This window comes from Oncorhynchus nerka, linkage group LG12, assembly GCF_034236695.1.
Source record: "Oncorhynchus nerka isolate Pitt River linkage group LG12, Oner_Uvic_2.0, whole genome shotgun sequence".
NCBI classification, from domain to species: Eukaryota; Metazoa; Chordata; class Actinopteri; order Salmoniformes; family Salmonidae; genus Oncorhynchus; species Oncorhynchus nerka.
Genome location: NC_088407.1, coordinates 69978173 through 70050261, shown reverse-complemented (window position 1 = coordinate 70050261; position 72089 = coordinate 69978173).

The window sequence follows — 72089 nt, the reverse complement described above, 5'->3', positions numbered from 1 at the left end:
AAGTGTAACGTCCAAAGAGTGAATGGGTGTGGAGTCAGGCGTAGAGAGCCAAGGATACGGGAAAAAACACGCTTTAATGTCCAACCAAAACATGTACAAATAGGTGACGCCGAAACACAGGTGTAATACACTCCACCTAAAATACACACTGGTATCAAACCGAACAGTGGAATACCCACAATAATACAGAACACCTTTACATAACAGAAACAAGCCCGCACAAACACAAGCGGGCTAATCGAACTTAAATAACACCAACCCAAAAACCCCAACAAGGAACAGGTGAAAACAATTAGACAAAACCAAACGAAAAGGGAAAAAGGATCGGTGGCAGCTAGTAGACCGGCGACGACGACGACCGCCGAGCGCCACCCGAACGGGAAGGGGAGCCACCTTTGGTGATATTCGTGACAGCAAGGTTATTCCGCAGACTTATAGACGTATGGGTTAAAAGCTATAACACTAAAGTCGATTTATTAAAATATTAGATGGCATAAAGATTTCATGCTTTACAGAGCCTCTGAGAAACCATAAAACCATCAAATGTACCACATTTTATTTTCAGAGGAGTCATATATGTTTAGTTTAAAACACATTAGAACTGCAGTGTCAGGATTATAAAGGATTGAGGGTGGTAATAAGCTTTTTGTGTTTTACAGGCAATCTGAGAGCCATTAAACGATTTGCATGAGCCTCTCAGTAGGAATACACCTCTGGTAATGGACTTACATACGGTAACTGAGTTACCATGGATGGGAACGCTCCTCTAATTGCACAATAGCGTCTTAACCCTTTCCAGGTTCAATATTGGCTGCAAAGAACCGTGGAATGTCCATTGGCTTTTTAAAGAGATTCCAGAAAAGATGTACTGCACATGGCTTGTCATTGCTTTCAGAGATTATTTAGATTCAGAAGGATGCATGTCATTAAATAGTTGTAATTGCAGGAAAGTGTAGTAATAATAATAAACTTTATTTGTATAACACTTTTCAACACACGTTACAAAGTGCTTCACATCATACAATTAAAATACTAACAAATAAACAAAGACAGGAGGAAGGACAATGAAAAAATATGAATTAGTTCATTGAAATCATTCTTTGAAATCATCCATTAAGCATCTTTATAAAAGTGTGTCTTCAGCAAGGATTTAAAAAGGCACTGAATCTGCATGCCTGATCTCCTCTGGCAGACCATTCCAAAGTCTAGGAGCCTTAATGGCAAATACCCAGTCTCCTTTCACTTTCAACCTAGACTTTGGAATGGTTAACAGTGCCCTACCAGAGGAGATACAACATATTAAATGGGGCTAAACGAAACCTTAAACGTGATTAAGAACATTTTCAAATCTATTCTAAAAGTGACTGGTGGAGACAAGCTAAAATTGTGTGATATGGTAAAAAAACAACAGAAAAACATCTGATTTCTTATCATTGAGTTGAAGAAAATAGTCAGACATACATGTGATGACAGCAATAAACTTGTGAAGGGTAGCTACATTGGACAGTGGATCTGATTGGTAAATAAATCTGTGTGTCATAAGCATAGCAGTGAAACTGAATGTTATGATTGTGGATGATGTCACCAAGGGGAAGCATGTGCAGGGAAAAAGAATGGGTCCCAAAATTTACCCCTGAGGGACACCATAGTGAATAGGTGCTGGGGAAAATACTGAACCACCCATGCTCACTGAGAAAAGTCTGCCACATAAATATGACCTGAACCAGCCAAGGATAATGTTGGACATTCCCACCCACCTCTCCAGCTTGTCAGCAAGGATGTTGTAATCAATAGTAGACTGAAATCCGAACAAGAATCAAGCATTCACCGGCATCGGCAGCCAACAAAGGTCATTGCTGACTTTCGATAAAGCAGTTTCTGTGCTGAACGGAAGCCCAACTGGAATTTTAAAAAAAAACGGTTTATACTTAAATAATCCATAAATTCCTTGAAAACAACTTTTTCTAAAATCTTTGATAAAAAAGTTTAGAGACAGTTCTATAATTACTCAGCGAGGAGGGGTCTAGATTTGGATTTTTGTAAGGATAGGTTGGACCAGAGCAGTTTTAAAATAGACAAGAAATGAGCCACAGGTCAGTGAGCCATTTACAATTAAAGTCCTGCATGGGCATGAATTTTAAGCCTGAGCCCTACCCATGCCTGCAACGTTCAGACCCTACCCTACCCAGGCCCGATTCCTTCTGCCAAATTTAAGGCCCTGCCTGAAACCTGAAATTAGAAATAACTTTCTCAATTTGTAAATCCATTAACTGCTTCTCTCTGTCTGTCACACTCTCCCTGCGCCCTGCTTGCTCTGCATGCACTCTGCTTATGGCGGCTCTGAGTCTGTGAATATCCACAGCAACGGCTCCACTTGGACTGCTCTACTGAATGAAGAGACATGAGAGAAGCAGTTAGCTACTTTTCGCCAATCTAAACTCTGACAAAACTCAAGGGACATTATTGTTTTCTGTGAAATAATCTTGTGTCTTATATTTGACAATTTTGAAGCACTTCTGACACCATGTTATTATCTTAGTCAGATATGACTGAATAGCTCAGCTTCATAATGTTAGTGATCAATTTAGTGATACCCAAGCCCTGTCGGTACCCTAGATATTGATGAAAAGAAAGAAAACAGGCCCCACCTGACCCTAACCCAATGTTGGGTTTGAGTTGGGAAGCAGAGCTCTATTTACAATAGACAGTATATTGGGGCCAACAGAGGGCATGACCACTTTTAGTAGTTTAGTAGGGATCATGTCTAAGGGGCAGGAAGAGGTCTTCATGTGAGCTACAGTATCAAGGAGTGACTCAAAGGATTTTCGCTCAAATGAGCAAAAGGAAGCAGTAGACAATCTCAGAGTAGTTGCCTCAAGTACCTCATGAACAGAATTGCTGGTAAGGTCTTGCCAACTGTCAATGTATGTATTTTCTGTAAAGAATCATAAAATCTGTTCGCTGAGATCATGGAATGCGAGCATGTCACTGTTACTTGGGGCACCAATAACACCCAATTTTTGAGTTGTGGGAGTTCTCAGAGACCAGAGTAGAGAAGTAGTTTGCTCTTTAATTTTTAAACCAACATTGTAATTTCTCATCAGATCATTCTTTATTAACAGAATACTGGAAATTTGCATGCATTTTATGTTCAGCCTAAAGTACCACATTTAACCAAGGTGAAACTCTGGCAGAACGTTTATTATTGGTTTTAACTGGTGTCTTTGAGTCTTAGGCAGCCTGTCATATGTAATTGAAGCTTTTCAGCAAATAATTGTTGTGATGACAAAGAACAGGATAAAAATCTAATTAAATGAAATCAAACTTTATTTATTACATGTGCCAAATAGAACTGATGTAGACTACAGTGAAATGCTTACTTACAAGCCCTTAACCAACAGTGTAGACTACAGTGAAATGCTTACTTACAAGCCCTTAACCAACAGTGTAGACTACAGTGAAATGCTTACTTACAAGCCCTTAACCAACAGTGTAGACTACAGTGAAATGCTTACTTACAAGCCCTTCTTAACCAACAGTGTAGACCTTACAGTGAAATGCTTACTTTACAAGCCCTTAACCAACAGTGTAGACTACAGTGAAATGCTTACTTACAAGCCCTTAACCAACAGTGTAGACTACAGTGAAATGCTTACTTACAAGCCCTTAACCAACGGTGTAGACTACAGTGAAATGCTTACTTACAAGCCCTTAACCATCAGTGTAGACTACAGTGAAATGCTTACTTACAAGTGTAGACTACAGTGAAATACTTACTTACAAGCCCTTAACCAACAGCGTAGACTACAGTGAAATGCTTACGTACAAGCCCTTAACCAACAGTGTAGACTACAGTGAAATGCTTACTTACAAGCCCTTAACCAACAGTGTAGACTACAGTGAAATGCTTACTTACAAGCCCTTAACCAACAGTGTAGACTACAGTGAAATGCTTACTTACAAGCCCTTAACCAACAGTGTAGACTACAGTGAAATGCTTACTTACAAGTGTAGACTACAGTGAAATACTTACTTACAAGCCCTTAACCAACAGCGTAGACTACAGTGAAATGCTTACGTACAAGCCCTTAACCAACAGTGTAGACTACAGTGAAATGCTTACTTACAAGCCCTTAACCAACAGTGTAGACTACAGTGAAATGCTTACTTACAAGTGTAGACTACAGTGAAATGCTTACTTACAAGCCCTTAACCAACAGTGCAGTTCAAGAAAGTGTAAAGAAAATATTTACCAAATAAACTAAAGTAAAAAATAATAAAAAGTAACACAGTAAAATAACAATAATGAGGCTTTATACAGGGGGTACAGGTACCGAGTCAATGTGTGAGGGTTCAGGTTAGTAGAGGTAATTTGTACATGTAGGTAAGATTGAAGTGACTATGCATAGACAATAAACAGTGAGTAGCAGCATTGTAGAAAACAAATGGGGGGAGGGGGGTCAATGTAAATAGTCCGGTGGCCATGTGATTAATTGTTCGGCAGTGGCTTGGGGTAGAAGCTGTTAAGGAGCCATTTGGTCCTTGACTTGGCGCTCCGGTACCACTTGATGTGCGGAAGCAGAGAGAACAGTCTATGACTTGGGTGACTGGAGTCTATGACTTTTTTTGGGGCTTTCCTCTGACACCACCGAGTATATAGGTCCTGGATGGCAGGAAGCTTGGCCCCAGTGATATACTAGGCAGTACGCACTACCCTTTGTAGCGCCTTATGGTCCGATGTTTAGCAGATGCTATACCAGGCAGTGATGCAACTGGTCAGGATGCTCTCGATGTTGCAGTTGTAAAAGTTTTTGAGAATCTGGGGACCCTTGCCAAATCTTTTCAGTCTCCTGAGAGGGATAATGTGTTGTTGTGCCCTCTTCAAGACTGTCTTGGTGTGTTTTGACCATGATAGTTTATTGGTGATGTCGACACTAAGGAACTTGGAACTCTCGACACGCTCCACTACAGCCCCATCAATGTTAATGGGTGCCTGTTTGGCCAGCCTTTTCCTGCTGTCCTTGATCAGCTCATTTGTCTTGCTCACATTGAGTGAGAGGTTGTTGTCCTGGCACCACACTGCCAGGTCTCTGACCTCCTCCCTATAGGCTGTCTCATTTTTGTCTGTGGTCAGGCCTACCACTGTTGTGTTGTTAGAAAACTTAATGATGGTGTTGGAGTCGTGTTTGAGTACAGGAGGGGACTAAACACACACCCCTGAGGGGCCCCAGTGTTAAGGATCAGTGTGGCAGACGTGTTGTTGCCTACCTTTACCACCTGGGTGAGGTCGGTCAGGAAGTTCAGGATCCAGTTGCAGATGGAGGTGTTTAGTCCCAGGGTCCTTAGCTTAGTGATGAGCTGTACTCAATGAACAGCATTCTCACGTAAGTGTTCCTTTTGTCCAGGTGGGAAGGGGCAGTGTGGAGTGCGATTAAGATTGCGTCATCTGTGGATCTGTTGGGGCGGTATGCCAATTGGAGTGGGTCTAGGGTATATGGGATGATGCTGTTGATGTGAGCCATAACCAGCCTTTCAAAGTACTTAATGGATACCGACGTGAGTGCTGTGGGGCGGTAACCATTTAGTCAGGTAACCTTCGTTTCCTTGGACACAGGGACTATGGTGGTCTGCTTGAAACATGTAGGTATTACAGACTTGGTCAGGGAGAGGTTGAAAATGTCAGAGGAGATACCAGTTGGTCTGTACATGCTTTGAGTACCCGTCCTGGTAATCCGTCTGTCCCTGCGGCTTTGTGAATGTTGATCTGTTTAATGGTCTTGCTCACATCGGCTACGGAGAGCGTGATCACACAGTCATCCGCAACAGCTGGTGCTCTCATATGTATGCTTCAGTGTTGCTTGCCTCGAAGCGAGCAAAAAAGGCATTTAGCTCATCTGGTAGGCTCGCATCACTGGGCAGCTCACAGCTGGGTTTCCCTTTGTAGTCCGTAATAGTTTTCAAGCTCTGCCACATCCGATGTGCGTCAGAGCTGGTGTAGTAGGATTCAGTCTTAATCCTGTATTGAAGCTTTACCTGTTTGATGGTTTGTCTGAGGGCATAGCGGGATCTCTTATAAGCGTCTGGATTAGTGTCCTGCTCCTTGAAAGCGGCAGCTCTAGCCTTTAGCTGGATGCGAATGTTGCCTGTAATTCATGGCTTCTGGTTGGGATATGTACGTACGGTCACTGTGGGGATGACATCGTTGATGCACTTTTTGTTGAAGCCGATGACTGAGGTGATATACTCCTCAATGCCATTGGATGAATCCTGGAACATATTCCAGTCTGTGCTGTAGCATAGCATCTGCGTCATATGTCCACTCCGTACTGAGCGAGTCACTGGAACTTCCTGCTTTCGTTTTTGCTTGTAATCAGGATTCAGGAGGATATAATTATGGTAAGATTTGCCAAATGGAGGGCAGGGGAGAACTTTGTATGCATCTCTGTGTGTGGAGTAAAGTTGGTCTAGAGTTTTTTTCCTCTGGTTGCACATGTGACATGTTGGTAGAAATGAGGTAACATGGATTTAAGTTTTCCTGCATTAAAGTCCCCGGGCCACTAGGAGCGCCACTTCTGGATGATCATTTCCTTGTTTGCTTATGGCCTTATACAGCTGGTTGAGTGCGGTCTTAGTGCCAGCATTGGTTAGTGGTGGTAAATAGACGGCTATGAATAATATAATTAGATGAGAACTCTCTTTGTAGATAGTGTGGTCTACACCTTATCATAAGGTACTCTACCTCAGGCGAGCAATACCTCGAGACTTCATTAATATTAGACATAATTTACCAGCTGTTATTGACAAATAGACACACACCCCCGACCCTCGTCTTACCAGACATAGCTTCGCTGTCCTGCCGATGCATGGAAAATGCCTCAGTAGTAGTGGAACGAAAAAAACATTGGTTAATTTATGAGCAGTTGTGGAGTTAATGATGTAAGATTGAGTGGGGAGCGAGTGGGGACTGAGTGGAGAGCGAGTGGGGAGCAAGTGGGGAGTGAGAGGGGATGTACAGATTACTATAACACCAATCTGACAGGCTCAACAGATTCATGTCAATCAGGCATATAATACTATACATCTGTTTTCCCCAAACGAGTGTATGGGTATCTACAAGGGTATGGAAGCGAGCTCCAGGAAGTAGATTTGAGAGGCAATCTATGACAGAATTTGTGTGTAGCTGTAGCTATATTTTGTTTCTATTAATATTAAGCCACGTTCTCCTCACAATGTACCGTGCTGTATGGACATTATTTTAAGAAGACATTCTGTTAGTATCAGTTGAGTGTAATTTACTCTTAAAATTGGATTTAGCAAGCAAAGGGGTCAGACAATCTATTTTGGTTAATGGTGCAGTACACAGGGAGCTGGTTCAGGTCAAGTGTGCACAACAATAATTTAGGAGCGCTTTCTGTACACCAACTCAACTACTGCAAGGACAGGTCAGAGATGAGTAGAGAAACATACAAAATCTCTCAATATTTTGCCCTGTCCTTATGAGGGGAGGTTGGAGAAGAGTATAATACTGTGCCTTGGTACTGGCCTCATGGTGATGGATGCTATATGTGACCTCGCAGTTTCTGCCCCTGTTGCAGCCACACAGCCACCAGGGAGGTCTTACAGCAGCATCTGCTCCGGTCACAAAACATCATAATCCTCTTCACCACATTGACCTCGTCCCCCTTGCCCCTCCTGCCCCGGGCTGGACAGAACAGGACAGGACATGACCCACTGGCAAGGGACAGAGAGGTCACTTTCTAAAACTCGAGGTTGGGTGAAACTATAGATGTTCTGGTACACAGGGGACACATTTGGGCAGTATGTGATAAGCATCTGCTATGTGGAGTATGTAACCTACAGTACAATCCATCCTACAGGGAGGCCGAGCAGAGCGCTGTCTGCTGCTATTATGGATGTTTGAATATTATGCTTTCATAGGGTTGTTATTATGATTACAGAATTACTTATATTCAATTTCTCATTCATTTGACTCAGCTTCAGCTAAATACGGATAATGCTTATAGTGCTTATTGCTAAGCCCATTGTCGTCCACTTTCTATAATTTAGTTGATAAAAACGTAGTCATAGAACTGCCAATGTTGTTCTCATTTGTGGAGGCAATCCTGTCAACACTATTAACACTGGGATGTGTTCTCCCTTAGGACATAAATTCCTAGTGTGTTTCTGTGTTTACGGCTTCTCTCCCTTCTCTAAGTGCTACTACAGTACTTAGTATCTATTTCCAAGTCCTTCCTATTACAGTATGATTCATGTTTGTCAGGGTCCTTCATGGGTCTGGCAGAACCAGAAACCCTCAAAGAAACAGACAAAATGTATCCTAAGCTGTAAGAAATCTTCGTTCAGAATCAATGCTTTGAGTATGTGGTAATGATGCATGTGTTTGATGACGGAACTGTTGTCCTCTGAAATTAGAGCCAATAATGTTTAGGAAATACACTGGCACAAAGTTAGTAGGTGTCACACCCTGGCCATAGAAAGGCTTTTTATTCTCTAATTTGGTTAGGCCAGGGTGTGACTAGGGTGGGTGTTCTATGTTCTTTTTTTCTATGTTTTTGTTCTATGTTTTGTATTTCTGGTTTTGGCCTGGTATAGTTCCCAATCAGAGGCAGCTGTCAATCGTTGTCTCTGATTGAGAACCCTACTTAGGCAGCCTGTTTTCCCACTATGGGTTGTGGGTAGTTATTTTCTGTTTAGTGTGTTTTGCACCTGACGATGCTGTTTCGGTTGTTTCTTTTGTTTCTTGTTGTATTTAGTGTTCAGTTTATTAAAATCTTGGTCCTCACCTTCTTCCACCAATGAATATCGTTACATAACTACCCACCACCAAAGGACCAAGCAGTGTAGTGAGGAGCAGCAGTGCAATCTGGAGAAATGGACATGGGAGGAGATACTGAAAGGCAAGGGACCCTGGGCACAGGCTGGGGAGTATCACCGTCCACAGGAGGAACTGGAGGGAAACACTACGAGGAGTTGGCACCGCTGGCAAGGAAGCCCGAGAGGCAGCCCCAAAAATGTATTGGGGGAGGCACACGAGGATTGTGGCAGAGTCAGGAGTCAGACCTGAGACAATTCCCCGTGCTTATCGTAAGGAGCCAAAGATGGAACCAGAGCCGGTCAGGGTGAAATTGGAGGTGAGTGACGGAAGCGAAGCAGAGCCAGTGAAGGAGTTATTGGGGAGATAGGAGGAGAGGGTAATGAGGGAGTTGCTGTGTTGGTGCATGAGGCACGACATCCGCCCGACGGAGCGTGTCTGGGAATTGATGTCACCCGAGTCAGCTCTTCATACTCGTCCTGAGGTGCGTGCTAGCCGTCTGGTGAAGACTGTGCCAGCCCCACGCACCAGGCCTCCTGTGCGCCTCCCTAGCCCTGCACGTCCTGTGCCAGCTCGGCGCTACAGCTCTCCAAGACGTACTTACCATGACGGGCATCGTACTGGTCAGGCACCGTGTTATGCGGTGGAGTACACGGTGTCTCCAGTACGTGTTCTTAGCCCGGTGCGCTACATCCCAGCTCCCCGCATCTGCCAGGCTAGGGTGAGGATCCAGCCAGGACGGATGGTGCCAGCCCTGCTTTCCAGACCTCCAGTGCGTCTCCTCGGGCCATGATATCCTGTGTCGGCGCTGCGCACTGTGTCTCCCGTGTGTCTGCACAGCCCAGTGCGTCCTGTACCTTCGCCCCGCACGTGCCGGTCTAAAATCACCATCCAGCCAGGACGGGTTGTGCAGGCCCTTAGTGCGCCTCCACGGCCCGGTCTATCCTGGGCCTCCTCCAAGGTCCAGGCTCTCTCTCCGTCTCCTTCCTCCAGAGTCTCCCTCCAGCCCGGCGCTGCCAGAGTCTCCCTCCAGCCCGGCGCTGCCAGAGTCTCCCTCCAGCCCGGCGCTGCCAGAGTCTCCCTCCAGCCCGGCGCTGAAAGAGCCTCCCTCCTGTCCGGCGCTGAAAGAGCCTCCCGCCTGTCCGGCACTGCCAGAGCCGCCCGCCTGTCCGGCGCTGCCAGAGCCGTCCTTCACTCTGGAGCGGCCAGAGTCGCCCTTCACTCCGGAGCTGCCAGAATCGCAGCCCCTCTGTCCAGAGGCGCCCCTCAGTCCAGAGGCGCCCCTCAGTCCAGAGGCGCCCCTCAGTCCAGTGGCACCCTCTACGAGGGTCTTCAGTCTGGGGCCCGCTGCGAGGGTCCACGCTCCACCTCAGTCTTGGCCTATTTAGGTGGCGCCTCTGGAGCGGGGACCTAAGGAGCTGGGACCTAAGGAGCTGGGACCTAAGTGGGACAAGACTGAGCTGGAGCGGGGTCCCGAGCCGCTGCCATAAGAGGGCCCGCCCGGACCCTCCCCTTTAGAGTCAGGTTTTGCGGCCAGAGTCCACACCTTTGGGGGGGGGGGGGGGTACTGTCCATGGCCATAGAGAGGCTTTTTATTCTCTATTTTGGTTAGGCCAGGGTGTGACTAGGGTGGGCGTTCTGTTCTTTTTTCTATGTTTTCGTTCTATGTTTTGTATTTCTGGTTTTGTCCTGGTATGGTTCCCAATCAGAGGCAGCTGTCAATCGTTGTCTCTGATTGAGAATGGGTTGTGGGTAGTTATGGGTTGTGGGTAGTTATTTTCTGTTTAGTGTGTTTTGCACCTGACGGAGCTGTTTCGGTTGTTTATTTTGTTTCTTGTTGTATTTAGTGTTCAGTTAATGAAAATAATGATGAACACTTACCACGCTGCATCTTGGTCCTCACCTTCTTCCACCAACGAATATCATTACAGTATGAGACATGGGCTGTTGCTATGAGTCAAATAATTGACATTTCAGATTTGATAAGCTTATATTGTGAATTAATCACATCTGCGGCAAATACTGTATTTCCATTTGAATGAATAAATGAAACCATGCATGATGGATTTATGTATTATCTTCCCCAACTTATTCATTAATGCAGTGATGGTGCCTTTTTTTCACAAGACATAATCATAAAAAAATGTGATTCTTCACAGTGACTCTGACACACTTTTCTTTGTCAGCAAACTATGAAAGTGAAACATGAATAATTGAGTCTTTGAACACCATTCAAACCAGAGGAGGGTGCAGGGATGCATACTGTAGCTATTTTGTGTGTGTTTTTTTGCGCTGATAATAACTTTATCTGGACATCAGAACAGCAATCACTCACCTCGATCTGGGCGAAGACTTCTACTTCAGTGAGTCTTCGCCACAGGACATACTGCTTGGACCAGGCCCTAATATCGACACTCGGAAGAGGAAAAAACGTCACTATAGATGTCGCCGTGGGGGCACATTGATGAGACTATGGCGACGAGTGAATAAATCGCCATTACCCTCTGTTATATTGGCGAATGTGCAATCGCTGGAGAACAAATTGGACGAGCCCCGTTCGAGACTATCCTATCAATGGGACATTAAGAACTGTAATATACTATGCTTTTCGGACTCTTTGCTGAACAAGGACATGCATAATGTATAGTCAGCTGAGTTTTCCATGCATCGGTAGGACAGAACCGCAGCTTCCGGTAAGATCCGTGGGGATGGGCTATGTCTCTATGTCAACAAACACTGGTGCATAGTCTCTAATGTTAAGGAAGTCTCGAGGTTCAACTCGCCTAAGTTAGAATACCACATGATAAGCTGAAGATCATACTATTTACCAAGAGCGTTTTCATTAATATTTCTCAAACCTGTCTATTTACCACAAACCACACACCGATGCTGGCACTAAGAATGCACTCAAAGAGCTGTATAGGGTAAACAAGAAAATTATCATCCAGAGGCGGCACTCCAAGTGGCAATTGCTTTTAATGCAGGAAAACTGAAATCTGTTTTACCTCATTTCTACCAGCATGTCACCTGTGCAACTAGAGGAAAACTACAGCAAACAAAGGCCCGAACATGACCCGATCACATCGACAGGGCTGTAGCGGAGCAGGTAGAGAGCTTCAAGTTCCTCGGTGTCCACATCGCTAAGGACCTATCGTGGTCCAAACAAACCAACACAGTCGTGAAGAGGGCATAACAATGCCTCTTCCCCCTCAGGAGGCTGAAAATATTTGTCATGGATCCTTAGATCCACAAGAAGTTCTGCAGCTGCAACATTGAGAGCATCCTAGACTAGCTGTATCGCCGCTTGGTATGGAAACTGCGCGGTATTCGACCACAAGTCGCTACAGAGGCTAGAGCGTATGGCCAGTACATCACTGGTGTCAAACTCCCTGCCATCCAGGACCTCTATAGTAGGCGGTGTCAGAGGAAGACCCCAAAAAATATTAAACTGTTCTCTCTGCTGCCACACAGAATATGGTACCAGAGCGCTAAGTCTGGGACCAAAAGGTTCCTGAACAGTTTCTACCCTCAAGCCATAAGACTGATAAATAGTTAACCAAATAGCTACCTGGACTATCTGCATTGAACTCCTTTTCACTCCATGCACACACACTGGATTCTACCCACACACACACACACTCACACTTAGCAAGTACACACAGGGACACATTCACCACTTACATAGACCTACACAAGGCTGGAATGGGTTACAAGACCATCACCAAGCAGCTTGGTGAGAAGGTGACAACAGTTGGTGCAATTATTCGCAAATGGAATAAACACAAAAGAACAGTCAATCTCCCTCAGCCTGGGGCTCCATGCAAGATCTCACCTCGTGGAGTTGCAATGATCATGAGAATGGTGAGGATTCAGCCCAGAACTACACAGGAGGATCTTGTCAATGGTAACACACTACGCCGTGAAGGACCGAAATCCTGCAGCGCCCGCAAGGTCCCCCTGCTCAAGAAGGCACATATACATGCCCTTCTGAAGTTTGCCATTGAACATCTGAATGATTCAGAGGACAACTGGGTGAAAGTGTTGTGGTCAGATGAGACCAAAATGGAGCTCTTTGGCATCAACTCAACTCGCCGTGCTTGGAGGAGGAGGAATGCTGCCTATGACCCCAAGAACACCATCCCCACCGTCAAACATGGAGGTGGAAACATTATGCTTTGGGGGTGTTTTTCCGCTAAGGGGACAGGACAACTTCACCGCATCAAAGGGACGATGGACGGGGCCATGTACCGTCAAATCTTGGGTGAGAACCTCTTTCCTACAGCCAGGGCAATGAAAATGGGTCGTGGATGGATATTCCAGCACGACAATGACCCAAAACACACGGCCAAGGCAACAAAGGAGTGGCTCAAGAAGAAGCACATTAATACTTATTTTCCTCATTAAAATGCAAATCAATGTATAACATTTTTGACATGCGTTGTTCTGTTTTTGTTGTTGTTATTCTGTCTCTCACTGTTCAAAAAAACCTACCATTACAATTATAGACTGATATTTCTTTGTCAGTGGGCAAACATACAAAATCAGCAGGGGATGAAATACGTTTTTCCCTCACTGTAACTGAGTCAGGTTTGTAGGCCTCCTTGCTTGCACACGCTTTTTCAGTTCTGTCTACAATTTGTCTATAGGACTGAGGTCGGGCTTTGTGATGGCCACTTCAATACCTTGACTTTGTTGTCCTTAAGCCATTTTGCCACAACTTTGGAAGTATGCCTGGGGTCATTGTCTATTTGGAAGACCCATTTGCGACCAAGCTTTAACTTCCTGACTGATGTCTTGAGATGTTGTTTCAATATATCCACATAATTTTCTTGCCTCATGTTCCCATCTATTTTGTGAAGTGCACCAGTCCCTCCAGAAGCAAAGCACCTCCATGGTGTTCTATGGGTTTCAAGCCTCCCCCTTTTCCCTCTAAACATAACGATGGTCATTATGGCCAAACAGTTCTATTTTTGTTTCATCAGACCAGAGGACATTTCTCCAAAAAGTACGATCTTTGTCCCCATGTGCAGTTGAAAACTGTAGTCTGGCTTTTTTATGGTGGTTTTTGAGCAGTGGGTTCTCCCTTGCTGAGCGCCCTTTCAGGTTATGTCGATATAGGAATCATTTTTACTGTGGATATAGATACTTTTGTACCTGTTTCCTACAGCATCTTCACAAGGTCCTTTGCTGTTGTTCTGGGATTGATTCACACTTTTCACTCCAAAGTACGTTCATCTCTAAGAGACAGAATGCGTCTCCTTCCTGAACGGAATGACGGCTGCGTGGTCCCATGGTGTTTATACTTGTGTACTATTGTTTGTACAGATGAACGTGGAACCTTCAGGTGTTTGGAAATTGCTCCCAAGGATGAACCAGACTTGTGGAGCTCTACAATGTTTTCTGAGGTCTTGGCAGATTTCTTTACATTTTCCCATTATGTCAAGCAAAGATGCACTGAGTTTGAAGGTAGGCCTTGAAATACATCCACAGGTACACCTGTGGTACACCTGACTTGATTCAATGATGTCAATTAGCCTATCAGAAGCTTCTAAAGCCATGACATAATTTTCTGGATTTTTCCAAGCTGTTTAAAGGCACAGTCAACTTAGTGTATGTAAACTTCTGACCGACTGGAATTGTGATACAGTGAATTATAAGTGAAATAATAGTCTAGTCTGTAACAATTGTTGGAAAAATGATTTGTGTCATGCACAAAGTACATGTCCTAACCGACTTGCCAAAACTATAGTTTGTTAACAAGAGATTTGTGGAGTGGTTGAAAAAAAGAGTTTTAATGACTCCAACCTAAGTGTACGTAAACTTCCGACCTCAACTGTATTTGGCTAAGGTGTATTTGAACTTCCGACTTCAACTGCACATATCTACCTCAATTACCTCGTATCCCTGCACATGGACTCGGTACTTGTATCCCGTGTATATAGCCAACCTATCATTGCTTATTTCGTATTTATTACTTGTGTTACTTTTCCCCCCATTTATTGTTATAATAATTATAAAAAAAAGACATGTATTCTGCACGTAGCATTTCACTGCTAGTCTACACGTGTTGTTCACGGCGCATCTGACAATTAACATTTTATTTGATCTGAGGCAAAGAGGAAATAGCTACAGTGAAGCATTTAGCTTTTCTGGATTTCTTTCTGACAAAGGTCATCATAGTCTCCTTTAGTCCTGGGTGAGATAATGTGTGTTGTGGGCATATTCTGGAGTTAAAGTTCAGCAATTTTTTGTCTTATTTACGTCACTGTAAGTGTGACTGTCCCCTAAAAAATGTTTTATTTACTCCCCATCCAGAGAGTCACCAAGACTACAGTCTGGTAATCATATATGGAGTTGAAAGGAATTTAGCTGCAGCATTTTTAATTTAACTAGGCAAGTCAGTAAGGAACTAAATCTTATTTACAATGACGGCCTAGGGACAGTGGGTTAACTACCTTCTTCAGGGGCAGAAAACAGCTTTTTACCTTGTCAGCTCAGGGATTCGACCTAGCAACCTTTCAGTTACTGGCCCAACACTCTAACCACTAGGCTACCTGCCACCCCTAGTTTTGCAATTAATAACTTGGACCATAGCTCTAATCGCTGGCTAACCGCTAATCCCCTTAAAGCATGATGACACAACCTTGGCCTGCCTAGATTCAGGTTCCTGTACGTGCAGCTAGCTAGCTCCTGGGCCTGTGAAATTGCCTCCCAAGCCTCTGGTGCTGGTCAGCGTTTAAAGCCAACCAGGCGGAGATGGGGATGTGTTGGGGAAGGGCTAGAGGAGGAACAGGGCTGTAGCTACACACTGTTTGTTTTCAGGATTAATGTCTTGTCTATGCAGGGCTTGTGTGTTTGCTCAGCCAGAGTGGGAGAGGGGGAGGGAGGAGGAGATCATGTCTGCTTGTTCAAGGGTGTGGGTGCCTTTATTTTCTAATGCCCAGGCTTAAAAACAGAATTGGGGCAATCCTGTGCAGTATGTGCATTGTATGTAAGCATTTGACAATTTGTGCTTATTCTTGCTAATAGTTTAAGACAACCCTATGTAGGGATTGTGATGTAGCATACCAATAAAGTGTTTACTATGTATAGTTCACAGATTCTAGTAGCTAGCAGACTATCAAAGCCTCATCCAACACAGCAACAGCAACACACTCTGGCATTTCCTGACAATGAGGAATGGCTGGAGCATGCTGTAAAATGTGTTGTGAATAATTTGAAAGGCGAGAATTACAGAAAATATCCCCTCCTTACGCAAGTGTAGACTTCAATTAAAAAAAAACGCATTGTCATTTCTGAACTACATTTTGTGAATGGAAGGTAAAATGTCTATAACAGATTAACCATTACCTTCTCTGACGGAAGCGTGCAAAGAGAAAGAAACCCACTGAATTACAAAACCATGAAATGTGACGATAAAGATGTGAAACATCTACTTAAACCTCATTACCCACACATTCCACAAATCCACACTGATGTGGAAGTGAGAGGAAGGTTGGGGATAGGGGATGGAGTTAAGACATATTTTCCAAACTGGAAATATTCAATGCCTTTCTCCTCCTGACGTCTCTTTGATTGCCGACAGCCGAGTCGTATGTGTGACACTGTTTCCCGACAGTAGTGGAGATCTCTTCATCAAGCTGTATGGCACATAGAGTCCCTCACATCTGTAGGCTTCCAAACCAATTTCTATTTTCAAAGAGCAGACTTTTTCATCAGAGGGAAATCAAAACATCTGTTAATTTCCTTCAGATCTCTTTGAAAAACACATTAAGCAGGGGTGTGTTCATTGCATGAAAAAGAAGATGCATGTTTATTACTCCACAGACATGACCCCAGGTGGGCAAACTTTTCACGTCTTTCTTTAAACTGAGATGGGCAGTGTAGATAGTATTCCTGATCCGCCACCTCCTCCTCCACATCCTCCCCCTCAAATGTACACCTGCTTCCACCACAATGTTGTTAAAAGTGCTTTCAAGTCAAAGGTTCCTTCCCAACACAGTACGAGTATTTGGCACAGTAATGGTAAGTGTCGTACAGCAGTTTCACACTAATGTCGTGTCTTTACTATCATTAAACTGAAGACTTCGTTTTTATCAAAGATTCTTTGTAATTAATTACTCGATTAAACTGAATAATCATGTAACTGTAATTAACTAGGAAGTTGGGGCACCAAGGAAAGTATTCAGATTACAAAGTTATAATTTCCCAATATAACCTTTCAGATATTTTCAGATTAATGATTTGTCTATTAATGATTTATTTATTTTACCTCACGTTAGTCTCATTCCAAATGTCGTAAATTGTTGGTTATTTGCACGAACCCAGTCTTCACTATGAGTTATCCATACATCAATTGTCTTAAATCATTTATTTATTACTAACTAAGTAATTCACAGAAATGCATAAACAAACAGTCAATACGGTTACATGAAATGATAGAATGTGCCCTAGTGGGCTGGCCCGGCATGGCGGCTTGTTTGACAAAAGGGGAGTGGGGTTTTTTGCCAAGAAGTCACTACAGTTAATTATAACAATTAAAATGCTAATCCTTTGCACATGAACGCTCACTCATTCGGGAACAATTGCAATCAATATATATATTTACGCTCAGTGTGTCGTCTTGATCGCTGGTGAAAAGTCTTTCTTTTGTAGAATTGTCCGTCTCTCTCCCTCTCTCTCTCTGTCGTGGTTAGAGGGGATAGTTCAAAGTGACATTCGTTATAGAATGGATGTTTCGGCGGTTGTCGTTCTTCGCGTTCAATGATACCGAATTCCTAGCTGCAGACTAGTAATTAGTATCAAAGGCTTGTTCTTATTCTGTCGGTATTGATAGTCTAAGAGTTTAACCACGTGGTATGGTTAAAAGATTCAGCAATGCTCTGCAACCTTTGTACTCCCGTGATTGAGAGAAACACGGTCTGCTGATAATTTCTCAAAGTTTGGTTTTATTCGGAATGGCAGAAGAGGGCTGTCCCAGGATGTCTGACCCTAACTGGGCTCAGGGGCGGTCCTCTGATTTTGTTATAATTATACAAACAGTATCATACTCACTCATTCATCTTATACAACAATTAGATGTAAACCTCATATAAACCTATTATTTAAACAGCGTTATGGTAATGTGGCCACACCGTCTCTCTTGAGCTTCCCAAGTTGTGCCAAACGGACCAGTTCGTAGCTGGATTCTTCGCCGATCTTTTACACTTTCTCTGGAACATGAAATTTGTTCGTACCTCAAGTTCTGTGAGGGGGAAGGATTTCCTTTTACTCCATGAAAACTACTCTCTATAATTGTGTGTCCATGAGGTCTTCTCAGGAATTTACGACCTCTGACCACAGCAGTCTGGTTGTAGAAGCAGAGAGCGGGGGATGGTGCTCGCTGTACTCAAAGAGGGCAACGTCATGACACTAATCTCATGCTATTTTACAGATTTTACCTTGAGGCTGAGAGAAAATGTTGCCGTTTTAAAGGTAATTTCCTGCAATTCAACACATTTTGCCATGGGGCAGAGAGAAAGATGTGCAGTTTAATAGCTAATCTTGTGCATTTTACACATTTTGCAATGAGGCTGAGAGAACATTTTGCTGGTACACCCATATTTTATATACAGTACCAGTCAAAAGTTTGGACATACCTACACTACTGTTCAAAAGTTTTGGGTCACTTAGAAATTCCCTTGTTTTCTGAAAGAAAAGCAAATGTTTTTGTCCATTAGAATAACATCAATAACACCCATTATCAGCAACCATCACTCCTCTGTTCCAATTGCACGTTGTGTTAGCTAATCCAAGTTTATCATTTTAAAAGGCTAATTGATAATTAGAAAACCATTTTGCAATTATGTTAGCACAGCTGAAAACTGTTTTGCTGATTAAATAATCAATAAAACTGGCCTTCTTTAGACTGCTTCTCAAACTAGACACTAATGTACTTGTGCTCTTGCTCAGTTGTGCATCTGAGCCTCCCACTCCTCTTTCTATTCTGGTTAGGGCCAGTTTGCACTGTTCTGTGAAGGGAGTAGTACACAACGTTGTATGAGATCGTCCGTTTCTTGGCAATTTCTCGCATGGAATAGCCTTCATTTCTCAGAACAAGAATAGACTGATGAGTTTCAGAAGAAAGTTATTTGTTTCTGGCCATTTTGAGCCTGTAATCAAACCCACAAATGCTGATGCTCCAGATACTCAACTAGTCAGTTCAATTGCTTCTTTAGTCAGCTGTGCTAACATAATTGCAAAATAGTTTTCTAATGATCAATTAGCCTTTTAAAATGCAAAACTTGGATTAGCTAACACAGTGTGCAATTGGAACAAAGGAGTGATGGTTGCTGATAATGGGTCTCTGTACGCCTACGTAGATATTCCATAAAAATATCAGCCGTTTCCAGCTACAATAGTCATTTACTACATTAACAATGTCTGCACTGTATTCCTGATCAATTTGATGTTATTTTAAATAGACAGAAAATTAGATTTTCTTTCAAAAACAAGGATATTTTGAAGTGACCCCAAACTTTGAACGGTAGTGTACTCATTTAAGGGTTTATCTTTATGTTTTCTATTTTCTGCATTGTAGAACTATGAAATAACACATTTGGAATCATGTTGTAACAAAAAAAGAGTTAAAAATATCGAAATATATCTTATATTTGATATTCTTCAAAGTAGCCACCCTTTGCCTTGAAGACAGTTTGGCACACGCTTGGCTTTCTTTCAACCAGCATCATGAGGTAGTCACCTGGAATGCATTTCAATTGATAGGTGTGCCTTGTTAAAAGTGAATTCGTGGAATATATTTTCTTAATGGGTTTGATCCAATCATTTGTGTTGTGTCAAGGTAGGGGTGGTATAGAGAAAATAGCCCTATTTGGTAAAATACCAAGTCCATATTATGGCAAAAACAGCTCAAATAAGCAAAGAGAAACGACAGTCCATCATTCGTTTAAGATGTGAAGATCAGTCAATCCAGAAAATTTCAAGAACTTTGAACGTTTCTTCAAGTTCAGTCTCAAAAACCATCTAGCCCGTGGGCCCCTCTGCCTTGCTTTAGATTGGGCCAAGATAAGAGATGAGGCCGAAGCCAAACAAATAGACACTTCCTTCTGGTTGTATCAAACGGTAGAGCAGATTGCAGGCTGAGTTGACAAAGTCATTCAATTCAGTCATGTTAAATCCCGAATTGAAGCTTGGTTTATTCCCCACACATGTGCATTCATCGTTGATAGATGGACCCTGGGGGTCTAGAGAATCCTAGAGGGAGAGGGGAGTTGTTAGAGCACTGGATTGATTTTGTTATTATGTTTACTTTCTCCCTATGTGCTTCTGAGACAGTGTATCCCAAAATATATATTTTATTTTTCATTTCCCACACTCTACGGGGATTGTAATACATACACCAATAATGTTTTTTATCCCATCACCAACTGGCATGCTAGATTTAATGTTTTTATCCCATCACCAACTGGCATGCTAAATCTAATGTTTTTATCCCATCACCGACTGGCATGCTAAATCTAATGTTTTTATCCCATCACCAACTGGCATGCTAAATCTAATGTTTTTATTCCATCACCAACTGGCATGCTAAATCTAATGTTTTTATTCCATCACCAACTGGCATGCTAAATTTAATGTTTTTATTTCATCACCGACTGGCATGCTAAATCTAATGTTTTTATCTCATCACCAACTGGCATGCTAAATTTAATGTTTTTATTCCATCACCGACTGGCATGCTAAATCTAATGTTTTTATTTCATCACCAACTGGCATGCTAAATCTAATGTTTTTATTCCATCACCGACTGGCATGCTAAATCTAATGTTTTTGAAGGAGGTAGGAGTTTTCAGAAATGCTAAAGGATATGAGATATGACCTTTGGGTGGATGAATGGAGGTGGGGTTTATCTTCTCTTCGGCTTTCTGCTTCTTTGGAAACTAGCGACTGAAGTTATTGTATTCACAAATGTTTATTTTGGAAGAGAGAGAGAGAGAGAGAGAGAGAAACGCGTGTGTGTGTGTGCGTATGTGTGTTATTAGTCTGTGTTTTGCTGCCATGAGATCTTTGTACTCTATCAATCCAGACTAGGCCTGACAGCCCTGGCAGTGGCTGTCTGTGTGATTATATTAAAAATGTCTGTGGATATGAGATATTACTGTGGTCTTCAGTGCCCTCTTTCCCCTCCCGCCCAGCCCCTTCAAAGCCTGTTCCGCAACAATTTTTATATTAAAAAGATAAAACCGATTCAGGTGCAGGTAGTGAAATGTCAGCACTCCTTCCCTTCCCAATGGTATTCACATCTGTATTTAATTTTTTGTAAATGCCATAGATATTTTTTTTTTAATCTTGATTGTCCTTGGTTGGTGTTTATGGTTTCGGGAGACAGGGGAGGAGAAGGGGGGGAAGGGGCTCCTGTGACTGAGCCCTGGAGTCATTATCACCGGGCGTGTTATTTTGAAAGGATGCGGTCCGGCAGGGAATCAGAAGCTATGATAATGCCTGAGAAGCTGTTTAAGAGTTGAAGGATGACTGACTGGCAGAAAGGAGGGAAGGAAGTGATGGCCGGTAAATACACATTCTGCAGGGGGACGAGAGAGACAACAGGGACCAAGGATGAGTAAACATTACATAACAGACAGACACTCATGATTAGGGATGTTGTGGTGACCGTATTAACCTCTAGTGACGAGCAATCCCGTATCCGGGAGCGTAATCATAGCCTCAAGCGCATTACCATAACGCAACGTTTCCTATTCATGAAAATCAGAAATGAAATGAAATAAATATATTGAAACACAAGCTTAGTCTTTTGTTAACAACACTGTCATCTCAGATTTTCAAAATATGCTTTTCAACCAAAGCTACACAAGCATTTGTGTAAGAGTATTGATAGCCTAGCATAGCATTAAGCCTAGCATTCAACAGGCAACACTTTCACAAAAACAAGAAAAGCATTCAAATAAAATCATTTACCTTTGAAGAACTTCGGATGATTTCAATGACGAGACTCTCAGTTAGATAGCAAATGTTCATTTTTTCCCAAAATATTATTTGTGTTGGCGAAATAGCTCCGTTTTGTTCATCACGTTTGGCTAAGAAAAAGACCGGAAAATGCAGTCACTACAACGCCAAACTTTTCCAAATTAGCTCCATAATATCGACAGAAACATGGCAAACGTTGTTTAGAATGAATCCTCAATGTGTTTTTCACATATCTATTCGATAATATATCAGTCGTGACAGTTGGTTTCTCATCAGAAGCGAACGGAAAAATACTGCAGCTGGAGATTACGCAATAATTGCAACGGAGGACACCAAGCGACCACCTGGTAGATGTAGTCTCTTATGGTCAATCTTCCAATGATATGCCTACAAATACGTCACAATGCTGTCGACACCTTGGGGAAGCGACAGAAAGCCTAAGCTTATTCGTGGCCCATTCACAGCCATATAAGGAGTCATTGGCATGAGGCGGTTTCAAAAAATGTGGCACTTCCTGATTGGATTTTTATCTGGGTTTCGCCTGTAACATCAGTTCTGTGACACTCACAGACAATATCTTTGCAGTTTTGGAAACGTCAGAGTGTTTTCTTTCCAAAGCTGTCAATTATATGCAAAGTCGAGCATCTTTTCGTGACAAAATATCTTGTTTAAAACGGGAACGTTTTTTCATCCAAAAATTAAAATAGCGCCCCCTATATCCAAGAAGTTAACGCCACACCGGCAGTCACCAGTCATGTCCGCAGTAAAATTATAAGTGGCGGTTGAGTCATGGTAATCTCTTCTTATGTACTCTGGACATGCGTTGGTAGTACCCAACTCTATTGTCCCTCCATCAGTTTCTAATGACATGGTACTCAGGGCTCTATTGTCCCTCTAACCACTCTGACGTCAATGCAAATGAAATCAAAAAACACATTCAAAAAAATATATAATCAAAACAGTATCATGCTTTTAAAACTCATCTCACTGTGATTCATCAATTCGAAGAAAGCAGTTCAACAGGTTGAAACTGAGCAGAAAACATGGTTGTTGTGGATGTTGTTTCAAAGCCTAGCACAACGAAATGGACAGCTCTTTCTAAGGTGATGATTCATTCAAAACACCCGCAACCATATTAGAGCTTATGCATACACATCAAATAAAACTTTATTTGTCACATGTGCCGAATACAACAACTGTAGACCTTACCGTGAAATGTTTACCTACAAGCCCTTTACCAACAGTGCAGTTCAAGAAGAGTTAAGAAAATATTTACCAAATAAACTCATGTAAAAAACAATAAAAGTAATACAATAACATAACCTCCTCCTTTTCTGCAGCAACCAGTGATCCGGGTCAACAACATCAATGTAACATTATTGCATCCGTCCCTGTCCTCGCTCCTACCTGGTCTCGAACCAGAGACCCTCTGCACACATCAACAACTGCCTCCCACGAACCCTCGTTACCTATCGCTCCACAAAAGCTGTGGCCCTTGCTAAGCAAGGGAAACGACTACTTCAAGGTCTCAGAGCGAGTAACGTCACCGATTGAAACGCTATTAGCCAAGTTAATAAACAGATCACTGACCATATCGAATCGCACCGTACCTTCTCCGCTGTGCAATCCGGTTTCCGAGCTGGTCACAGGTGCACCTCAGCCACGCTCAAGGTACTAAACGATATCATAACCTTGGCTAACAGTACTGTGCAGCCATCTTCATTGACCTGGCAAAGGCTTTCGACTCTGTCAATCACCGTATTCTTATCGGCAGACTCAATAGCCTTGGTTTCTCAAATGACTGCCTCGCCTGATTCACCAACTACTTTGCAGACAGAGTTCAGTGTGTCAAATCGGAGGGCCTGTTGTCCGGACCTCTGGCAGTCTCTATGGGGGTACCACAGGGTTCAATTCCGGGCCGACTCTTTTCTCTGTATAAATCAATGATGTCGCTCTTGCTGCGGGTGATTCCCAGATCCACCTCGACGCAGACGACACCATTCTGTATACATCTGGCCCTTCTTTGGACACTGTGTTAATTCATAAGGATGTTGCGAATTTTCTTAGCTTTTTGTTAAAAATCGCGCAACATTTCAGCGCCCTGCTATTCATGCCAGGAATATAGTATCTGTGGATAGAAAACACTCAGAGGTTTCCAAAACTGGTTAAATCGTGTCTGTGGCTATAACACAACGTGTTTAGCAGTAAAAATCCCTCGAAAAACTGTTCTCCAAAAACACAAAAAATATATTACTACGCCAGTCAATGTATTGTTAAAGACGAACGAAAATATATCCAGCCGTAATGTAAACGCCTACAGCTTCCACACGATGTCGCCAGTGCTGGCGTTTTGAGCAGAATAAATCCTTTGTTCTATTACGTTTTAGCCTTTCCGGTTTCATTTTGTCAACAGGAAGTTATTAAAATTACCAAGATGGCCGGTGATTTCCAGACTCGCTCCTATCGAATACATATCGCCCCGTCATGAATTGTATAGCTAATTAACGTTTATTAATACCTAAAGTTGGGTTAGAAAAGTAATTTGAAGTGTTTTGTAAAAGTATATAGGCACCTTTTGTCATTTTAAAAAGTGACGTTGCGTCTTGGAAAACAGAATATTCCTGCATCAGACCGGTCTTCAGAAAATGACATTTTGGCTATACAATGACGGATTTAATCGGGAAAAAGACCCAACTGGGATGTTTATGGGATATATAGGAGTGCCAAGAAAGAAGCTCGTCAACGGTAATGAATGTTTTATATTTTATTCCAGCATTTTGGGTAGCGACTGATGACGCAAAATCTGTTGTTTTTGGTGACGTTGCTGTATTTGAGGGTGCATGGTATCAGATAAAAGCTTCTCATGCTATCCCCGAAAAGCATTTTACAAATCTGACTTGGTGAATAGATTCACAACGAGTGTAGCTTTAATTCAGTATATTGTATGTCAATTTTAATGAAAGTTTGAGTTTTATCAAAAACTATACGTGGCGCACTTGAAATGTCCGCTGATTTGATTCCCACAGCGGGAGCGCTTCTCTAACAAGTTTAACTCACCTCCAAACAAGCTTCAATGCAATACAACACTCCTTCTGTGGCCTCCAACAGCTCTTAACTTCTTATGGCTGGGGGGCAGTGTTGAGTAGCTTGGATGAATAAGGTGCCCAGATTAAACTGCCTGCTACTAGATTTGGATAGAAAACACTGACGTTTATAAAACAGTTTGAATGATGTCTGTGAGTATAACAGAACTCATATGGCAGGCAAAAACCAGAGACAAAATCCAACCAGGAAGTGGGAAATCTGAGGTTTGTAGTTTTTCAACTCTTTGCCTATCCAAGATACAGTGCCAATTTGGTCCGGCTACACTTCCTACGGCTTCCACTAGACAGTCTCTTTAGAACCTTGTTTGAGGTTTCTACTGTGAAGGAGGAGAGAATGAGAGCTGTTTCAACCAGAGGTCTGTCAGAAGGCCATGAGCTGATCACTCGCGCTCCCGTGAGAGGTAGCTGCGTTCCATTGCTTTTCTAAAGACAAAGGCATGCTCCGGTTGAAACATTATTTAAGATTTATGTTAAAAACATCCTAAAGATTGATTCTATACATCGTTTGACATGTTTCCACGAACTGTAACGGAACTTTTTGACTTTTCGTCTGGACCTAGTGCTCGCACCTCATGAATTTGGATTTGTGAACTAAACGCGCAAACAAAAAGGAGGTATTTGGACATAAATGATGGACATTGTGGGACTGGAATTCCTGGGAGTGTATTCTGATGAAGATCATCTAAGGTAAGTGGATATTTATAATGCTATTTCTGACATCTGTTGACTCCACAACATGGCGGGTATCTGCATGGCTTGTTTTTGTGTCTGAGCGCTGAACTCAGATTATTGCATGGTGTGCTTTTTCCGTTTAAAAAAAAAAATCTGACACAGCGGTTGCATTAAGGAGAAGCTATAATTCCACGCATAACACTTGTTTCTTTAATCAATGTTTATAATAATAGTAATTCTGTAAATTGATGTGGCTCTCTGCAAAATCACCGGATGTTTTGGAAGCAAAACATTACTGAACATAACGTGCCAATGTAAACTGACATTTTTGGATATAAATATGAACTTTATCGAACAAAACATACATGTATTGTGTAACATGAAGTCCTATGAGTGTCATCTGATGAAGATCATCAAAGGTTAGTGATTCATTTTATCTCTATTTCTGCTTTTTGTGACTCCTCTCTTTGGCTGGAAAAATGTCTGTGTTTTGACGAGGTGCTGACCTAACATAATCGTTTGGTGTGCTTTCGTCGTAAAGCCTTTTTGAAATCGGACACTTAAAAATTGTGTAAAATACTTGTATGTTTGAGGAATGTTAATTATGAGATTTCTGTTGTTGAATTTGGTGCCCTGCACTTTAACTGGCTGTTGTCATATCGATCCCGTTAGCGGGATTTCAGCCATAAGAAGTTTTAATTAAACTCTAGTAAAACCAAATGCATGCTTTTCAATCGTTCGCTGCCCGCACCTGTCCGCTCGACTAGCATCACTACCCTGGACGGTTCTGACCTAGAATATGTGGACAACTACAAATACCTAGGTGTCTGGCTAGACTGTAAACTCTCCTTCCAGACTCATATTAAACATATCCAATCCAAAATCAATTCTGTCTAGGCTTTGATTTCGCAACAAAGCCTCCTTCACTAACGCTGTCAAACTTACCCTAGTAAAACTCACTATCCTACCGATCCTCAACTTCGGCGATGTCATCTACAAAATAGCTTCCAATACTCTACTCAGCAAACTGGATGCAGTCTATCACAGTGACATCCGTTTTGTTACCAAAGCCCCTTATACAACCCATCACTGTGACCTGTATGCTCTCGTCGGTTGGCCCTCGCTACATATTCGTTGCCAGACCCACTGGCTCCAGGTCATCTATAAGTCTAGGTAAAGCTCTGCCTTATCTCAGCTCACTGGTCACGATAACAACACCCACCCGTTGCACACGCTCCAGCAGGTATATCTCACTGGTCATCCCCAAAGCCAACATCTCCTTTGGCCGCCTTTCCTTCCAGTTCTCTGCTGCCAGTGACTGGAACGAATTGCAAAAATCGCTGAAGCTGGAGACTATTTCCCTCACTAACTTTAAACATCAGCTATCTGAGCAGTTAACCAATCGCTGCAGCTTTACATAGCCCATCTGTAAATTGCCCACCCAATCAACCTACCTCATCCCCATATTGTTTTTATTGACTTTTCTGCTCTTTTGCACACCAGTATCTCTACTTGCACATCATCACCTGCTCATTTATCACTCGTGTTAATCTGCTAAATTGTAATTACCTCGCTACTATGGCCTATTTATTGCCTACCTCCCCACGCCATTTGCACACACTGTATATAGACTTTCTTTTTTCTATTGTGTTATTGACTGTACGCTTGTTTATTCCATGTGTAACTCTGTGTTGTTTGTGTCGCACTGCTTTGCTTTATCTTGGCCAGGTCGCAGTTGTAAATGAGAACTTGTTCTCAATTAGCTTACCTGGTTAAATAAAGGTGAAATATATATATTTTTAAATTAGCACGCAACCCACTAACTAGCAAGCCATTTCATAACGGTTACAAACACTTAAAAACTTTTTTAAATGTAGATGCTCCAAAGGCACACATCAGCTGCTCGTATGCGGCTTGTATGCATGGAGGCATGGAGATCCTAAACGTGTTTATGTTACTTGAAGTTCAATTGCCGTGAGGCAGGCAGTCTTTTGCACGACGATATCCGGCAGAATTTCATGACCACCACCTACTCATGTTTTCTCCAGAGGATCAGAAGTCCTGGGATCATCTGAACTGATTAAATTATCTATGACCAACGTCACTAGGGGATTACTGGCAGCGGGGATAGGCAAACATATGTCAATATTATATGTTATGTCATGTTTACATGGGAAAGTATTGCATAACACACAGCCAGTGATTTTAGTAAGTGCTGGAGATGAATGTTATATTAACCATGTTTTTTTTTAACAAAAAACCTCACCGGCCATTTATTAGGTCAGCCATCTAGTACCAGGTCGTACCCCCTTTGCCCTTATGCTGCTTATGCCAAATCCTTACTCTGCCATCAGCATGATCCAACAGGACCAGGTGATGTTTTTCCATTCCTCAATTGTCCAGTGTTGGTGATCGTGTGCTCACTGGAGCCACTTCTTCTTGTTTTTAGCTGATAGGAGTGAAAGCCGGTGTGGTCGTCTGCTGCAATAGCCCGTCCGTGACAAGGATCGTTGAGTTGTGCATTCTGAGATGTCATTCTGCACACCACTGTTGTAGTGCGCCATTATTTGTCTGTTAGCTTGTATTATTCTTACCTCTCATCAACAAGCTGTTTTTGCTCACAGGACTGCCGCTGAGTGAACGTTTTTTTGTTTGTCGCATCATTTTTGGTAAACCCTATACAATGCCTTCAGAAAGTATTCATACCCCTTAACTTATTCCAAAATGTTTTGAGTTACAGCCTGAATTCAAAATATATTCAATTTCTTTTTTCTCACCCATCTACACACAATATCCCAAAATGACAAAGCAAAAAACATGTTTTTACATAAGTATACATGCCACTGAGTCAATGATTTGTAGAAGCACCTTTGGCAGCGATTACCGCTGTGAGTCTTTCTGGGTAAATCTCTAAGAGCTTTCCACGCCTGGATTGTGCAACATTTTCCCATGATTACTTTCTAAATTCTTCAAGCTCTTTCAAATTTGTTGTTGATAATTGCTAGACATCCATTTTCAGGTCTTGCCATAGATTTTCCAGTAGATTTAAGTAAAAACTAACATGGCCATTTTGGAACAATTACTGTATTTTTGGTAAGCAACTCCAGTATACAGCAGATTTAGCCTGGTGTTTTAGGTTATTGTTCTGCTAAAATGTAACTTAATCTCCCAGTGTCAGGTGGAAAGCAGGCTGAACCAGGATTTCCTTGAGGATTTTGCCTGTTCATTGCTCCATTCCGTTAAAAAAAAATCCCTGAAAAACTCACCAGTCCTTAACAATTACAAGCGTACCCATAACATGATGCAGCCATCCCCAAAGCTAGAAAATGTGTAGTGAGGTACTCAAAATCCCTGAGTGGTTTCCTTCCTCTCTGGCAACTACGTTAGGAAGGATGGCTGTATCTTTGTAGTGACTGGGTGTATTGATACACCATCCAAAGTGTAATCATTAACTTCACCATGCTCAAAGGGATATTCAGTCTGCTTTTTTAAATGTATTCAAATCAAATCAAATGTTATTTGTCACATACACATGGTTAGCAGATGTTAATGCGAGTGTAGCGAAATGCTTGTGCTTCTAGTTCCGACAATGCAGTAATAACCAACAAGTAATCTAACTAACAATTCCAAAACTTCTTATACACACAAGTGTATTTAATCTACCAATAGGTGCCCTTCTTTGAAAGTCATTGGAAAACCTCCCTGGTCTTTGTGGTTGAATTTGTGTTTGAAATTCACTGTTCAACTGGGGAACCTTGCAAATAATTGTATGTGAGGGTTAAAGAGATGAAGTAGTCATTCAACAATCATGTTAAACACCATTATTGCAGACTGGGTCCATGCAACTTGTTCAGCAAATGTTTACTCCTGAACTTATTTCGGCTTGCAATAACAAAGGGCTTGGATACATTTTAGCTTTTCATTTTTAATTAATTTGTTTAAAAAAATGTTCAAAAACATAATTCCACTTTGACATTATAGTAGGCCAGTGACAAAATATTTCAATTCTTTCAATTTTATATTCAGGCTGTAAATGCAACAAGATGTGGAAAAAGTCAAGGTGTCTAAATACTTTATGAAGGCACTGTATATCAGATAAGAAACTAACATGGATTTTTGGATGGACGGACGGAGTACTATGACTATATTCATATTTCCACAAATGCTGAACAATACTATTACTTTCCCAATTTGGCTGTCCTATTTTCCTTCTCAATTCCACTCCGTGAGGCAGAAAGTACTCAACACTATGGCTGTTGCACCATTTTCCAATTTTATTCCTCCACCATTTTGTTTTTATTTAGAAAAACAGGTCCATTACAGTATGAAATAACCATTTTTTTGTTGCCCCCTTCCCCTGAACATTACGAAAAAACCATGTAACTGTAACGTTCGTTGTCTTCCTCTGATGAGGAGTAAGAGAGGTCGGACCAATTTGCATCGTGGTAAGTGTTTATTTTAATAAGACAAACTGAACACTACAAAAATACAAAATAACAAACAAAATGGTCCCGTGTGGTAACAAACACAGAAAATAATCACCCACATTTCAAAAGTGAAACCAGGCTACCTAAATATGGTTCTCATTCAGGGACAAGGATAAACAGCTGCCTCTGATTGAGAACCATACCAGGCCAAACACAGAAATCCCAAAACATAAAAAAGGAACATAGACAACCCACCCAACTCACTCCCTGACCATACTAAAACAAAGACATAATAAAAGAACTAAGGTCAGAACGTGACAGTACCCCCCCCCCCCAAAGGTGCGGACTCCGGCCGCAAAACCTAAACCTATAGGGGCGGGTCTGGGTGGGTGTCTGTCCACGGTGGCGGCTCTGGCGCGGGACGTGGACCCCACTCCATCATAGTCCTTCTCCCCCTCTTTACCCGCCTCTCTGGCCTCTAACGCGGCGACCCTCGCCGCCGACCTCGCATTGGGCACCCAAGCCACGGGTCCCGAATGGACGGGAGATACCGGCAGCACCGGACGGACGATTCCTGCAGCACTGGAGTGAATGGCGAGTCCGGCAGCTCCTGGCTGACTGGCGGCAGACTCCGGCAGCTCCTGGCTGACTGGCGGCAGACTCCGGCAGCTCCGGACAGACGGGAGACTCCGGCAGCTCCGGACAGACGGCAGACTCCGGCAGCTCCGGACAGACGGCAGACTCTGGCAGCTCCAGGGACACCATGCGTAAGGCTGGTGCCGTGCCCACTCTAGCCCGGCCGATACGAGGTGCTGCTATGTATCGCACCGGGCTATGCCTGTGCACCGGGGACACCATGCGCCTCACGGCATAACACGGTGCCTGCCCGGTCCCTCTCTCTCCACGATAAGCACAGGGATTTGGCACAGGTCTCCTACCTGTCTTCGCCACACTCCCGTGTGCCTCCTCCCAATACATTTTTGGGGCTGCCTCTTGGGCTTCCAGCCGTGCTGCCTCCTCATACCAACGCCTCTCGGCTTTCGCTGCCTCCAGCTCAGCCTTGGGGCGGCGATATTCTCCAGCCTGTGCCCAGGGTCCCTTTCCATCCAGTACTCCTCCCATATCCAGGAGTCCTGAGATCGCTGCTGCTGCCCCTTTACCACGCTGCTTGGTCCTTTGGTGGTGGGTGATTCTGTAACCTTCGTCATCTTCCTCTGACGAGGAGTAAGAGAGGTCGGACCAATTTGCAGCGTGGTAAGTGTCCATTTTAATAAGACAAACTGAACACTACAAAAAATACAAAATAACAAAGTGAAACAAAAGAAACGGTCCCGTGTGGTAACAAACACTAACACAGAAAATAATCAAACACAACTCAAAAGTGAAACCAGGCTACCTAAATATGGTTCTCAATCAGGGACAACGATAAACAGCTGCCTCTGATTGAGAACCATACCAGGCCAAACACAGAAATCCCAAATCATAGAAAAAGATTTGACAACCCACCCAACTCACGCCCTGACCATACTGAAACAAAGACATAATAAAATAACTAAGGTCAGAACGTGACAGTAACTCAGTCAGTATGTATGAATGATTCCCTCCTAAAAAGGATAAATAACATTCCTTCAAGGAAGAACTATGCAAAATAACCCAGAAAAAACAGTTTTTTCTTCTTGCAGTCTTACATTCCATCTCATTGATTGAGTGGTTACTTGTTTTACGGCTTGTTTTTCCACCAGTGCATCTGCATGATTTATGTTTTTCCTCATAAGACTGGACACTACTCAACTTCCGAGACTACCGCAGGTAGTGGAACTCATAAGACAACTCATCACTGGATGTGTTCGACATTTGAGCTACCACTATAATGATAATGTTCATGGGTATTGCAAAGACCTCAGCATAACAATTCTGACCTTAAACAATATATTATGGATTTTTTTTGTATCTGAGGATTAAAAAATACTTATAAAGGAAGATACAATTATTTTAACCATGGCGCTCCTCATATCTGCATATATCAGTTGTTCAAGGTTGTAGATCTAACCATATTCTTCAGGGACTCTTCCTTAAAAACAGACAGGTCAGAGGAATGGAGGGAAGGAAACCCAGGATAACCCCCACTGCAGGTGGAAGGGAGGGAGGGAGGTCCAGGACAACCCCCCACACAAGGGATATATTCAAGGGATACATCAATATTTTAGGCATTTTAATGGAAACAGCCATTGATTCAATGTTAGACATCAAAAATAAACATAAGACATAAGACATTAAAAAAAAAACATTATGGCTATGTCCGTACTCATACCAACAAACACCCATAATGTGTAGTTAGAAGTATTGGGGGTTCTACAATTTCTTTCAACATACATAATGGTATTTTCAAATGTTGCCTGGAAAGATTTTCATCAGTCTAAGTCAGTGGTTCCCAACCTTTTTCGGTTACTGTACCACCGACTGAATTTTGCTCTGCCCGAAATACCTCTGAAGTACCCCCTCATGAGCATTTTACCAGTAGGCCTATGGTCTCATGATTCTTCTCAAGTACCCCCTGTGGATAGGCCAAGTACCCCTGGTTGGAAACCACTGGTCTACGTTGAGTGCATTATGGGATATATTTTGAGTTCTCTGGAGTCCCATTAATTTAACTCTGAAGGTCACTAATCTAAGCTGATGGAGCTCCTTCGTTGCTGAGGGTCATCATTAGTAACAATATGAAATTCATGGTCATGTCCCTCAAGTGTAGTCTACTATTGATTCTAGGAAAATCGATTATTGTCAAGACCTTACAACCAAGGTTGTAACATTTTTGAAAATTATGATTTTAAAACTTTACAACTAAGGTTATTGATGACACTTTCTTTGGAAGGATCTTGAAAAGAGAGCTGAGCACAGATGTATTCTAGGAAGACTCCAAGAGCTCTCTCTCTCCATGCATTTCACTTTGGGTAAAAAGGGTCCCCAGTTCTTCGTCTGTCCCCATAAGATAACTCTTTTTGGTTCAGGGTAGAACCATTTTTGTTTCCAGGTAGAACTTCTTTGTAAAGTGTTCTACATGGAACTCGAAGTGATTCTACCTAGAACCACAGCCGAAGAACCTTTTTAGGTTCTAGATAAGAGTGTACAGTTGAACTCTCAGCATTGACTGCGGCTGCATTCACAAAGATCAAGATCTTAAGTACATTCAACTATAGCAAACCATACTACTTCTATTCAAAGTTATTCTGTGAGCTTTTAAATCATAAAACCCCTTTTCATTCTTGTCTTGCAGACAGTTGCGCTATGGTTCTAAGAAAAACCCTTGGTCCTACACTAAATCAATGATCATATCTACATCCAACTATAGTAAGCCATACACTACTTATCCTTAAAGATAGTCTGTGGACCTAATCCCAAACCCCTATAGCAGATGAATGGATAGATGGGCATGGATGAAACACAAAGATAAAGGCGGTCCTTGACTGCATGGAATCATTTAAACCTAGGGTGAGAGGGCTATCGGCAAGGTGAGATGGTTTAGTAAGGAGAGGGTGGACGGCTTGTTCTGGGAAAGCTAAAGAGGCTTAATGTAGCAAGAGGCTTACATTAAAAAGAGAGTCTAGGCTATGGCCAGTAGGGAGTGTTGAGGAGAATGCCTTAATTGCTTAAAGGAATTGCTTTAGTTACTTTTTCTTTTTTGTATAAAAAGAAGACTGTTCCCAAATATTCCCACAAATAAAAAAAGACACGTGGCCCACCGACCATCCGCTCCAACAAAGATCATCCAGCTGCTGAATTTACTTACCTACCCCTGGCTTAAACATTGTGGAAATACTATAAATGACAACAAATCTACGTATCAATTAAGTTCTCAGAGATGAGGCAGTGTAGTTTTTGCAATATCTGCTCATGATTTTGAATATAGCTCCATGATAGTGTTACAGGCTTTGGTTTTTCCATTTATGTTTAGAGGTTGGACCTTTGCATGTATAGCTCGTTAGCACGTAGGGTGCAATGATAGGTGTTACCTTGTTAGTCAGTATGTGTTGCACCTGTGCTGGTTGCCATCTCGTTAGTGGGAAGGTGTTTCACCTGTGCTGGCCCAGGTGCTATTTAAGAGTGGCTGCTTTTGAGCAATGTGGAGTGTCTACACCTTTAATTGGCTTGTGTGCCCTATTTGAGTTCCCTGATTTTGTGTTGCTCCTCCTATTTGGTTTGCTTCCTGTCCTTGAGTTTGGTGTGGGTTTTTATTTGGTTTTGGGTGCTCATGGTGGGTGGGTTTTAGGTGCCAGCTATTGCTAGTCTTCTTTCAGTGGACACCTCTGAGTGTCTTTCAGAACCCCTCCTAAAATCCTCACCTGTTTCATTTTGGTTGTTGTCAGTGACACTTGGTTAGTTCCCGGTTCTGTTTGACAGCCATTTTTTATTTTATTGCTCAGGAACGTAACAATGGAGAACATTAACTCTGTAGCGGTGTGTCTTAGTAGACAGACAACTCTACAGTACATTGTCTGGGGTCTTATCTACAGTTTCTTAGGAGACTAAGCTGGTTCCCAGGAAAGACATGTGACTGACAGTTTGAGCTATCAAGCAGGGGTCAAAAAAGGTTGTATTCAAGTCATCTTAAGCTGTCCTGTCCTTGGTCTTGGAACAAACTTAGCGAGGCAGGAGTACACTATAGTGACACTTGTTTAATGTACTGCTTACCTGCTCCAACTTCATGGTATGGTATGTTATGGAAGTATGTTAAATTTAACAGATCATATAAAACAGTTCCCAAACATTTTATAGTTCCTAAAAAATTAAGACCATCTAGTTAAAACATTTCTAATTCTGCTCAATTACAATTATTTGACACCCATTATTAATCTAAAACCATTTCTGTGTTAGCAATTGTGAGGTAATGACCGAATATCTTATTTGCCCTTTTTGAGTTGGCATTTCAGTCCTCCGGTTAGGACCCATTAACCTCTAACCCATTGATGGCTTCCCCTAAGTGTGGCCCTTTCACTTAAGCATGGCTAATTGTTCCTGACAGCAGAGAACTACTCCTCTGGACCAGAGGAGCACAGACCTAGCCAGCCAGAACCTCTCAATATCAAATCTGTCCCCTGATTTTTTTGGCCATAGCTTGAAGCGGCTTATCAGTATGGATATTCAGAGAATGCTGCTTGCTTGTTCAGCAGAAACTAATGTGAGAGGCTGGAAAGGCCTTGGGAGTTTCTCTCCCTCTTCTCATGTATATGACCCGTTAACAGCTGCTGGAGTGACCCTCCATTGGTTGTATGGATTCTTTACTGGAAGGTGATTGAACAAGATCATGTGGAACAAATATCAATACATCTCAGGAGTTCTATTCTGCAAGATGCAGTAATGGCCCGAAAGACAATGTACACTTCAGGTACATTGTTTTCATTGCTAGTTAACTGCTTTATTACACATTTTACTATATATATGACACTTTAAAACAACACATTTAATCTGTATAGCGGATCTCTTCATCTATAGGGAGTATATATATATCATTATTTTCCAATCTCCAGTGTTTTCATACTGTAAGGACTGGAAAAGTTAGATTTCCCATGATGGTAGTTCATTTTCAATGCCGTGGGCGAAATCAGTGTTTCTTGGTAGTCAAACAAATCTACTTTGAAAAAGAGTATACACCTCACACACATGCTTAAGGGCTTTTAAAAAAGAATACACCTGTACCATTTCAGATATAGAGTTGAAATTTAATACATTGGGATTGGATTCCAATATTCACAGAAGACTGAAACATAACTAAACTGTTTGACATAGAAATACTGTATTTTCTGAGTAATAATGTTGATTATGAAAAATATTAATAAATCAATTCAAATCAAATTGTCACATGCGCCAAATACAACGGGTGTAGACCTTAAGGGCTTGTAAGCATTTCACTTTAACACTTCTTAAAACTGCATTTTTGGTTAAGGTATTTACTAAAATAAAATTAAGGGAAGAAAACTTTTTTTTTAAAGAGCAACAATAAAATGACAGTAGCGAGGCTATATACAGTGGGTACCTGTTAAGTGCCTCCTAGAAGGAGGGAGGTGCAGGAATCAGGAGCAGGAGAGCAAGGAAGTCCCAGTGGCACAATAGTTTATTCAGAAGTCCCAACTCAACAACGACATGGGGGGGAATACGCCAAAACGAGGTCGCCACACACAGGGGAAAAAAAGCTACACACAGAGGAGAAACCTCTACTCCTAAACACATACCAAAATGGTACAACTGCCATGTGAAAGAAAACCCTGTGGTGCAGACACGCACCCCTAACAAAGGAACCACAGCAAACAATCCCGCACAAAGTCTAACTGGCAGCGGAGGTAAATAAACCCACCAAAATCAACTAATAGGACACAGGTGTAAACAACACAGACAGACACAAACAAAAAATGGATCAGTAGCAGCTCGTAGGCCGGCGACGACGACCGCCGAGCACCGCCCGAACCGGGAGAGGAGCCACCTTCGGTGGAAGTCGTGACAGTACCGATACAGAGTCAATGTGAGGGGCCATGGGTTAGTCGAGGTAATTGAGGTAATATGTGCATGTAGGTAGAGGTAAAGTGACTATGCGTAGATCATAAACCGAGAGTAGCAGCAGCTACAATGCAAATAGTCTGGGTAGCCATTTGATTAGCTGTTCAGGAGTCTTCTGGCTTGGGGGCAGAAGCTGTTAAGAAGCCTTTTGGACCTGGACTTGGCGCTTCGGTACTGCTTGCCGTGTAGTAGCAGAGAGAACATTCTATGACTAGGGTGTCTGGAGCCTTTGGCAATTCTTAGGGCCTTCCTCTGACACCGCCTGGTCCTGGATGGCAGGAAGCTTGGCCCCAGTGATGTACTGGGCCGTACACATTATACTCTATGGTGCCTTGCAGTCGGAGGCCGAGCAGTTGTCATACCACTTGTTAACAAATGATATAGTTTCTGCAAGTCGGTTAGGAAATCTACTTTGTGCATGATGCCTTGATAAGCTCCTTTCCTGAGGACGGCTCACCTCTCACAGTTCTGGGCGACTTTAACCTCCCCACGCCTACCTTTGACTCATTCCTCTCTGCCTCCTTCTTTCCACTCCTCTCCTCTTTTGACCTCACCCTCTCACCTTCCCCCCCTACTCACAAGGCAGGAAATACGCTCGACCTCATCTTTACTAGATGCTGTTCCTCCACTAACCTCGTTGCAACTCCCCTCCAAGTCTCCGACCACTACCTTGTATCCTTTTCCCTCTCGCTCTCATCCAACACTTCCCACACTGCCCCTACTCGGATGGTATCGCGCCGTCCCAACCTTCGCTCTCTCTCCCCCGCTACTCTCTCCTCTTCCATCCTATCATCTCTTCCCTCTGCTCAAACCTTCTCCAACCTATCTCCTGATTCTGCCTCCTCAACCCTCCTCTCCTCCCTTTCTGCATCCTTTGACTCTCTATGTCCCCTATCCTCCAGGCCGGCTCGGTCCTCCCTCCCCGCTCCGTGGCTCGACGACTCATTGCGAGCTCACAGAACAGGGCTCCGGGCAGCCGAGCGGAAATGGAGGAAAACTCGCCTCCCTGCGGACCTGACATCCTTTCACTCCCTCCTCTCTACATTTTCCTCTTCTCTCTCTGCTGCTAAAGCCACTTTCTACCACTCTAAATTCCAAGCATCTGCCTCTAACCCTAGGAAGCTCTTTGCAACCTTCTCCTCCCTCCTGAATCCTCCTCCCCCTCCCCCTCCTCCCTCTCTGCAGATGACTTCGTCAACCATTTTGAAAAGAAGGTCGACGACATCCGATCCTCGTTTGCTAAGTCAAACGACACCGCTGGTTCTGCTCACACTGCCCTACCCTGTGCTCTGACCTCTTTCTCCCCTCTCTCTCCAGATGAAATCTCGCGTCTTGTGACGGCCGGCCGCCCTACAACCTGCCCGCTTGACCCTATCCCCTCCTCTCTTCTCCAGACCATTTCCGGAGACCTCCTCCCTTACCTCACCTCGCTCATCAACTCATCCCTGACCGCTGGCTACGTCCCTTCCGTCTTCAAGAGAGCGAGAGTTGCACCCCTTCTGAAAAAACCTACACTCGATCCCTCCGATGTCAACAACTACAGACCAGTATCCCTTCTTTCTTTTCTCTCCAAAACTCTTGAACGTGCCGTCCTTGGCCAGCTCTCCCGCTATCTCTCTCAGAATGACCTTCTTGATCCAAATCAGTCAGGTTTCAAGACTAGTCATTCAACTGAGACTGCTCTTCTCTGTATCACGGAGGCGCTCCGCACTGCTAAAGCTAACTCTCTCTCCTCTGCTCTCATCCTTCTAGACCTATCGGCTGCCTTCGATACTGTGAACCATCAGATCCTCCTCTCCACCCTCTCCGAGTTGGGCATCTCCGGCGCGGCCCACGCTTGGATTGCGTCCTACCTGACAGGTCGCTCCTACCAGGTGGCGTGGCGAGAATCCGTCTCCACACCACGTGCTCTCACCACTGGTGTCCCCCAGGGCTCTGTTCTAGGCCCTCTCCTATTCTCGCTATACACCAAGTCACTTGGCTCTGTCATAACCTCACATGGTCTCTCCTATCATTGCTATGCAGACGACACACAATTAATCTTCTCCTTTCCCCTTCTGATGACCAGGTGGCGAATCGCATCTCTGCATGTCTGGCAGACATATCCGTGTGGATGACGGATCACCACCTCAAGCTGAACCTCGGCAAGACGGAGCTGCTCTTCCTCCCGGGGAAGGACTGCCCGTTCCATGATCTCGCCATCACGGTTGACAACTCCATTGTGTCCTCCTCCCAGAGCGCTAAGAACCTTGGCGTGATCCTGGACAACACCCTGTCGTTCTCAACTAACATCAAGGCGGTGGCCCGTTCCTGTAGGTTCATGCTCTACAACATCCGCAGAGTACGACCCTGCCTCACACAGGAAGCGGCGCAGGTCCTAATCCAGGCACTTGTCATCTCCCGTCTGGATTACTGCAACTCGCTGTTGGCTGGGCTCCCTGCCTGTGCCATTAAACCCCTACAACTCATCCAGAACGCCGCAGCCCGTCTGGTGTTCAACCTTCCCAAGTTCTCTCACGTCACCCCGCTCCTCCGCTCCCTCCACTGGCTTCCAGTTGAAGCTCGCATCCGCTACAAGACCATGGTGCTTGCCTACGGAGCTGTGAGGGGAACGGCACCTCAGTACCTCCAGGCTCTGATCAGGCCCTACACCCAAACAAGGGCACTGCGTTCATCCACCTCTGGCCTGCTCGCCTCCCTACCACTGAGGAAGTACAGTTCCCGCTCAGCCCAGTCAAAACTGTTCGCTGCTCTGGCCCCCCAATGGTGGAACAAACTCCCTCACGACGCCAGGACAGCGGAGTCAATCACCACCTTCCGGAGACACCTGAAACCCCACCTCTTTAAGGAATACCTAGGATAGGATAAAGTAATCCCTCTCACCCCCCCTCCCCCTGAAAAGATTTAGATGCACTACTGTTCCACTGGAGGTCATAAGGTGAATGCACCAATTTGTAAGTCGCTCTGGATAAGAGCGTCTGCTAAATGACTTAAATGTAAATGTGACACAAGTCATTTTTCCAACAATTGTTTACAGACAGATTATTTCACTGTATCACAATTCCAGTGGATCAGACGTTTACATACACTAAGTTGACTTTTAAACAGCTTGGAAAATTCCAGAAAATTATGTCATGGCTTTAGTAGCTTCTGATAGGCTAATTTAAATCATTGAGTCAATTGGAGGTGTACCTGTGGATGTTTGTCAAGGCCTACCTTCAAATTCAGTGCCTTTTTGCTTGACTTCATGGGAAAATCAAAAGAAATCAGCCAATACCTCAGTTTTTTTTTTAGACCTCCACAAGTCTTGCTCATCCTTGGGAGCAACTTCCAAACGCCTAAAAGGTGCCACGTTCATCTGTACAAACAATAGTACGCAAGTATAAACACCATGGGACAATGCAGCCGTCATACCGCTCAGGAAGGAGACGCGTTCTCCTAGAGATGAACGTACTTTGGTGCGAAATGTGAAAATTAATCCCAGAACAACAGCAAAGGACCTTGTGAAGATCCACAGTAAAACGAGTCCTATATCTGTATTTGGTAGATGTAAACTTCTCACTCACTGGGAATGTGATGAAGGAAATAAAAGTTGAAATAAATAGTTCTCTCTTCTAGTATTCTGACATATCACATTCTTAAAATAAAAGTGGTGATCCTATCTGACCTGAAATTAAATGTCAGGAATTGTAAAAAACTGAGTTTAAAGGTATTTGGCTAAGATGCATGTAAACTTCCGACTTCAACTGTATACCCAATACACACAAATCGAAGTAATGGAATGGATTTAAGAATAAATAAATATATGACCGAGTAATGTTAGAGCAATGTCAGAGCAGTGCCTGAGATGGCTGTTTAACAGTCTGATGGCCTTGAGATAGAAGCTGTTTTTTAGTCTCTTGGCCCCAGCTTTGACGCACCTGTACTGACCTTTCCTTCTGGATAACAGCGGGGTAAACAGGCAGTGGCTCATGTGGTGTTGTCCTTGATGATCTTTTTGACCTTCCTGTGACGTCGGGGGCTGTAGGTGTCCTAGAGGGCAGGTAGTTTTTCCCAGTGATGCGCTGGGCAGACCGTACCACCCTCAAGAGAGCCCTGCTGTTGCGGGCGGTGAAGTTGCTGTACCAGGCAGTGATACAGCCCGACAGGATGCTCTCAATTGTGCATATATAAAAGTTTGTGAGGGTTTTAGGTGCCAAGCAACATTTCTTTAGCATCCTGAGGTTGAAGAGGCGCTGTTGCGCCTTCTTCACCACACTGTCTGTGTGGGTGGACCATTTCAGTTTGTCAGTGATGTGTACGCCGAGGAACTTGAAGCTATCCACTTTCTCCCCTATGGTCCCATCAATGTGGATAGGGGGTGCTCTCTCTGCTGTTTCCTGAAGTTGACAAACATCTTTTTTTTGTTGACGTTGAGTTAGAGGTTATTTTCCTGGCACCACACTCCCAGAGCCCTCACCTCCTCCCTCTAGGCTGTCTCGTCATTTGTTGGTTATCATGCCTACTCCTGTTGTCTGCAAACTTGATGATTGAGTTGGAGGTGTGCTTGGCCATGCAGTCATGGGTGAACAGGGAGTACAGGAGGGGGCTGAGCACGCACCCTTGTGGGGGCCCAGTGTTGAGGGTCAACGAAGTGGAGGTGTTGTTTCCTACCTTCACCACCTGGGCGCGGCCCGTCAGGAAGTCCAGGACCCAGTTGCACAGGCCGGGGTTGAGACCCAGGGCCTCGAGCTTAATGAGCTTGGAGGGTACTAAGTTGTTGAATACTGAGCTACCACTGTTGTTTTGTCTGCAAACTTAATGATGGTGTTGGAGTCGTGCTTGGCCATGCAGTCATGGGTGAACAGGGAGTACCGGAGGGGACTGAGCACTCAACCCTGAGGGGCCCCCCATGTTGAGGATCAGCGTGGCAAATGTGTTACCTACCCTTTACCACCTGGGGGCAGCCCGTCAAGAAATAACATTCCACTAAAGGGGGATTTGGTAATTTGACTGCAGGAAATGGCTACAATGAGGTGCATCATGTCCATGACAATATTTCCTGTTCATAGACTACTACATTATATGGTCAGTCTATTGAGTCATTGTCTTAAAACAGATTAATTAACTTCTTGAAGCTACCCATCCCTGTCGCGGGATCATTTCCATCAGCAACCGCTGAATAGCATAGCGCAACAGTCAAATAATATTACAAAGAAATATTCATATTCATGAAATCACAAGTGCAATATTGCAAAACACATCTTAGCCTTTTGTTAATCCACCTGTCTCAGATTTTGAAATTATGCTTTACAGCGAAAGCAATCCAAGCGTTTGTAAGTTTATCGATAGCCTAGCATAGCATTATGTACACTTACATTCAGGAAGCTTTGTCACGAAAATCAGAAAAGCAATCAAATGAACCGTTTACCTTTGATCTTTGGATGTTTTCACTCACGAGACTCCCAGTTATACAACAAATGTTCCTTTTGTTCCATAAAGATTTTTTTTTATACCCAAAATACCTCCATTAGTTTGTCGCGTTATGTTCAGAAATCCACAGGAAAGAGCGGTCACGACAACGCAGACGGAAAATCCAAATAGTCTCCACGATGTCCACAGAAACATGTCAAACATTTTTTATAGTCATTCCTCAGGTAGTTGTAAAATATATATTCGATAATATATCAACCGAATGTGTAGGTTTTTCATTAACAGCGGGAGGATTAATGGCCACTTTACTCTGTAGCGCAAAAACTCACTCTGAGAGCCCTCACCTATCCACTTACGCAATGTGATCTTTCACGCTCATTTTTCAAAATAAACGCCTGAAACCTTGTCTAAAGACTGTTGACACCTTAGGGAAGCCATAGAAAAAGGAATCTGGTTGATATCCCTTTAAAATGGAGGACAGTGCTGGCCGTGCTGCTGCTCCAGTTTCAACTGTTCTGCCTTATTATTATTTGACCATGCTGGTCATTTATGAACATTTGAACATATTGGCCATGTTCTGTTATAATCTCCACCCGGCACAGCCAGAAGAGGACTGGCCACCCCACATAGCCTGGTTCCTCTCTAAGTTTCTTCCTAGGTTTTGGCCTTTCTAGGGAGTTTTTCCTAGACACCGTGCTTCTACACCTGCATTGCTTGCTGTTTGGGGTTTTAGGCTGGGTTTCTGTACAGCACTTTGAGATATCAGCTGATGTACGAAGGGCTATATAAATAAATTTGATTTGATTTGACAGGCATGCATAGGAACAGAAGGGTTACAAAATAAGAGGCACTTCCTGATTGGATTTTCCTCAGGGTTTCGCCTGCAATATCAGTTCTGTTATACTCAGACAATATTTTGACAGTTTTGGAAACTTTAGAGTGTTTCTATCCTAATCTGTCAATTATATATGCATATTCTAGCATCTGGTCCTGAGAAATAGTCCGTTTACTTTGGGAACGTTATTTTTCCAAACATAAAAATAGTGCCCCCTAGCTTCAAGAGGTTATTAATAGGCTCCCCTACATTCAAACCAAGATATCGAGAGCTTGGGACTCCAAGGTTATATCTGCAAAAACATGATTTTGAGATAGTTGGCTTTAAAGTTTCAACCCTCATTGGTTTTAATGGTGTCAGCAATTATTTTGAACTTAAAATTAACATGAATTGTGGTATTTAGAGTACTATATAGGTAGAGAACATTGAACAGAGCAAGTCTAGGTCAATAACTACATTTTGACAAAAATGCATTCCCAAACTGTCAATGTGTTTTTATGTATGCTCTCTTTAACAGTAATGATGCTGTTTCAAAGGTGTTTTCAATATAAATAAATAAACACTCCCTGATATTTCTTTTTGCTTTCTGGGGTCATGATCAGCATGTATACGCACACTTCTAGGATGGTTCAGCTCATGCAACCTAGCTCACCTCTCACACCTCCCAGCTCGTTGGTTGCCATAGCAACATGTTTATTTCGATTGAGTAAATGTTGTTTTTTCTGGGCTCCCTGAATGGCACAAAATCATAGACCACATTAAACAATATTGAGAGGAAAAACTAAGAGTGACAGTATATTTCAACATAGTCAACATGGATTACTTTCTCTTCAGCAAAAAGTAATACAAACACTCTGGAAAGTCACTGTTACATTGAAGTTTCACATTCCAAGGTTTCAAGTGAAACTATTGCAAAGCGACAAAAGTAATGCAGCAATAATATGCCATAACTAGACTTATTGTTTATCCTAATTGAAGGCTGTGATGAAAAATCCACGCTTTCGTTCTACTTTTAATAACTCAAGACGTTCAGCTGTACGATATGAGTCACTTTCAGATTAAACCTCTTCTTCAAATCCATTTAATTTAACCAGCTTGGCAGTCAAGAGGTGACACTATGATCTGCAAGGTGTTCTATAGAGCCTGCCACCACATCTAATGAATATTTTAATTCGAAAACCAAGTTCCCGTTATGCACAACTAGATATTTTGCCTGAGAACCTAATCTCTTTACAGAAACCACTGATAATATCAATATCTACATTATCCAATTCATGAAGCAAAGTCTTGAAAGAAAAGCTAAATTAATTTTCTGCAATTCAACACATTTTGCCATAGGGTGAAGGGGGAGGGGGGGCAGTTGCCCACCCTGATCTAAAGCTATAATTTTTACAGCAACATTTTACAATATGGTTCCAGTTTGTCAAGGTAAATACAAAGTCATAGCAATGAAATAACAAAGTAACACCACATGGACATACCTTATACCTTACCTAGGTTAATACAACAGAGGGAAAGTGAGGGGTTTGAAATCAAGAATCCAGATCGGAAAGAATTGCACTATCATTGCTTAACCATTGTATTTGTAATGTGCAAATATGGCCATGTCACACTACAAAGTATTACTAACATTAAAAACCTTTCAACTGGTTTTCAGTTCCTCTTTACCTAGTTTGAAAGCAAATGTTTAGTGGAAGCTGTGCGGTGATATTTTCCCCCCCATGAAGGCCAGTTCCATAGCAATTCGAGCTCTAGCCAATTAGCTTCAGCCCCTCGCAATTTGAGTGGCAGCTAGCAAGAAGCTCACACAGGAGAGCGAGCAATGAGGTGGTGCACATGCAGTATATGCACATACTTTTTTATATATAGTGTATGTGGACACCCCTTTAAATGAGTGGATTCGGCTATTTTTGTCACACCCTTTGCTGACAGGTGTATAAAATCGAGCACACCGCCATACAATCTCCATAGACAAACATTGGCAGTAGAATGGCCTTACTGAAGATCTCATTGACTTTCAACTTGGCACTGTCATAGGATGCCAACTTTCCACCAAGTCAGTTCATCAAATGTTTTCCTTGCTAGAGCTACCCCGGTCAACTAAGTGCTGTTATTGTGAAGTGGAAACGTCTAGTAGCAACAACGACCCAACAGCGAATTGGTAGGCCACACAAGCTCACAGAACGGGACCGCCAAGTACTAAAGCACAGTGCATAAAAATGTTCTGTCCTCGGTTACAACACTCACTATTGAGTTGCAAACTGCCTATGGAAGCAATGTCAGCACAAGAACTGTTCGTTGGGAGTTTCATGAAATGGGTTTCCATGGCCGAGCAGACCACCATGCGCAAGATCACAATGCGCAATGCCCAAGTGTTGGCTGGAGTGGTGTAAAGCTTGCAGCCTTTGGACTCTGGATCAGTAGAAATGTGTTTTCTGGCTTGATCAATCATGCTTCACCCTCTGGTAGTCCGACAGATGCTACAGTACCTGCCCGAATGCATTTTGCCAGCTGTAAAGTTTGGTGGAGGAGGAATAATGGTCCGGGGATGTTTTTCATGGTTCGGGCTAGGCCCCTTAATGGAGTCCATATAGTAGTGGTACACTATATGACCAAGTATCTGCTTGTGTACCATCTGCTCGTGATCACTACTTTCAGAACTACTGGCTAAAAACTATAGAAAAGTGCCAGAGAATTTTGAATTTGAAGATATTATTCTTGTATTTCTGTCCAACTTGGGCTCGGGGTAGACGTAACATAGTTTAGGATTAGGGGTTACGGTTAGGGGTTACGTTTTAAAGGGTTAGTGTTATGGGAAGGGTTAGCTAACATGCTAAATAGTTGCAAAGTAGCTAAAAGTAGTAAGTAGTTGCGAATGAGCTTAAATACAAGTTGTCTAGGATGAGATTCAAACACACAACATTTGGGTTGCTAGACGTTTGCTTTATACATCCACCCATCCATCCCGACCAAATACTTTACTTTAGTTTTTGTATTAAGTAACCTTCTGTCTCATGTAAACATACCAAATGAAACATCATACTAATTTCAGTGTCCCATATTTACATTTATTATGTTACGTCTAGGAGACCAGGCTGTTCTGTCCAATGACTCCCTGAGTTAACAACTATCTTGTTCTGATACGAACAGACTCAACTCTACGTAACTCATCAACCTCTAAGACCTTACTCTCCTGTGTTTTCCTCCCCTTGTGACAAATTATATAACAGTCCGTCTCACCTCACCCCATAACACAGAGCTAAAATGTTAGCTGTCAGGTCAGCTCAGCTCACTCTGAAAGGGTGAGACTGGAGTAGGAGATGTTGTAGCCATGTGTTGAAATGGCTTTGTGGTAATTGGTGCTCTGACCCTAAGATTCACATTCAGACCAGAACATTCTCCTCCACAGATTGCTCATGTAGGATTTTTTTCTGGCTTTGATTTGAACACCTATTCCATGGCCAACTTGACCTGAAGGTTGAGGCGCTTTACTTGGGCCCAAATAACTTTATGGAAATCATAGAGATTTTACCCCAGATTTTGAACATTATGTTGCTTAATTTCAAAGTCAAATTAACAATATGGTTGTTTTAGCTTATATCTCCTTATTGGTGAGAAATTATATATGGTTCAAATGGAATTGTAACAGTGAGGTAAAGTGTGGATTTTTATTTAACCTTTAAATAGTTAAAGTCAGTTAAGAACAAATTCTTATTTACAATAACAGCCTACACCAGCCAAACCTGGGCCAATAGTGCGCTGCCCTATGGGACTCCCAATCGCGGCCAGTTGTGATACAGCCTGGATTCGAACCAGGGTGTCTGTAGTGACACCTCTAGCACTGAGATGCAGTGCCTTACACCACTGCACCACTTGGGAGTAGCAATTTGTGATGTTTGCAACTCTGGCAGTGGGGTTATATTGAAACTAAGTAAATATTAAGGTATGGATCATTGGTAGTGTATTTTATGTAAAGTACGTACAGTAATATGTGCATGATCAATATCATGTCAGTCTGATATGTTTAGGGGGTTCTACTGTGGATAATAACTCAATTTCCTTTAACTCCTTTTTGTCTCCAGCTATCTCAAGTGATCAGCTGGCACTCTTTCAAATCAGAGTTTGGGGAAATAAAGAGCAATGAATGAACCAATGTAAATTCTGTTTGACGATAACTTTAAACAATACTAGACAAACATGGAAAAAAGGACAAGGGGCACAAAAGAGATGGAGTACAGCGAAGAGCTGAGGCAGCAAAGCCTACAGAAAATCCTGCAAGGAACAGGCTAAGACGACTCCCAGAATGTGGATATTTCAAGGGGTTAGACAACTGTGAGGGCTGAGAAAGGAATTGCAAAAGACCGCAACAAAGAAGACCTTTCTGTGGGAAAGGAACATTAGAGCTTGGGTGTATGTAAGAAGGAAATCAAAGTTTAAAGAACTGTGTTGTAGCGACAGTGGAAGGAATTTAACGTGGATTGAGTTAAAACTACAGCTATTCTATCTGCAGGAGATCCTACAGATGCATTGCTGTAATGCTAGAGTGAGGAGGCCTATTTTAGGCCAATACAATAGAGTAACTTTTCTGTATTAGAATTCAAGCCATACACTAAATAAGGATTTGCTCTGAGTTATAGGAAATAATTCCTCTGCTGATTGAGGTTATTAAGGTTTGAAAGTGTTTTAAGGGAACAACATGGGATGTTTCTTTTACAAAATGATAATGTGCCTGCCTTAATTTCCCTTACACAACCGTATTGATTTTCTTGTTTTGAAAAACATTATGCTAAATACCAAACTCATTTTATATAAAAGGGGAAAGTCATGGGGGAAGAAACTAAACTGTAATTTTTTTAAACTCTGATTGGGAGAAAGTGAAAATGAATAATTTGTAAAATAACAAACCCTCTTGATAGAGAACAAGTCTCATTTAAGGAGTGAGTTCAGAAAAATAAAACTACCTTAGTGTTCAAATGGAAAATTACAATCATAGTCCCCAGGTCTCTGATGGTAGCTACTTTTTCTCGTTTTTATCTGTAATCAATGCCTGTTATGCTTTAATTCCGCATCAAATTACTGTTTCGTAACTTATTCATAAAATCCTGTCAATGGAAAAAAGGTTTATTTCAATGAAAATTTTTGAGGTACAAATGTAACAAGACAACAAAAAGTTGCCTTTTTATGAATGAATAGACTGAAACAAGAAAGAACGTGTGCAAATTACCTCTAGGCCTACTACTCTACACTGAGCGGTTGTGTGACTATCATAAAACTTTAATTACACGCAGATAGCAAATAAACACCTGTTTAAATTCAATCTTGGTATAAATTAATGGTTTACGAGTTTACCACAAATTACCATGAATTGTTTAATGCTTGATTTGTTACATTAAAAATGTCAGTAATGACAGTAATTCTGGCAATCATTCATTTTTATCGCCAGTAAGAAACATCTAGCAATTGCTAGCTATCTGGCAAGCACAAAAATGTAACAGTTGGGAGTACAGAACCTTGGAAATCGGCCAATCGCCCTCCATTGGTAAAATGCACAGTCAAAGAGGAATAATTTTAAATCCATAAAAAAGAAATGCAGACAAACTAAGACAAAAGAAACGTGGCAAAGTGTGTACAGTAGATGATAACACATTAGTGCAGGAAATTAAGATATTTATTAAAATGCTGGAAGTGAATGCTGGAATTAACTATGCAAATGAACAAAAGCTGTGTGCATTAAGGAAATAGATGCCCGGCTCAAACATAATCCTGTTGTGTTCAAAATGGGGTCGCCTGATATGAAAATGGGGTCGGAGGAGAATTTCCAAAATCGTGCAGAAAAAATAAAATTGCAAAAAATATATACACTGCTCAAAAAAATACAGGGAACACTTAAACAACACGATGTAACTCCAAGTCAATCACACTTCTGTGAAATCAAACTGTCCACTTAGGAAGCAAAACTGACAATAAATTTCACATGCTGTTGTGCAAATGGAATAGACAACAGGTGGAAATTATAGGCAAATAGCAAGACACCCCCAATAAAGGAGTGGTTCTGCAGGTGATAACCACAGACCACTTCTCAGTTCCTATGCTTCCTGGATGATGTTTTGGTCACTTTTGAATGCTGTCGGTGCTTTCACTCTAGTGGTAGCATGAGACTGAGTCTACAACCCACACAAGTGGCTCAGGTAGTGCAGCTCATCCAGGATGGCACATCAATGCGAGCTGTGGCAAGAAGGTTTGCTGTGTCTGTCAGCGTAGTGTCCAGAGCATGGAGGCGCTACCAGGAGATAGGCCAGTACATCAGGAGATGTGGAGGAGCAACAACCCAGCAACCCAGACGTGGAGGGCAACAACCCAGCAGCAGGACCGCTACCTCCGCCTTTGCGCCTTTGTGCAAGGAGAAGCAGTGGGAGCACTGCCAGAGCCCTGCAAAATGACCTCCAGCAGGCCACAAATGTGCATGTGTCTGCACAAATGGTCAGAAACAGACTCCATGAGGGTGGTATGAGGGCCCGACGTCCACAGTTGGGGGTTGTGCTTACAGCCCAACACCGTGCAGGACGTTTGGCATTTGCCAGAGAACAGCAAGATTGGCAAATTTGCCACTGGTGTCCTGTGCTCTTCACAGATGAAAGCAGGTTCACACTGAGCACATGTGACAGACGTGACAGAGTCTGGAGACGCCGTGGAGAACGTTCTGCTGCCTGCAACATCCTCCAGCATGACCGGTTTGGTGGTGGGTCAGTCATGGTGTGGGGTGGCATTTCTTTGGGGGGCCGCACAGCCCTCCATGTGCTCGCCAGAGGTAGCCTGACTGCCATTAGGTACCGAGATGAGATCCTCAGACCCCTTGTGAGACCATATGCTGGTGTGGTTGGCCCTGGGTTCCTCCTAATGCAAGACAATGCTAGACCTCATGTGACTGGAGTGTGTCAGCAGTTCCTGCAAGAGGAAGGCATTGATGCTATGGACTGGCCCGCCCGTTTCCCAGAACTGAATCCAATTGAGCACATCATGTCTCGGATGCTTTACTCCAGGTCTGGGAGGAGATCCCTCAGGAGACGATCTGCCACCTCATCAGGAGCATGCCCAGGTGTTGTAGGGAGGTCATACAGGCACGTGGAGGCCACACACACTACTGAGCCTCATTTTGACTTGTTTTAAGGACATTACATCAAAGTTGGATCAGCCTGTAGTGTGGTTTTCCACTTTAATTTTGAGTGTGTCTCCAAATCCAGACCTCCATGGGATGATAAATTTGATTTCCATTGATCATTTTTGTGTGGTTTTGTTGTCAGCACATTCAACTATGTAAAGGATAAAAGTATTTAATAAGAATATTTCATTCATTCTGTAACAGATTTCTTCCATTGAAGGAGAGGAGGACCAAAATGCAGCGTAGTTCGTGTTCAACATGTTTAATAAAAGACGATAACGTGAACACTACACAAATACAAAATAACAAACGTGGCAAAACCCGAAACAGTCCTATCTGGTGCAGAGAACACAGACAGGAAACAACCACCCACAAACCCCAACACAAAACAAGCTACCTAAATATGGTTCCCAATCAGAGAATGACTAACACCTGCCTCTGATTGAGAACCATATCAGGCCATACATAGAAACGGACAAACTAGACACACAACAGAATGCCCACCCAGCTCACCTCCTGACCAACACTAAAACAAGGAAAACACAAAAGAACTATGGTCAGAACGTGACAGTAAAAGGGTGCGGATTCCGACTGCACAACCTAAACCTATAGGGGAGGGTCTGGGTGGGCATCTGGTTGCGGCTCTGGCGCTGGATGTGGACCCCACCATTGTCTTTGTCCTCCTCCTTAGCATCCTTTGAGTGGCGACCCTCACCGCCGACCTTGGCCTAGGAACCCTAACAAAGGGCCCCACTGAACTGAGGAGCGCCTCTGGACTGAGGGACAGCTCCGGACTGAAGAACAGCTCATGACCGAGAGGTAGCTCATGACCGAGGTGTAGCTCAGGACCAGGGAGTAGCTCAGGACCGCGGGGTAGCTCAGGCCGGTTGACGGCTCTGGCAGCTTCTGGCTGACTGGCGGCTCTGGCAGCTTCTGGCTGACTGGCGGCTCCTTGCAGACTGGCGGCTCCTTGCAGACTGGCGGCTCCTTGCAGACTGGCGGCTCATGACAGACAAGTAGTATAGTCCAGATTCTGCTCCCAAGTCCAATAATCCTGACATCGCTACCTCTCCTGCTCCTGCCCGTTACCACGCTGCTGGGTCCTGTTGTGGTGGGTGGTTCTTTCACGGATTTCTTTCATCGAAGGAGAGGACCAAAATGCAGCGTAGTTCGTGTTCAACATGTTTAATAAAAGACGATAACGTGAACACTACACAAATACAAAATAACAAACGTGGCAAAACCCGAAACAGTCCTATCTGGTGCAGAGAACACAGACAGGAAACAACCACCCACAAACCCCAACACAAAACAAGCTACCTAAATATGGTTCCCAATCAGAGACAATGACTAACACCTGCCTCTGAGAACCATATCAGGCCATACATAGAAACGGACAAACTAGACACACAACATAGAATGCCCACCCAGCTCACGTCCTGACCAACACTAAAACAAGGGAAACACAAAAGAAATATGGTCAGAACGTGACACATTCAGATCTAGGATGTGTTATTTTAGTGTTCCCTTTATTTTTTTGAGCAGTGTATTATATTGTCTTTGTCTCTCAAAGGCCGAATTTGACCGTTGCACTTGAATCATTCCCACGGTGAATGGCTAGGCCCGCTACGCTATGAAACCACACACTATTGAAGCAACTTTAATATTACCAGCTGCAGTTGATTTGGTGAAAACAATGTGTTGGATCTGGGAAGGCAGAGGCACAGAAACTCACATCAATAACTTTGTCAGATAACACTGTTCAACTAAGAATGTATGCTATTGCTAGCAATCAAGAGGAAACTGACAATGAATCAAACTCCCCAGCTTATGCTCACCAAATGGACGTTAGCTGTGACGAGACGCCCATGCATTAACTTTTGTTCACTGTAGGCTACATGTCGGGAGATGTTATTCACGAGGACATATTGTTATGTCTCACGATTCCCGAGCATGAAACGGCACAGAGGATGTTCAGTGTGCTGCATGGCCATCTTGAAGGAAAAACAAATTCCACGGCATCGAAAGGTGGGCTTTTGCGCGATATGGTGGGAAGGCGGGCAGGTCGCTGCACTCTAGTTATGAATGTTCTCCCCCCTCCATATGGATGCATTGTATGATACACCAAGAGCAACTGGCGGCAAAAGAGCTGAGCACAGAACTCTGAGATATACTGCAGAAGGTAACTTTGATTGTAAACTACATCAAACCATGTCCCCTGCTTACACGCCTGTTTGCAAAACTATGTGGAGGTATGGGATCAGTGCATGACAATGTTCAATTTCCCACCGAGGCTTAGAGGTTATCGAGGGGGAGAGTTGGAAAGATTTTTCACATTGAGAAAGAAACTGTTGTCATTCACAATGTATGTAAAAAACTGACTTGGTTGACTTTCTGTGTTGTAATAAAAAGAAAACGTGTCTCCTTGCCTATGTAACAGACATATTGAACGCAAGCATACAGGGGGGGAATTCTACAGATGAGTGACCGAATCTGTGAATTCAGAGGAAATAGTTCTTATTGGAGAGAGAGTCTATCAAAAGCGAACCATAACCCCTCCCCTCGGCTGTGCATATTTATAACAGAAAACAGCATCAGTAAGTGTCACCCAAATCAGACTGTTCCCTCTGCTACCGCACGGCAAGTGGTACCGGAGCGCCAAGTCTAGGTCCAAAAGGCTCCTTAACAGCTTCTACCCCATAAGACTGCTGAACAATTAATCAAATGGCCACCCAGACTATTTACATTGACTCTCTCCCCCCACTCCCTTTGTTTTTACACTGCTGCTACTCGCTGTTAATTATCTATGCATAGTCACTTTAGCCCCACACATTGACTGGGTACCATGTCTTGAACTGTATTGTTGGTTGAGGGCTTATAATTGCATTTCACGATAAGGTCTTGTATTCGGCGCATGTGATAAATAACATTTTATTTTATTTGTCCCACACGAGTGATGACTGTTCACCTCCAACGCTTGGAAGAGCACTTTGGGACCTACTTCCCAATCTGTTTGACATGCTGATAAGTGAAATCTAACAAGTAGAAGCTTTTTCTACTTGGAACCAGCAGGTTCACTCGACTTTATTCATGGTTTCCTCACACGTAAAGGTAGTGAAATTATTTGGGAAATAAATCAAGGTCGGACTACAGCATATCTGTAGACACTCCTCCGTCACACCTTAATTTATTCGATCTCCATCCAAAATGAATAGCAGGTGAATAGCATGCTATTCTCATGATCAGAATACGCAAAGAGAGAGTGCATAAAAAGGGAATAGCGTTTCATTTACGCGCTCCTAATGTGGGTCGGAATCAGGGCCTTAAATTGTACTAGGCATGGTGAGCAGATAATTGAAAGATTCCAATGTTGTTTTTTTGTGTGGCATAAAGTCAGCTATATAGTACAATCTTTAGCTTGCCCTCAAGCGGAATGGAGCCAACAACAAGGGAACTTTTTCTTTCCTCTTGTCATGTCCACTCCTTCTCCTCATTTTAATACAGAAATTAATAAAATCACGTGCATTTCCCTTTTCCACTTTACTTTGTGTAGTTGTTACTTTTCACAATGACCCTGGAAGCCATTCCATTTTAAACACAGGCAATGAATAGGATTATGGGATTGTAACCAGTGAACAGACTGGCTGAGTGAAGTCTCTCGGTCCTTTGATTCAGTAAGGGAAAATACATCTCAAACAGGGCCATTCAAGGTGTAGCATCACTGCAAACTGACAAGAGTTTTTATTTAGATTATATAATAAATAAGATGTGACTCTCCATGCTTGTCAGAACAGGATAACCAAATCAAAGTCACATTTCACATCTCTGTCTGTTCAACCAGTACAGCAGAGAGAGATAGAGAGCTCAAATATATCAAGGCCAAACCAGGTCTTTCAGAAAAAAATGTATAGGGCTACTGCAATATTTTTCCCAGACAAGTGCAGAAGCCTTCAGCTCTTCCCCTCTCAAAATATATTTTGACAAGTAGTTCCAAACAGAAAGTGAGGAAACTCCCTCTCATCATTGGTTTAATGTGCAGGTAATGCCCACTTCTCTCCCATTCCATATTCTCCTTCGATAAACACCTCCCATCCCACCACCATCCATCTCTACTTCCTCCCTATCTTTTCCCCTTGCTTTGCTCAGAGAGATTGCACCTTGACAACACTGACAATCTGCGAGGCACAAAGGGGATGACTGGAAGATTATTCTTTGATGAGAAACACCTTATTTTATTCTGGTGGGATAAGTAAGCAAAGTCCTCTCTGATTCTGAGCAACAATCAATCCACAGGCACTTATTGCTCTGCCGTTACTAACAGACTTCTGCATTCATTATCCCACCCTGGCCAAACAGCGAGCGTTGGAGACGTGATCCGCATGGTAAACGCAGGCTCACATATTGCATCTCTCGAAACTCCCACTGAAACAGCAGCACAGTCAGTCACCACCGGTAGCCTCAATAGACTGTACCCAGCCAGCACAGCAATGAACTCCTCTGCTCTACACAACACCCACCTCCTCACATAACATGCAACCAGAAATCAGCACACACATGAATATATCTATCTAGACTAAATATCATATAGACAGAGGAACACAGTCTGGCTGGTCAATATGTCAATCCTTCCTGTAATTGAGACTCTACACTCTGCATTTCCTGTAACACACTTCCTAAGAGCCGATCGCCTACTGGTGCAGCAACACTAAAATTAAACTGTGCAGTATTGGCATTTTGCGTGAGTCATTTAGTCATTAAGGTCCAGTTAGTAAATTAAACAAAAATTGTGTCAGCAAATCCTAGCCAGTTTTGCTAGCATATATAAATAATTATGTGAAAATTAATTGGAGAAGCAAATTGGCCTGTTTCAGGTTGTGTAGGTATTGCAGTGAGAGAAATAATACTGGGAACATTTCAGAGTTACATTTTTCTCTGTTTATTTGTATGCCCTCAACATAATTGTAACACGATTCATGCTTATGCAATGCCTATAAAAGGTGAACATGCACTATGTGGTTCACACTCAGTTTCACTCCTGTCCTCCAATGATAAAAGGAAATGATTCATGAACACTGTTGTTCTGTAAATAAATAACAATTATGCATTGGTCAAAACAGGCTTAGCGAATATAAACAGGAACTGTTAAGGACATGTGGATAGTGACCATTTTGTGTTGCATAATAATGTGTATGTTTATTTTTTATTTTACCTTTATTTAACCAGGCAAGTCAGTTAAGAACACATTCTTATTTTCAATGACGGCCTGGGAACAGTGGGTTAACTGCCTGTTCAGGGGTAGAACGACAGATTTGTACCTTGTCAGCTCGGGGGTTTGAACTCGCAACCTTCCGGTTACTAGTCCAACGCTCTAACTACTAGGCTACGCTGCCGCCCCGGCATGTTGAATGTATACAGTACTTCCCACATCACTACATATATCACTAGATTCAGAAATGTTTTTCAAATTAATTTATTCTTCATTAAAAATAAGATACATACAGTATTTCAAAAGTACCCTTTTAGATTTGGCTCATTTTTAGACATATTGTACTTCTCAAACACATTACATTTCCAGAGTGGTCTCCCTGGTATTTTTGAAGATGCAACCCATTTTATGGATAGAAATTGACTTCATAGGTCATTAACCAATTACAGCCCTCCTTTAGGATTGCACATTCAGCAAATCACCAGCAGAGAGATTTCCATTTGAAATCATTTTCCCATTCACTGTGTTGGTGGTGCTCATAGAATGTATAATAACTTAAAAATTAGCAGAGAGGCCAACTTGTTGAGGTATATTGTTCCAAAATAAACTAAATAAAAAAATGGTACTTTTGAGATATATTGTTAAGGTTGAATAAACGTATGTAAAACAAATCTGTATCTAGACATACTCCATATGTTAGAGCACACTACAAGGAGAATAATGACACCAAGATGATGTCTGTATCATGTACAGATCACAGGGTCTTACAGGAGATATGTATACAGTAGGTCTAAAAATGGTCTAAAATGGCCACTCATCATGATTTTCTCACAGTTTTTGATACAAATGTAAAAAGCATTTCAAACATCCTTGCTCCCAATGTTCTATGTGAGAATTGACAAAACAATCAGAGATACCAAAAATATGTTGGGCCTATCCTGGAGTGGAATCGCCCAGACATCTTGTCTCACAGATTTCAAACATCATGTACTGTCCATGTGTTTTAACCTGTGCTGTGTGTTCTTTAACTCCAGATGAAATACAACTTTCTGTTCCCATCGTGTTCATTGAGTTCCAGCTATTGGACAGGAATCACATCAGATTTCAGACATCATGTTCTGTACTGTATGGGTTGTACAGTTTGTCATTCAGCAGCTACCCATTGGCCACCTTAAAAAAATGCGTTTTGAGGTGAATGAACAGTCGTCAATGGCTGGGCATTTTTCTCAATATCCTTTCCACACTCAACTCACTTCAAACAGCTAGGTCTAAATCATCTGACGTCAGCAAGCTAGCAGAGTCACTTGTCCTTGTGACTTGGTATCAGACCAGGTTCTTGTTGTTTACACCAAACACACACTGAACCCAATCAGAGGCTTTAATCAAAATATTTGTTTTAAAGTAGCCCTTTGTTTTGTTAATGAGTGCTATAATTATTTTGAGAGCATAATAGAAGTTACATAGCACCTACTTTTCTCAGACTAAGAGCTGCCAATGAGTTCTGTTGGTATTTGTGTTTGTCCTTGGCATAGCCTGCGTCACAAATGGCACCCTATTACCTATATAGTGCACTACCTTTGACCAGAGCTCAGGGCTCCTATATAGGGTGCCATTTGGGATGTTGTCAAAGGCTGGGAAGAGCTCTGGGGTCAGGGAGTTGGTGATGCATGGAGGTCATGACCTTGCCAGGTTCTTTAGCTCGGGGTAAAGTTACATAGCTATCTCTCAATAAGTGACAGCAACAATGGACTCTATTCAATCAGGTCTGCTGTAGCCAACATCTGCATAGCGGTTGTTTTTAGCATTGTCGGAGTTGGAATTGCGTTAGAATTGGCAAATCTACAAGTGGCTCCTGGCATTATACCTAAAGTGGACATTGCCATTGGCTGCACAGAATTACATTGAGATATCCCATGCAGCCGTGTTATGTTGACATCACACATTCCAGTCTTTCAAACTTATAATCTACATCTTGATTAGAGAGGACTGCCTCACTTCTAGTCCTTATGAAACTTTGCAGTTTTTTGTCCTGTATTTAGTACATTATTAGCCAAAATATTCTTAAGTGTTGTTACATACAGCCGGGAAAAACTATTGGATATCAGAGCGACGTCAATTTACCATGTTCACCATTCGGCCATCAGATTTGCCACACATCACATCACTGGACTCTATACTCTTCTGTAAACTGGTCATCCCTGTATACTCGTCGCAAGACCCACTGGTAGATGCTTATTTATAAAACCCTCTTAGGCCTCACTCCCCCCTGAGATTCTACTGCAGCCATCCACATTCAACACTCGTTCTGCCAGTCACATTCTGTTTAAGGTCCCCAAAGCACAAACATCCCTGGGTCACTCGTTTCAGTTCGCTCCAGCCAGCGACTGGAACGAGCTGCAACAAACACTCAAACTGGACAGTTTTATCTTAATCTCTTCATTCAAAGACAATCATGGACACTCTTACTGACAGTTGTGGCTGCTTTGCGTGATGTCTTGTTGTCTCTCCTTCTTGCCCTTTGTGCTGTTGTCTGTTTCATTAATGTTTGTACCCTGTTTTGTGCTACTACCATGTTGTGCTGCTGCCATGTTGTTGCTACCATGTTGTATTGTCATGTGTTGCTGCCATACCAAGTTGTTGTGTTGTCTTTCTTGTCGTGATGTGTGTTCTGTCATACATTTTTATTTAATTTATTTTTAATCCCAGCCCCCCATCCTGCAGGAGTCCTTTTGGTATGTATATCCCACCTCAAGGAACTTCACTGGACTTTATGCAAACTGGAAACCATATATCCTGAGGCTGCAATTATTGTAGCTGGGGATTTTAACAAAAGCGAATTTGAAGAAAAGGTTATCTAAATTCTATCAGCATATTGACTGTAGCACCCGCTCTGGAAAAACACTGGACCATTGTTACTCCAACTTCCTGGATGCATACAAGGCCCTCCCCCACCCTCCTTTTGACAAATCTGACCACGACTATATTTTGCTCCTCCCTTCCTATAGGCATAAACTCAAACAGGAAGCACCTGTGCTCAGGACTCTTCAACGCTGGTCTGTCCAATCGGAATCCATGCTTCAAGGTTGTTTTGATCACGCGGAGTAAGATATATTCTGGGTGCCTCCGAGAATAATATGGACCTGTACACCGAAACAGTCAGTGTTTATATGAGATGTTGTACCCACTGTGATTATTAAAACCCACCCTAACCAGAAGCCAGGGTTAGATGGCAGTATTCGCGCAAAACTGAAAGCACGAACCACTGCATTTAAGCATGGCAAGGTGACGGGGAATATGTCAGAATACAAACAGAGTAGTCATTCCCTCCGCAAGGCAATCAAACAGGCAAACGTAAATATCAAGACAAAGTGGAGTCTCAATTCAACGGCTCAGACATGAGACGTATGTGGCAGGGTAAAGCACGGACTACAAAAGGAAAACCAGCCACGTTGCGGACACAGTCTTGTTGCTAGACTAGCTAAACACGTTCTTTGCCAGCTTTGAGGATAAACACAGTGCCACCGACGCAGCCAGCTACCAGCCCAGACGGCATCCCTAGCAGCGTCCTCAGAGCATGCACAGACCAGCTGGCTGGTGTGTTTACAGATATATTAAATCTCTCCCTATCCAAGTCTGCTGTTCCCACATGCTTCAAGATGGCCACCATTGTTCTTGTACCCAAGAATGCAATGGTAACTGAACTAAATGACTATCACCCCGTAGCACTCACTTCTGTTATCATGAAGTGCTTTGAGAGACTAGTGAAGGATCATATCACCTCCACCTACCTATCACCCAAGACCAAATTCAATTTGCTTACCGCCCCAATAGGTCCAAAAGCAATGCAATCGTCATCACACTGCGCTATCCCACCTGGACAAGAGGAATACCTATATAAGAATGCTGTTCACTGACTATAGTTCAACATTCAACACCCATAGTACCCTCCAAGCTCATCATTAAGCTTGAGACCCTGGGTCTCGACCCTGTGCAATTGGGTCCTGGACTTCCTGACGGGCCAGCCCCAGGTGGTGAAGGTAGGAAACATCTCCACTTCACTGATCCTCAACACTGGGCCCCCACAAGGGTACGTGCTCAGGACCCTCTTGTACTCCCTGTTCACCCATGACTGCGTGGCGATGCCTCCAACTCAATGATCAAGTTTGCAGACAAAATCAGTAGTAGACTTTATTACCAACAACGACGAGACAGCCTACAGTGAGGTGAGGGTGGTGTCAGGAAAATAACCTCTCACTCAACGTCAACAAAACAAAGGAGAAGACTTCAGGAAACAGCAGAACACCCCTATCCACATCGACGGGAGAGCAGTGGAGAAGGTGGAAAGTTAAGCTCCTCTGTACACATTGCTGACAAATTGAAATAGTCCATCCACACAGGCAGTGTGGTGAAGAAGGCACAACAGTGCCTCTTCAAACTCAGGAGGCTGAAGAAATGTTGCTTGTCACCTAAAACCCTCACAAACCTTTACCGATGCTCAATTGAGAACGTCCTGTCGGGCTGTATCACCGCCTGGTATGGCAACTGCACCGCCCACAACTGCAGGGCAGAAGGTGGTGCAGTCTGCACAACACATCATCAGGGGCAAACTACTTGCCCTCCAGAAGGCGAGGTCAGTACAGGTGCATCAAAGCTGGGACTGAGAGACTGAAAAAAAGCTTCCATCTCAAGGCCATCAGACTGTTAAACAGCCATCACTAGCACAGAGGCTGCTGCCTAAATACAGACTTGAAATCATTGGCCACTTTAATAATGTTTGCATAACTTGCATTCTTCATCTCATCTGTATATACTCTATTCTATCTATTGCAACTTAGCCTGACATTCCTTTGCTTAGATGTGTGTATTAGTTTTTTTATACTAATACACAATACTTATGTCATTCAATAAAATGCAAATTAATTACTTGAAAATCATACAATGTGATTTTCTGGATTTTTGTTTTAGATTCCGTCTCTCACAATTGAAGTGTACCTATGATAAAAAAAAATTACAGACCTCTACATGCTTTGTAAGTAGGAAAACCTGCAAAATCAGCAGTGTATCAAATACTTGTTCTCCCCACTGTATATAAACTGTACTTTCTAGCGAAGTGAGTGGGATGGGTGTGGCTTTGGGACAATGATCAAGAGCAGCTGCTCACCGATTTGATGGCTCCAACGCAGTCAGTAACACTTCATCTGACTGAATCTAGGCCATTGTCACAAATACACTGTGCTGGTTCCAGTATCCGTGCTGTTAGACACCCTATTCCCTACATAGTGCAATATACTTTTGAACAGTCCTATCTGCCCTAGTCAAAAGTAGTGCATTATATAGAAGGAATAGGGAGCCATTTTAGACGCAGTCAAATACAGTACATGTCATCCCAGTGCTCCATTTAGCTAGCGGCTCTGTGAGGGTCATAGCGGTAGCGTCTGTATGGTATGGCCTAATTAACCCTAACCAGAGAACCTCCAGCCCTGCGATGATGGAACAGGACTTGCTCCCTCTCTGCAGCCTCTTTATCTCTAAGTGTGACCCATTTCTCACTGCAGATTAACTGCACTAGCACTATTAATAGCATTACAATGCAACATGGCATGCCTGGACAAAATATATCACCCAGAGAGGCAAAGGAAACTTTAATATTCCCCTAAGCGAGGTTTCAAAAGTACCTCCTAGCAGATTTTTCGGGGTAAAAAATGTTTTGCAGGGTAGGCATCATTTACATAAAGAAGTAAGCTATTTAAATGTGAGCTCCAGAGAGCAGGTTGCTCCACTGAGATATAAGCTGAACAAGTCCACAGATATGTGACTAACAGAAATGGATTAATGTGACCCTGAACAAAGGGGGGAGGGGGTCAAAATCAAAGGTAACAGTCAGTATCTGGTGTGGCCACCAGCTGCATTAAGAACTACAGTGCATCTCCCCTTGGACTGCATCAGATTTGCCAGTTCTTGCTGTGAGAGGTTACCCCACTCCTCCACCAAGGCACCTGCAAGTTCCCGGACATTTCTGGGGGGAATGGCCCTAACCCTCACCCTCCGCTCCAACAGGTCCCAGACGTGCTCAATGGGATTGAGATCCAGGCTCTTCGCTGGCAATGGCAGAACACTGACGTTCCTGTATTGCAGGAAATCACGCACAGAATGAGCAGTATGGCTGGTGGCATTGTCATACTGGAAGGTCATGTTAGGATGAGTCTGCAGGAAGGGTACAATATGAGGAGGATGTCTTCCCTGTAACGCACAGCGTTGAGATTGCCTGCAATGGCAACAAGCGCAGTCCGATGATGCAGTGACACACCGCCCCAGACCATGACGGACCCTCCACCTCCAAATTGATCCCGCTCCAGAGTACAGGCCTCGGTGTAACGCTCATTCCTTCGACGATAAACGTGAATCGGACACTCACCCCTTGTGAGACAAAACTGTGATTTGTCTGTGAAGAGCACTTTTTGCCAGTCCTGTCTGGTCCAGCGATGGTGGGTTTGTGCCCGTAGGCGATGTTGTTGACGGTGATGTCTGGTGAGGACCTGCCTTACAACAGGTCTACAAGCCCTCCGTCCAGCCTCTCTCAGCCTATTGAAGACAGTCTGAGCACTGATGGAGGGGTTGCACGTTCCTGGTTTGACTCAGGCAGTTGTTGTTGCCATCCTGTACCTGTCCCGCAGGTGTGATGTCCAGATGTACCGATCCTATGCAGGTGTTGTTACACATGGTCTGCCACTGCGAGGACGATCAGCTGTCCGTCTTGTCTCCCCGTCGTGCCGTCTTAGGCGTCTCACAGTACGGACATTGCAATTTATTGCCCTGGCCACATCTGCAGTCCTCATTCTTCCTTGCAGCATGTCTATGGCACGTTCACTCAGATGAGCAGGGACCCTGGTCATCTTTCTTTTGGTGTTTTTCAGAGTCTGTAGAATGGCCTCTTTAGTGTCTTAAGTTTTCATGACTGTGACCTAAATTGCCTACCGTCTGTAAGCTGTTAGTGTCTTAAAGACCGTTCCACGGGTGCATGTTCATTAATCAAGTATGGGAAACAGTGTTCAAACCCTTTACAATGAAGATCTGTGAAGTAATTTAGATTTTTACGAATTATCTTTGAAAGACAGGGTCCTAAAAAAGGGACGTTTCTTTTTTTGCTGAGTTTACAAATCCAAATTTGAAAACTTGCATCAAATCAGTCACTTCTACCTCTATCAATATGATATATTTGTTTAATTCTGAAAGGTGGATGGTATTACCTGGGGGGGGGGTAAAATAAAACAAGCGGCTGTTTTCATATGGAGAGCCCTCTATCTGTGGAAGGAAGCTTACCTTCTGTTGAGTTCAGCCGAGAAGTGGATAGAGGGGCTGCAGATATTCTGAAGAAATATTTTAATCTGTTTGAGCCTTGCCTCCTGGGCTCCAGTGCAGTTATTCTGGAGCTCCAGGGTCCTTTCTCCTGTATTTGGCTTTGGAAATTAGTTTTATTCATCCTTCCGGCTCACATCTGGCTCTAAGGGAGATGTTTTTTCAGTGGGGCTCAGGCTAAAAGAGGGTAATACTTTGTCATTAAAAAGACTGGTGAGAGTGAGACTGCGTGCCCTGGCATTGTGTAAACATGCCATCAATAGGCTATGACCTCATCACAGGTCTACCGCTTCATTCAACTATTGGCTAAGTGTCAGATGTGTCATTCTCGATCATGCAACATGCTCCCCGACCTCCTGTCCACAGTCATGATGATATAATGCAGATGAACTATTAGTAACAATGTTCTCTCTTGTTGGTAGAAGAGAGAGCAAGAGAGGGAGGGAAAGAGAATTGGAGAGAGACAAAGAGACAAAGGAAGTAAAATGAGGAGTAGAGGATCCTGGGGCATTATAGAACACAGGAGACTTTGGAGCAACAGTCAGACATATCAGTCATTGAATGCCATGCAGCTATACTCCTACTACCGTCTTAGGTTTTACTACTGCCTTAGACATCCTTTTAAAGCTTTTATCTCCCATTCATCGCCTCTGCTATTCTTTAGCATAGAAATTCTGGGATCTTGGAACAACTGACTAGAGGGCCTGTAACAGACGGAATTAATCACACTCATGTCCAATCATAATGGCTCTATATATCTAATCAGACATAATTTCATTAATGAGTGTTAGATCAGGGGACAAAAGCCAGAGCTGCTGGATGCTGAGCAACGATAAGCAATTTTTCTGTGCCCCAGATCACACATAGGGACAACCGCTGGCATTTCTGCCTGCCTGGATTAAAATACTATTTTTGAAATCTTTCAACAACAAAAAATTGCTTTGTCTTAAGTCTGCCTGGAGTGCCAGATGGGCTGGGTTTGCAGTTTTGTGAATATTATTTTGTTCCATCAAACCAGGCAAGCTCAATCAAGTAAATATCAAGTAGTATTTGAACCCAAGCTGCCTGCCCATTTGCCTGTGTATCTGCCTGCATTGGGGCCTGGACTTGGACAGTGGCAGAAGACAGTTGTCGGCCTGGTTATGTGCAGTAACACCGTGCTAGCCACGGCAGCCCTGGTGTGAAGAGAAAAGAAAGAGAGGGAGAGTGCTAGGCTAGGGAAGGAGAGGAAAATGGCAGCCACCTGTCACTCAGGAGACCGGAGCTCATCTCTAAAAAGGGACCTTGTACTTTGGATAAATAGACTGTTATGGAGATTGTGTGGCCCTGACATGCAGGAATCAAATCACATTGTATTTGTCACATACACATGGTTAGCAAATGTTAATGCGAGTGTAGCGAAATGCTTGTGCTTCTAGTTCCGACAATGCAGTAATAACCAACGAGTAATCTAACTTAACAATTCCACAACTACTACAAGTGTAAGGGATAAAGAATATGTACATAAGAAATATATGAATGAGTGATGGTACAGAACGGCATAGGCAAGATGCAGTAGATGGTATCGATGTCATGTTCGTCGTAAAGAGGAGACCAAAGCGCAGCGTGATTAGAATACATGTTATATATTTGAATAAAGACGGACACTAAACAAACTACAAAACAACAACCCGAACCTGTAGCTATAATAATTCTAGTGCCGACACAGGCAACTACACATAGACATAGACAATAACCCACGGAATACCCAAAGAAGATGGCTGCCTAAATATGGTTCCCAATCAGAGACAATGATAAACAGCTGCCTCTAATCGAGAACCAATCTAGGCAACCATAGACCTACATAAACACCTAGAATGTAAACATCCCCATAAACCTACAAAACCCCTAGACAGTACAAAAACACATACAACACCCATGTCACACCCTGACCTAACAAAAACAATAAAGAAAACAAAGAATACTAAGGTCAGGGCGTGACAATCGAGTACAGTATATACATATGAGATGAGTAATGTAGGGTATGTAAACAAAGTGGCATAGTTTAAAGTGGCTAGTGATACATGTATTACATAAAGATGCAGTAGATGATATAGAGTACAGTATATAGAGTACAGCACTGTACCTGTGCCGTCTCAAGGCATTTTTTGACCGGGGTTTTGAATACTATAGATGTTTTTTTCATCTGACTTTTGTGGACATTGTACCACACTATGTGCAGTGTAGGCCTACACAGTAACTGGTGTCTCCTTTATAGCCTGTGTGTGAATATAATCTATCCATCTGTTCGTTTCCTGCCCTTCTTTCTGTGTTTGCGTGTGTAAGTTTGGATTTCCCTGATGTAAGATGAGGCTATTTCTCATGATGCGTTATGGGAGAGGGTATAAGGACACTGCTGACCTGCAAAACAACTAACCACAATCTAAAACTTACCCTTACCTTAACCCTAACCTTAATCCAATCCGTAACCCTGACCTTAACCAATTCTGTAATTACATGTCAGTTTGCAGGTCAGGAGCGTCTGTAAAATGTTCTCTTATGACAAGAGCCATTTCTCAAGAAAGGAAGGATCAGGTTCCTGTGCAATGTGCAGCCAAATATAGCTATGACTCTGCAATAAATGTGGTAAATAAACAGGAGCAGCTAGCTTCAAAACATTACTGCTACAGTACTGTATGTTTCCCCATTTTAGGTTTCTGTGTGATGTGGGTGCCAAGACTCTGGCAAACTAGATGAATTATTGAAATATTAGAAAGCTTTCAGTGTGCTTAGAGAAGCTTTGAACATCCATGCTCAAAACCCACACATTCAAATATAACCTAGTTTCACTGCAGCGATCAGTCATATGCACATGTGTGTGTGTTAGGATACCTGTGTGTGTGTTTGGCTTAGGACACAGCTAGTTATAACAGTATATGACGCTCCAGTCCCTCTTGCCTAAAAAACTTGATGACATAATGTGATTGTTGATTCCCTTTGATATTATAGTCAATATGTTACACAATGAATCTCTTTCTGATTTCCCTTGTGATTGTTATACTGAATTAAATGGGATTGACTTTGAATATTTACCCTCCCACTTTAAGATCACAGATGCTAACAATAAAAAACTCACACCGGCTACACTTGTTAATAGCATTTATGATGATGTGGCTTCCTCCCTACCACAGTAACATCAAATATGCTCAATAAAATAGCTAACAAAGTCAGTGCTAGTAAGGAAATACAAGTGCGAGTGTTTAGTTCAAGAATGGTAAGTTTGTTATTTTCTTTCATGGGGGGGCTGTGTTAATCAAGATGGTTTCAAACTTCAATGAGTTATGTTTAAAAAAAAACTCCTGACCCGAAGACACTTTTTAACAGAGGTGACATCTGTTCGGAATTACATCATTAATCCTAATCAAAGCGCCTAACTGACAAATAAAACAGATTTTGAGACACCACAAACCGATCAAGGAAACTGCTATATACTCGCAGCACAACCATATGTGAGAGGAGTTACACTCTGTTCTCATCCCCAAGGCAGTGTGTGTACTCTGCAGATGTTGCTTAAGCACAGATTACCTGTGAAGCTCTCTGGTAAATGGTGTTCACCTCTTTAACCCTCTCCCAGGCCTTATCCGACAACATCACACGGCAGAGTGCATCTCTTTCTCCCCCTCTCTCTGCCTATCCCCCTCTCCCTGCCTGTCAGCCAGACAAACATACTCACAGTAACTGATTGACCATCTCCTTAGAGCCACTTATCCTTTTACTTCTGATGTGCAGGAGCCTGGCTATCAAATATATATTTGACAGGATCAAGTGTGATTTTACCATTAACCTCTAAGCCGTTGGAGGTAAGACATTTTTGGACACATATTTAACCCATATTTACACAAAACTACCTCCATTCATTTGTATGGGTTACCTCCAGACGAGTCCCGTGACACTTGTGGGGTCAGAGCAAAACACCATCGTTGAAAATAAGAATTTGTTCCTAGCTCATTTGCCTAGTTAAATAAAGGTAAAAAATAATTTAAAAAATAGGCAGGCAATGGTGATATACAGGTAGGTGAACCAAAACAAACTAGGACTGAAGGCTTTAACCTCTTCAACCTATGGGGGCGCTATGTCATTATTGGATAAAAAGACGTGCCCGTTTTAAGCTCAATATTTTGTCACGAAAAGATGCTCGACTATGCATGGAATTGACAAACTTGGAAAGACAAAACTCTGACGTTTCCAAAACTGCAAAGATATTATCATCTGTGAGTGCCCCAGAACTAATGGTACAGGCGAAACCAAGATGAAGTTTCATACAGGAAATGCCCCAGATTCTGAAGGCGCTGTGTTCCAATGTCTCCTTATATGGCTGTCAATACGCCAGGAATGAGCCTGCCCTTTGTGTCGTTTCTCCAAGGTGTCTGCAGCATTGTGACGTGTTTGTAGGCATATCATTGGAAGATTGACCATAAGAGACTACATTTACCTGGTGTCCTGCCCGGTGTCCTGTGTCGAAATTATTGCGTAATCTGTAGGTCCATGCGCGTTTCATTTCTTCAGAAGAGAAAGTCAACTGCCACGAAGGATTTTATCGTCGATAGATATGTGAAAAACACCTTGAGGATTGATTCTAAACATCGGTTTGCCATGTTTCTGTCGATATTATGGAGTTAATTTGGAAAAAAGTTTGCGTTTTAATGACTTAATTTTCGTTTTTTTTCTTACCCAAACGTGATGAAGAATGATGAAGAAACGGACCGATTTGTCAACACAAATAATATTTTTTGTAAAAACGGAACATTTGCTATCTGAGAGTCTCCTCAAGTTCTTCAAAGGTAAATTATTTTATTTTAATCCTTTTCTGTTTTTTGTGAAAATGTTGCATGCTTAAAGCCAGGCATAAATCCTATGCTAGGCTATTAATACTGTTACACAAATGCTTGTTTAGCTATGGTTCAAAAGCATATTTTGAAAATCTGAGATGACAGTGTTGTTAACAAAAGGCTAAGCTTGAGAGCAAATAGATTCATTTCATTTCATTTGCGATTTTCATGAATAGTTAACGTTGTGTTATGCTAATGAGCTTGCGGATAGATTTACACAATCCTGGATACAGGTTTTTTTCGTAGCTAAACGTGACGCAGAAAACGGACCGATTTGTCAACACGGAACATTTGCTATCTAACTGAGAGTCTCCTCATTGAAAACATCTGAAGTTCAAGGGTAAATTATTTTATTTGAATCCTTTTCTGGTTTTTGTGAAAATGTTGCCTGCTGAATGCTAACGCTAAATGCTACGCTAGCAATCAATACTGTTACACAAATGCTTGTTTTGCAATGGTTGAAGCATATTTTGAAAATCTGAGATTACAGTGGTGTTAACAAAAGGCTAAACTTGAGAGCAAATAGATTAATTTCATTTCATTTGCGATTTTCATGAATAGTTAACGTTGCGTTATGGTAATGAGCTTGAGGCTGTAGTCACGATACCGGATCCGGGATGGCTCGACGCAAGAATTTAACTGGTTCTCACAAACGAGCTAGGAAAAGGCTTAGTAGGCTCGAAACAAACAATACCTCAATGGCACAAACAGAATGAAATAAACTAAATAAGGAGCTGATGAGACCAGGTGAGTAACTAACAGGTGAAATCAATGAACAAAAATTAAATACAGGGCTACGTTCAAGAACACAAAGAAACAGGGCTACATTCAAGAACACAAGGCTGACTAAGAAGATAAATACTGTCAACCCAACGGCTCCGGAGGGTGGAGCGGGCGGTGGGGCAGAGGTGGCCGCCTACCTTGGGGGCGATGTCTGTAAGGCTGGTTCGACAAGGTCGTGGACAAGGTCCAGTGGGTCTGTCCGGGCTCGACCCCAAGGTCGGGGAGCGGGACGGTTAAGGTGGAATGCCTGAATCTCTGGGTCGAGGATGTCCTGGTCAGAGACCCAGGACCGGTCTTCAGGCCCATAACCTTCCCAGTCCACTAGATAGGGGTTGTGACCTCCAGTCGTCAACAGCTGGGACAGTACCAGGCTCCGCCTCCCAGGGAAACATGGGGGCTAACCAAGAACACACAAACTGAGTAAGGAGGAGGGATGAATGCATGAGTTAGTTCTCAGCGTATTCGGCCCTGGAAATATACCTACTCCAGTCATGTTGAGAGGCAGAACATTGTTGGCGGAGGTACTTCCCAATTTCTTGGTTCAGGCATTCCGTCTGCCCATTGGTCAGGGGATGGTACTGGAGGAGAGGCTGAGTGCGACGCCCAGTCGGTCAGAGAAGGCCCGGGAGACAAACTGGGGCCCGCGGTCAGAGACAATGTCCTCCAGAATCCATACAGACTGAACACCATTCCAAGTTGGCGTAGCAGTGCGGACGTATTTGTGGTTGTCCTGTGTACATTTTCTGTATTTTTCAATCTCTTTTTCCATTTTTAAATTAAATATACCTACCGGCAACCAGCCTCACCCAATGTGATACGGATCTGCTATTTTTAGGCCTTATAGCTAGAACCTACATCAGAAGCTAGCCATCAAAAGCTATTCGACAACTACTGTGATTATTATTATTTGACCCTGCTGGTCATTTATGAACATTTGAACATCTTGGCCATGTTCTGTTATAATCTTCACCCGGCACAGCCAGAAGAGGACTGGCCACCCCTCATAGCCTGGTTCCTGTCTAGGTTTCTTCCTAGGTGTTGGCTTTTCTAGGGAGTTTTTCCTAACCACGGTGCTTCTACACCTGCACTGCTTGCTGTTCTGGGTTTTAGGCTGGGTTTCTGTACAGCACTTTGATATATCAGCTGATGTAAGAAGGGCTATATATATAAATAAATTTGATTTGATTGCCCCCCATCTATCTTCAGAGTTCGTTCTGTTAGGTGACCTACACTGGGATATGATTAACATCTTGGTGACAGGGGGCAGTATATTCACGTCCGGATGAAATACATGCCCAAATTCAACTGCCTGCTGCTACTCATCCCCAGAAGATAAGATGTGGATTTGGATAGAAAACACTATGAAGTTTCTAAAACGGTTTGAATCATGTCTGTGAGTATAACAGAACTTATTTAGCAGGCGAAACCCCGAGGAAAAACCATTCAGATTTTTTTTGTTTTGAGGTCACTTTTTTCAATGTGTTTTCATTGGGAATACAGATTTCTAAGGGACCTTCTTGCCGTTCCTACCGCTTCCACTGGATTTCAAGAGTCTTTAGAAATTGGTTGAGGTTTGTCCTTTGTGTAATGAAGAAGTACTGTTAGATTGAGGCGCGTGACCAGAAAGCTAGCCCTAGTTTGTTTTCCTCCTGTATTGAACACAGATCATCCTGTCTTCAATTTTATAGGTTATTTCTGTTAAAAAATACCTAAAGTTGTATTACAAAAGTAGTTTGAAATGTTTTGGCAAAGTTTACAGGTAACTTTTGAGATATTTTGTAGTCACGTTGCGCAAGTTGGAACCGGTGTTTTTCTGGATCAAACGAGCCTAATAAATGGACATTTTGGATATATATCGACGGAATTAATCGAACAAAAGGACCATTTGTGATGTTTATGGGACATATTGGAGTGCCAACAAAGAAGCTCGTCAAAGGCATGAATTCTATTTTTATTTCTGCGTTTTGTGTCGCGTCTGCAAGGTTGAAATACGCTTCTCTCTCTTTGTTTCTATGGTGCTATCCTCAAATAATAGTATTGTTTGCATTCACCGAAAGCTAGTGTCCCACATATCCCAGAGAGGTTTTAACACCCCGGCCGTCCTACAAGCTAAGCTAGATGCCCTCAATCTCACACAAATTATCAAGGAACCCACCAGGTACAACCCTAAATCAATTAACATGGGCACCCTCATAGATATTATCCTGACAAACTTGCCCTCCAAATACACCTCTGCTGTTTTCAATCAGGATCACAGCGATCACTGCCTCATTGCCTGCATCCGTTATGGGTCCGCGGTCAAACGACCACCCCTCATCACTGTCAAACGCTTCCTAAAACACTTCTGCGAGCAGGCCTTTCTAATCGACCTGGTCCGGGTATCCCGTCAGTTGAGGATACCTGGTTGTTCTTTAAAAGTAATTTCCTCACCATTTTAAATAAGCATGCCCCTTTAAAAAAAATGTAGAACTAAGAACAGATATAGCCTTTGGTTCACTCCAGACCTGACTGCCCTCGACTGGCACAAAAACATCCTGTGGCGTATTGCACTAGCATTGAATAGTCCCCACGATATGCAACTTTTCAGGGAAGTCAGGAACCAATACACAGAGTCAGTTTGAAAAGGCTTGCCTTAGCTTTCCTCACAGAACTTTGCATCCAGTAGCTCTGGAACACTGTCAAGTCCATGGAGAATAAGAGCACTTCCTCCCAGCTGCCCACTGCACTGAGGCTAGGAAACGCTGTCACTACCGACAAATCCACGATAATCGAGAATTTCAAAAAGCATTTTTGCTGGCTATGCTTTCCTCCTGGCTACCCCAAACCCGGCAAACAGCTCCGCACCCCCGCAGTTACTTGCCCAAGCCTCCCAGCTTCTCCTTCATCCAAATCCAGATTGCAGATGTTCTGAAAGAACTGCAAAACCTGGACCCGTACAAATCAGCTGGGCTAGACAATTTGGACCCTCTTTCTAAAATTATCCACAGCCATTGTTGCAACCCCTTTACTAGTCTGTTAAACCTCTCTTTCGTATCGTCCGAGATTCATGAAGATTGGAAAGCTGCCGCGGTCATCTCCCTCTTCAAAGGGGGTGACACTCTAGACCCAAACTGTTACAGACCTATATCTATCCTGCCCTGCCTTTCCAAAGTCTTCTAAAGCCAAGAAAACAAACAGATCACTGACCATTTCGAATCCCACTGTACCTTCTCCGCTGTGCAATCCGGTTTCCGAGCTGGTCATGGGTGCACCTCAGCCATGCTCAAGGTACTAAACGATATCATAACCGCCATCGATAAAGGATAGTACTGTGCAGCCATCTTCATCAACCTGGCCAAGGCTTTCAACTCTGTCAATCACCGTATTCGTATCGGAGAACAGTTTTAGAAACTTCAGTGTTTTCTATCCCCCCAAAAAATAATATGCATATATTAGCAACTGGGCTTGAGTAGCAGGCAGTTTACTCTGGGCACCTTATTCATCCAAGCTACTCTACTGCCCCCCAGTCCTGAAGAAGTTAAGAGAGGGGTGACAGGTGTTAGATCAATGTCAAGTTATTGTACTAGCTGGTGATCGATGAAATGACCTGCTGCTCCCGACTATCAAGCCCTCTGCGTACTTAGTAATCCCCTTCACGGTTATCAATACTGAAATGGAGAATTGCTTCTGGGAGATATTTATAAATAAGGACACGCTTACCTGCATGGCAGCAGATGGACCCTTCTCAACTATCCGTGGGGGGCGAACAGGGCAATGGCTGAGCATGTGATCTTTCCCTCCACAGTATAGGCAGAGCCCTTCTTGGATCCGCCTTGGATGTTCAATACACGGGAGAGGAGCATGGCCCAACTGCATGGGCTCTGGAAGACTTGGACAGGATGATGGAAACATGAAAAGAGGA